Source organism: Ananas comosus, unplaced genomic scaffold (genome assembly GCF_001540865.1).
Source record: "Ananas comosus cultivar F153 unplaced genomic scaffold, ASM154086v1, whole genome shotgun sequence".
Lineage (NCBI taxonomy): Eukaryota > Viridiplantae > Streptophyta > Magnoliopsida > Poales > Bromeliaceae > Ananas > Ananas comosus.
The window spans coordinates 1-68,851 of NW_017893341.1; the positions used below are offsets into that span (position 1 = coordinate 1).

The 68,851-nt window shown below is 35.4% G+C and overlaps 9 protein-coding genes, 1 non-coding gene and 1 pseudogene across 14 annotated transcripts in view; 7 read left to right on the plus strand and 4 right to left on the minus strand.

Moving 5' to 3' along the window:
• Positions 1-1,354: 1,354 nt before the first annotated feature.
• On the plus strand, positions 1,355-15,850 carry LOC109705694. Of its 3 annotated transcripts, XM_020226443.1 has the most exons (25): positions 1,355-1,512; positions 2,783-2,845; positions 3,045-3,127; positions 5,494-5,578; positions 5,881-5,934; positions 6,302-6,393; positions 6,473-6,576; positions 7,141-7,213; positions 7,549-7,951; positions 8,048-8,371; positions 8,466-8,669; positions 8,747-8,845; positions 8,935-8,998; positions 9,622-9,734; positions 9,902-10,148; positions 10,609-10,754; positions 10,842-10,966; positions 12,118-12,241; positions 12,362-12,420; positions 13,757-13,850; positions 13,921-14,113; positions 14,189-14,287; positions 14,715-14,833; positions 15,043-15,102; positions 15,486-15,850. In XM_020226443.1, the coding sequence occupies exons 1-25, from the start codon at positions 1,474-1,476 to the stop codon at positions 15,585-15,587; spliced, it is 3,168 nt and encodes a 1,055-aa protein (XP_020082032.1). In that variant the 5' UTR covers positions 1,355-1,473; the 3' UTR covers positions 15,588-15,850. The 3 variants fall into 3 exon arrangements, with proteins under 3 accessions (XP_020082032.1, XP_020082030.1, XP_020082033.1); XM_020226441.1 differs by lacking the exons at positions 1,355-1,512; positions 2,783-2,845; positions 3,045-3,127 and adding an exon at positions 3,147-5,337; XM_020226444.1 differs by lacking the exons at positions 1,355-1,512; positions 2,783-2,845; positions 3,045-3,127 and adding an exon at positions 3,147-5,279.
• TRNAT-CGU lies at positions 2,638-2,709 on the minus strand. Its single transcript has one exon. It is a non-coding gene; the product is annotated as a tRNA-Thr (tRNA).
• Positions 15,851-18,049: 2,199 nt separating the features above from the next.
• On the minus strand, positions 18,050-20,085 carry LOC109705687 (HMG1/2-like protein). The gene is made up of 7 exons (XM_020226432.1): positions 19,751-20,085; positions 19,532-19,642; positions 19,356-19,413; positions 19,226-19,270; positions 19,040-19,120; positions 18,832-18,933; positions 18,050-18,349 (listed from the first exon to the last, which is right to left on the minus strand). The coding sequence occupies exons 1-7, from the start codon at positions 19,777-19,779 to the stop codon at positions 18,323-18,325; spliced, it is 453 nt and encodes a 150-aa protein (XP_020082021.1). The 5' UTR covers positions 19,780-20,085; the 3' UTR covers positions 18,050-18,322.
• Positions 20,086-20,774: 689 nt separating this feature from the next.
• LOC109705686 lies at positions 20,775-23,364 on the minus strand (annotated as a pseudogene).
• A 4,011-nt stretch (positions 23,365-27,375) lies between these two features.
• On the plus strand, positions 27,376-32,761 carry LOC109705695. The gene is made up of 9 exons (XM_020226445.1): positions 27,376-27,458; positions 28,088-28,130; positions 28,220-28,298; positions 28,405-28,450; positions 28,595-28,693; positions 29,475-29,543; positions 29,954-30,314; positions 30,424-30,581; positions 31,460-32,761. Exons 5-9 carry the CDS (start codon positions 28,628-28,630, stop codon positions 32,318-32,320), a joined length of 1,515 nt encoding a protein of 504 aa, XP_020082034.1. The 5' UTR covers positions 27,376-27,458; positions 28,088-28,130; positions 28,220-28,298; positions 28,405-28,450; positions 28,595-28,627; the 3' UTR covers positions 32,321-32,761.
• Positions 32,762-35,154: 2,393 nt separating this feature from the next.
• LOC109705701 (protein RKD5-like) lies at positions 35,155-36,641 on the plus strand. Of its 2 annotated transcripts, none has more exons than XM_020226450.1 (4): positions 35,155-35,387; positions 35,485-35,566; positions 35,672-35,892; positions 36,377-36,641. In XM_020226450.1, exons 2-4 carry the CDS (start codon positions 35,488-35,490, stop codon positions 36,575-36,577), a joined length of 501 nt encoding a protein of 166 aa, XP_020082039.1. In that variant the 5' UTR covers positions 35,155-35,387; positions 35,485-35,487; the 3' UTR covers positions 36,578-36,641. The 2 variants fall into 2 exon arrangements, with proteins under 2 accessions (XP_020082039.1, XP_020082040.1); XM_020226451.1 differs by having other exon boundaries at positions 35,504-35,566.
• A 3,858-nt stretch (positions 36,642-40,499) lies between these two features.
• On the plus strand, positions 40,500-44,268 carry LOC109705697 (probable serine/threonine-protein kinase PBL21). Its single transcript, XM_020226447.1, has 5 exons — positions 40,500-41,088; positions 41,184-41,347; positions 41,438-41,627; positions 43,071-43,462; positions 43,711-44,268. The coding sequence occupies exons 1-5, from the start codon at positions 40,983-40,985 to the stop codon at positions 44,014-44,016; spliced, it is 1,158 nt and encodes a 385-aa protein (XP_020082036.1). The 5' UTR covers positions 40,500-40,982; the 3' UTR covers positions 44,017-44,268.
• A 317-nt stretch (positions 44,269-44,585) lies between these two features.
• Positions 44,586-46,282, minus strand: LOC109705684 (rubber cis-polyprenyltransferase HRT2-like). Its single transcript, XM_020226431.1, has 3 exons — positions 46,215-46,282; positions 45,344-45,569; positions 44,586-45,260 (listed from the first exon to the last, which is right to left on the minus strand). The coding sequence occupies exons 1-3, from the start codon at positions 46,280-46,282 to the stop codon at positions 44,586-44,588; spliced, it is 969 nt and encodes a 322-aa protein (XP_020082020.1).
• Positions 46,283-46,359: 77 nt separating this feature from the next.
• On the plus strand, positions 46,360-51,618 carry LOC109705689 (probable galacturonosyltransferase 3). Of its 2 annotated transcripts, none has more exons than XM_020226435.1 (7): positions 46,360-46,485; positions 47,340-47,419; positions 48,149-48,209; positions 48,417-48,557; positions 49,182-49,516; positions 49,606-50,515; positions 50,853-51,618. In XM_020226435.1, exons 1-7 carry the CDS (start codon positions 46,423-46,425, stop codon positions 51,132-51,134), a joined length of 1,872 nt encoding a protein of 623 aa, XP_020082024.1. In that variant the 5' UTR covers positions 46,360-46,422; the 3' UTR covers positions 51,135-51,618. The 2 variants fall into 2 exon arrangements, with proteins under 2 accessions (XP_020082024.1, XP_020082025.1); XM_020226436.1 differs by having other exon boundaries at positions 46,397-46,582.
• An 8,919-nt stretch (positions 51,619-60,537) lies between these two features.
• LOC109705696 (sialidase-like) lies at positions 60,538-64,446 on the plus strand. Its single transcript, XM_020226446.1, has 5 exons — positions 60,538-60,691; positions 60,783-60,892; positions 61,870-61,990; positions 62,525-63,622; positions 63,750-64,446. The coding sequence occupies exons 2-5, from the start codon at positions 60,846-60,848 to the stop codon at positions 64,149-64,151; spliced, it is 1,668 nt and encodes a 555-aa protein (XP_020082035.1). The 5' UTR covers positions 60,538-60,691; positions 60,783-60,845; the 3' UTR covers positions 64,152-64,446.
• Positions 64,447-68,575: 4,129 nt separating this feature from the next.
• Positions 68,576-68,851, plus strand: part of LOC109705688 (ubiquitin-conjugating enzyme E2-17 kDa-like) — a 1,822-nt gene continuing 1,546 nt past the window's right edge. Inside the window, exon 1 of the mRNA XM_020226433.1 lies at positions 68,576-68,644. The gene's annotated coding sequence lies outside the window, so the exon portion shown is untranslated. The remainder of the gene's footprint in view (positions 68,645-68,851) is intronic.

The following is a 68,851-nucleotide window of genomic DNA, read 5'->3' on the forward strand; positions in this document are numbered from 1 at the left end:
AAATAATTAATTCTACTGAGAACAGCCCAAATAAAATTAATATAATATGGGGCATGATTATCAAAGCTTCATCTTATGGTAAGCACTTTGAACAACAACAATAATGTGGGGTCGTGGTGTTAATTTTGCCACTCTTGGAACATGTTTCTTCTGAGACTCAGCATCGAATGCCCATGATCATTTGATCTCGAGTCACATCGATTGAGGCCCTTTTTTCAATTATTTTTCGACCGACTAAAGTTGACAATTTGTACGACTCATTATTAGATGTCATGGATAGCTAATTTGATCAAAATTCAGTATAAACATATAAAAAATTTATTTTAAAAATTATCCATCGGTATACACATGCAGCATTTTTATTGGCTTCTCTTTTCTCCCCTCGTGTGAGAGACACATTTCCAAAGAATTTCCAAATAATTTATTGTTCAAATTTGCATCATAATCTAAAATTTTATAAAGAACATGAACAAAGCAATTTATTGTTCAATAAATTCTATGATTTATTGTTCAATTAGTTTAGTCTAGAGAAGGATCACTGGACTTATTTTAAGATTTTCTTCTGTGCATTGCTCCGCATTTAATGAAAACTCCAAATAAGTTCTAAGATTTAAATCAACTTTACTTGTCCACACATCATGCTGTTTTACATAAGGTCTTTTAATTAATAGTGCTCTAATGGCATTAGCTAATATGTATCGTCAATTAAGGAATGGATTTAACTCCTTTTCTCACTTAATCCTGATATTAATTTAATAGATTTTGACATTAATCACCATTCCAAACAATGCATTTTAATTTTAATAATAATAATCACTATCTTTGGTTCGTTAGTGAAAAACCATTAATTTGTGTTCCTCTACTTTTTCTCAATGTCTTTGTCACACCCAACTATATACATATATTTTATAAATATCATATGATTTCATCTATGCTTTTCCAATGTATCTTGCCACTTGTCGGTTTGGTGGGACCTATTTTGCGTGACAAAATCAAACATAGTACAAATTATTGCATGCACCCCCGATAAATAACCTATTTTATTTTAGATTTCCATTTTTTAAATTTAAATAAATTTATTTTAACAATCATTGATGATATTTGAATTTTGATGATTAAATATTAAGTAGATATTTCTATACATCTGGTGCATGCAAAAATGTCTCACTAACTTATCACTGGTCCACGTGTCCTCTCCTCTCTCTATATATATCTCACTCTCTCTCTACATATCTCTCTCTCTTAAAACCAACCTAAATCATAACCGTTCCAAACTCGAAGTACTCCTCGATCCCATTCCCACCCCTTTCCCCCCCTCTTCGGTTTCGCAAAACAGCAAAACTCCTCCGCTCCTTCCTCTTCTTCTACCGAAGCAGGAGAAAAGCGCTTTTCGAAGAAGCGGTTTCCTACTCTTCCTCTTGTTGTTGTCGTTGTTGTTGCTGTTGTGCGATCGATCGGCTTTTGGATCAAGCCATGTTCGTGAAGAAGCTCGTCGAAAAAGCCTCCAAAAAGGTAAATTAATCGTCGCCTCATCTCCTCTCCTTTAGATCGCCAAAAGAAACTTTACAATTTTGTGAGTGTTGATGAAGTAATTAATCGGATTTGCCCTACATGACACGGCATTAATTTTTGCGCCTTTGGCGCTTCGGGAACGGTGTAAAGCAGATCCTGATCAATAGTTTTTTTTTTTCCCTTTTTTTTTAAAAAAATTGTTTGAAATTTGAATACGAGTCATTTAAATAGAGCGTGGAAGCCATGTGGTCTCATTAATATCGAACCTCGTTTCATTACTCTACTCAATCTTGTATTTTCATTTATTTTTATTTTTATTTTTATTTTTATTTCTCCGATAATGAAATGATAAGAACAGTTAACAAAAGTACACAGTCAACATTGTTTAACGTGAAAGCGACCCGGATTAGGATACAAACAAATATATTGGCCGGCTTTTTCAAAATTAACGAGAATTTTTATTTTATTGTTTTTGTTTACCAACTAGATTTGTGCACTGTATTGCGCACCCTAAATTGTCCCCCCCATGAATTGGGATATTGAAAATGTAGTTTGCATGATACACGACATATTTCGTCGCCCTCGATTAATTTATATTTTCATAGTTTTAGAAACAACTTTGTACACTGTTTTTGTTTTGTTATTTATGCTCATAATTCAAAATGTTACATTATGGACAAAGTGGATGTGACATGATGGTCCAGGTCCATATAATAGCATCTTCTAAAAGAAGTTGAGTAAATTGCCAATTATGGGATCAGAGAGGAACTTCATTAGCAAAAGTTTATGACGTTTTAGATTTTTTTTTTTTTTTTTTTTTTAAGATATGCGTTAAAATATAAAATGTTGGTGCTTGGCCCCTGCACCATGTGGCATCTTGTAGGGGGAAAGGAGGGACCTAATCCCCCTGCTTGACAAATGACAAGGCACTGAGGGACAGGTGGTATTTAGTTGAGACTTAATTATTTTGCACGTGAAGGTCGGTGGACAGGGTCGGGAGCCCTTGAGATTGGTCAAAGTTGGTGGTAGATAAGTTTTGTTACACATAAATATTTAAATTTAGATTTTTGTTTTTTTAAAATAAAATTTAGTAAAGAAATATATTATTTTATAAAGAAACAAGACAGCTCCCGGCGAGGATCGAACTCGCGACCTTTCGCTTACGAAGCGAACGCACTACCACTATGCTACGGAAGCGGGTGCAACGGTCATGTTTTGATTTCTCATTTTATTTACAATTTTTTAATTCCTTTCCTTTCTCTGAATGAAGCATATTGGAGGTGGAGGTGGTGGTGGGTTCAACGGACTGCGCGCGGAGGACGTGAACCCTCGGGTGGAGGAATTCTACACTGTCACACTTGCACCACGTCATCAATAACAAGCCAATCACATTCCTTCTTTTCAAACAAAAGTACAATAAAAATACTTTTTTACAATCATGATGGGACATATATTCTTAAAAGGATTAATTTGATTGGTTTGTTACGCCACGTCACTAATATACCCGTTGCATTCTAGAATTTTTCCCTCGGGTGGGGTTCCACTATGGCGTACCCCTCGAATCCGCCTCCACTGCTTACGATCCCATCCAACACATCCTTGCCATCTCCACCAGGTTCTCTCTCTCTCTCTCTCTCTCTCTCTCTCTCTCTACCTAAAACCCGGCGCATCCTCTTCTTGTATATTAGAATGGGCTTTAATCGCCATGGCCACAGGGCTTCATCTCTCTCTCTCTCTCTCTCTCTCTCTCTCTCTCTCTCTCTCTCAAACCCATTAAATCCTCTTCTTGCATTAAAATGTGCTTAAATGGCAATGGCGACAAGGTAATCTCTCTCTCTCTCTCTCTCTCTAAAACCCAATGGCAATGGCGACAAGGTAATCCCTCTCTCTCTCTCTCTCTCTCTCTCTCTCTCTCTCTCTCTAAACCCCCTGAATCCTGTTCTTCCATTACAATTCCCGTAAATGGCCGTCGCCACAAGGTAATCTCTCTCTCTCTCTCTCTCTCTCTCTCTCTCTCTCTCTCTAAATCCCCTGAATCCTCTTCTTGCATTAAAATGTGCTTAAATCGCCGTTGCCGCAGGGTAATCTCTCTCTCTTCTCTCTCTCTCTCTCTCTAAACCACCGAATCCTCTTTTTGTAAATTATTGTGCTCAAGTGGCCGGGCCACAAGGTAATCTCTCTCTTTCTCTCTCTAAACCCCCTGAATGCTCTTCTTGCATTAAAATGTGCTTAAATGGCCATGGAAACAAGGTAATCTCTCTCTCTTCTCTCTCTCTAAACCCTCTGAATCCTATTCTTGCATTAAAATGTCCTTAAATCATCGTCGCCACAATGTGATGTCTCTCTCTCTCTAAATCCCTGAATCCTCTTCTTGCATTAAAATGTCCTTAAATCGCCGTCGCCACAAGATAATCTCCCTGTGTGTCAGTGTGTGTGTGTGTGTGTGTGTGTGTGTGTGTGTGTGTGAAATCCTTTAATCTGTGTGTATGTGTGTAAGAACCCTTTAATCTCTCTCTCTCTCTCTGTGTAAAATCCTTTAATCTCTGTGTGCGTGTGTGTGTGTGTAAAATCCTTTAATCTGTGTGTGTGTTTGTGTAAAATCCTTTAATCTGTGTGTGTGTTTGCGTGTGTGTGTGTGTAAAATCCTTTAATCTCTGTGTGCGTGTGCGAGTGCATATCCTTTAATCCCTCTCTCTCTCTCTCTCTCTCTCTCTCTCTCTCGCTAAACCCCCCTGAATCCTCTTATTGCATTAAATTGTGCTTAAAATGGCCGTCGCCACAAGGTACTCTCTCTCTCTCTCTCTCAACCCCCTGAATCCTCTTCTTGTATTAAAATGTGCTTAAATGGCCATGGAATCAAGGTAATCTCTCTCTCTCTCTCTCTCTCAACCCTCTGAATCCTCTTCTTGCTTTAAAATGTGCTGAAATGGCCACAGAATGAAGGTAATCTCCCTTTCTCTCAACCCCTGAATCCCATTCTTTCAATAAAATGTGCTTAAATGGCCATGGAATCAAGGTACCCTCTCTCTCTCTCTCTCTACCCCTGAATCTCTCTCTCTCTCTCTCTCTCTCTCTCTCTCTACCCCTGAATCCTGTTCTTGCTTTAAAATGTGGCTTAAATGGCCATGGAATGAAGGTAGTATCTCTCTCTCTCTCTCTCTCTCTCTCTCTCTCTCAACCCCCTGAATCCTCTTTTTGCATTAAAATGTGCTTAAAAGGCCAACGAATCAAGGTAATCTCTCTCTCTCTCTCTCTCTTTCTCCCTCTCTCTCTCTCTCTCTCAACCCCCTGAATCCTCTTTTTGCATTAAAATGTGCTTTTATGGCCAACGAATCAAGGTAATCTCTCTCTCTCTCTCTCTCTCTCTCTCTCTCTCTCAACCCCTTGAATCCTCTTCTTGCATTAAAATGTTCTTAAGTGGCCATGGCCACAAGGTAATCTCTCTCTCTCTCTCTCTCTCTCTCTCTCTCTCTCTCTAAACCCCCTGAATTCTCTTCTTGCATTAAAATGTGCTTAAATGACTATGACCACAAAGGTATACTCTCTCTCTAAGCCCCCTGAATCCTTTTGTTGCATTAAAATGTGCTTAAATGGCCATGGCCACAGGGTAATCTCTCTCTTTCTCTCTAAACCCTCTGAATACTTTTCTTGCCTTAAAATTAACAAGGTATTCTCTCTCTCTCTCTCTCTCTCTCTCTCTCTCTCTCTCTCAAACCCATTAAATACTCTTCTTGCATTAAAACAAGCTAAATTGCCATCGCCGAAAGGTAATCTCTCTCTCTCTCTCTCTCTCTCTCTCTCTCTCTCTCTCTCCATCGCCGAAAGGTAATCTCTCTCTCTCTCTCTCTCAAACCCTCTGAATCCTCTTTCTCGAATAAAATGAGCTCCAATAGCTCTATCTTTGTCTTCATCGAATTGTATATTTGGATCTTTCATCCCTTGAAAACTAGTTCATAACACCTTTTGTGCAATGAGTTACAGGAATGGACATATCAAGCTGTTCGGGAGGGATAACACACAAGCTCTGCTTCAGTCAGATGCTGCAGTCCCCAGCAAGTTCTTGCAGGTTAATTTTTTCCTTTCCAATGAATGCTATGAGCTTCTTTATGAAGTTAATCGATCTAGTTCCACAGGAGTTATATTTGGACCAAATTTGGAACTATATATATGATTTTTTGAAACATTTTTCTTAAAAGAAATTGAAGGAAATGATTGCTTAAGCTCCATTAAATATCACTATTGAGTTAGAGGAAAATTCACCTATGACGAGTTCATTGTCAATCCTCTAGAATGGGGCTTTTAGTCATAATTTAGTATCTTAATATATGAGTAATGACTTACTTGTTTATAACTTTTTTTTTTTTTCAGTTTATGGACAATCAAGGCATTCTTTTGAATGTTACTACTGAAAATCACATTGAGGCAAGTTTTTTTTTTTTTTTTTGCTGTGTGTAAATTTAGCTGTATAAAAAGATCTAATTTGTAAGGTTGATCATTTTAGAGCCTTTCTTTTAGCGGATAAGGGTAATATTCTGTTCTTGGTTAATTTTCTGTGAGTAAAATGTCTGTTTGCCTTCATTTTCGTTTCATCCATACAAGAAGTTGAATAATCTTCCCTTTTTTTTCACCAAACTTATCTGATTCTTATTAGTAACAGCAGCAGCAAGTGAGTAATCTCAAATTTACAGTTGACATACCCATCTTTCATCTCTCACCATTGGTTTGTTACTTCAGTTCTTGGAATCTTTCTTTATTTTGTACTGATGCTCGATATATGCTTCATTTCTAGGTTTGGGACATTGATGCAACACGGTTATGTTATGTGCACATCTTCAATGAAGAAATCACCTCATTCACTGTACTGCAACAAAGTTCTTATATGTAAGCTACTTTTCACCTCCGGCCATTTAAATGATCCTATTTATTTTGCTGCTCTAAAATCAAAATCTGAAATGAACAGATATGTTGGCGATCACCTTGGAAATATATCTGTGTTGATGCTTGATTACAAACAACAGCATTTAGTGGAGATGCAATATCGAATTCCTTTCTCTGAATCATATGGTAAAGTTATCTTTTTAATTTATTAATTGTTTTGGATCTTTTTAACAATTGTGGATGAAAGCTTAAAGTACTAGTGTGTATTGGTAAATTTTCTGGTTATTGAAGGTTATCATTATCTGGTAATTTTGTTATTTAACTATTATTTTGCTTATGCAGCTTTAAACAACCGTTACATTCATAATTTTATTTGACAATTTGTGAAAATAACTCAATTTTTCTTAGTTTCTCATTCTTTTGATTGAACAATTTACTGCTTACTTTTATGCATTTAACATTATGCAAGTACCTGCTCTTCCCCCACCCCAGTTTATGGAGTTATGCAATACTTGAGTTTAGGATTTCTTTTGAAGTGTAATGTGTTACAATTAGCTTAAGGTGCCATGTGCATTGCAAGGATAGAACAAAACTAAGGTTTTAATTCTGCTTATTTTTCCGTGTTTCATCTTGTGTAGAAATGCTTCATATTCTATATGTCCATATTCTAGCCTAGGTTCCTATTTTCTCTCCTGAATGTGCTGCATCTATTATTTTGTTAATATCTGATGTAATATGTTCTTCTTTTAGGCACTACAGCTGAAGTAGGAAATGAAACTGCAGTCATCTACATAATGCCACAACCTATGGTAGAGAGCAGGAGGTCAGTCTGTCTCCATACTTACAATTCAATAGGCTTCCTCTTTTATGAACTTAGATGGATTTCATGTTCAGTCGTAACATTAAAGTGTTAAACACATGGCTAAAAGTGTGGAAGTTTTTTCATTACGCATGACGTTATAGAATAGGAAAAGAACTCCGTACCTGCCAATTTAGTACAAACATGTTGATTCAATCAACTCGGGTTAACAATTACCAATCGCCCATCAACAAGCTGTTGTTCTGATCCTATTTTTCACTACTGAATACTTGTAAAGCTGTACAAGGAGAGTCAACAAGTCGTTCTATATTAACTCAGTAACACTTTTTTTGTAGCAGGGTTCTCATTATTTTCAGAGATGGACTTATAAGCTTATGGGATATTCAAGAAAGTAAAGCAGTGTTCGTTTCTGGTAGAAGTGCGCCACATTCATCTCACCATGAGCCTAAACATGTTGTATCTGCATGCTGGGCTTGTACACAAGGAAGTAAAGTTGTTGTCGGTTACAGTAACGGTGATTTATTTCTTTGGGCTATTCTATTCAATTCAAATCAGAAATATGCCCCTGCAAAAAACAAACATGAGATAAATGCTGTTCCAAATATTCCTCTTCTCAAGCTTAATCTCGGGTTCAAAATGGACAAGATTCCCATAGTTTCTTTAAGATGGGTTGCTGGTGATGGGAAGACAAGCCGAATATATATAAATGGGTTTTTTGATGATGACACTTATTTATTTCAGGTAAGAATCAATTCCATTATACCTAACTATGAAATGATTTTTTATCTCATCTTATATTGTCTTTTTCTTTTTCACATTACAACTATCTCAATGCAGGTATTAATTCTGAACGAAACAACAGAATCACGAACAATTAAGTTGGTGTTACCTTTGACTGAAGCTTGCTTGTCAATGGAGCTTATCTCGTGCTTTAATGACCAGAATAAACACCAGCCAAATGCTCTTGTTCTGTTGTTAAAATCTGGTTGCCTGTGTCTGGTTGATGATTCCCAAATTGAACGCTATCTAATACAATGCCAATCTAAGTCACCTCCAACGCTCCCAAGCCAGATATTGGTCAAACTACCTTTTGGTGATTCACCCATCACTGTTGCAAAGCTCTATACAAGCAACACTGCACCTTTAAGTTTTATGGATGAGGTATGTATATCTTCATTTACTTCTCTGAATTATATTTAGTTAACAACCCTGATTTCCTCATTGTTGAAGTTGTATAATTTCTTTCTTTGTGTAGGATAACATTTTATTGACCAATAAGTATGCTTACTTACTTTCAACCAATCCAAAGGAAAAGGACAAAAATTGTTTAAGCTCTGCACGTTTCAGCGAACTTTCCAAGATGAGAGGCCTGTATATCACTGGGCACACTGATGGAGACATAAACTTATGGGATGCATCATGCCCCCTTTTACAACTAGTTATATCAATAAAACCACAGGTACCCATTGTTGCTAAATGGCGGAGCGCAATCTTGATACTATTGTATTCTCTCTAAAAATTATGGAATTTTGACAGAATGAGGATAACAATTCTTCGTCAAGTGGAGCTCCTATAACATCATTGCATTTTGATACTTCTTTGCAAGTTCTTGTTTCTGGAGATCAAAATGGACTGGTAAGCTGCAATTCATGTTGGTTTTAAAGAAAGGAAAATCATTGTAGCTAATTTGTTTTTTTAGTTTAGTAAGCTAGTTATTGTTTCAGGTTCAAATCATCACCTTTAAAAAGGAGCAGCTGGCATCACAAAACATCTTTTCATTTCTGCAAGGTATAATAGTAAATTTTGGCATTTTGATTTTAAGAAGAATTTGCTTAATTTAACTTATGTAAAATATTTTTTGAATTTTTACAAATATTAAATTATGTTTTGACAATATTGAGGTAACAATGTTTCTGCCAACAATTTTTTGTCCAGATAAAGACAAAGTTCTTTATTTGTATTTTTAAGCTTCTATGTTTATATTGTTATCTTGATGAAAATGTAATTCATTTCTCATTCCTATGTTTTTACCTGCTGTCCATATCTTTATTCAGTCATATCTGTTCAATTGGGCTACAGACTTCGACATTGGATTTGAGATTTATTATGATCTGGTGGAATTTCATTTTAAAGTATCAAAGAGAACCTTATCTAACTGACATGGTCATATCCCTCCATTATAAACTAAAAGAGGGGCTGGCCTTGGGAACTGTTAGAGAAAAGTCATGTATTTGCCGAAAATGATTGAAATTGTTAGGCGAGAACCTATTCTCTCTATGGCATTTCAAATGTAAATGATGAAATAGACTACATTTGTGAATTGCTATAATTGTCCCCAAGATAATCTGTTTAATTTGGTTTTGAATGTAATACCTGTATTAACACAATACATGCATTTGATGATACATCAGCAAAACCAGGCGACAACTACACTGTTCATAGTGTCAAACTAAAGGGAGCTATACTATCCACCTCAGTAAATACGGACATCAAGCATCTTGCTGTTGGAACCGATAAAGGACTTGTGAGCTCTGTTCTTTATTCTCTTTCTTCTCGTGTTATTTCTGGCACTTATTCGACATTTGAAGTAGAGTAGTAAGATACAAAATGTCACTTTATCCAAAGAAAATAAAATTTATGTACATGCACAAAAATATTCTAATACCTGAGCCATCGGTTTGCATTTTTTAGGTATCTGTTATCAACATGGAGGATGCTTCTATTATATATCAGAAACAAATGCAGAGTCAGCTATACAGCGGTGTCACCTCTTTGCGGTTTGAGAAGTATTGTCAAGATGGCTCTGAGAAGAATGTATTGTTGGTTGGGATGGAAGATTCAGTGGTCTGGGCTTTCGAAGAAGATAAAGGGGATGCGATGAGCACTAACTCTATTCGAACGAAGGAGCCTTCTAGAGCTCTGTTAATGGAGATACTAGGTCAGTAAAACTTCCGTATTATCCGTTTTCATTTGAACTCCTGACATCTCGTGAGGGTAATATGTCAATATAGACGTACATATATACAATCATACATATGTACTAGACCTAGCATATCCTAGACATGGCTGAATCGAGATCAAGGGTGAAGAGAAAATATTTCACTCGTCCCAAATATAGGCTCGAGTAAAGTCATGTGTAACTGGGCTGGGTCATTCAGAATTCATCTAGTGGGCTGGCTCTTTTTTTCCCTCAGGTTATAATACTTACATGCATATGCACGCATATGCCTATATGCATTATACTTATATTTACGTATGTATTATATGTATGGTTGCTTATGTGTAGACGTATGTTCGTAGATGGATATATGTATATCACTATACCATATATTTGAGAAGACAATGAACTACTTTGATGTCTCAGTAATTGTCTGTTTGGATTCTTACTAATTGACCAGATGCACCCACGGAGACCGGATGGGTATCTAATTCCCTGGATATATCCAAGGAAAATTCTTTCAAGGAGACAGCATCAAATCACTCTATTTTGTTGCTTTGTTCTGAAAATGCTGTGCGACTATACTCCTCAAGCCATGCAATTCAGGTAGATTTTTGAATTTTTTTTGCACATATTTATGTCTTTATCTTATGTGCGGCTGGCTGAAATTGTGCCTCTCTTTCACGTGATCAGGGTATCAAGAAACTCATTCATAAGAAACAACTAAGCGGCAGTTGTTATTATGCATCTGTTCTCTATGGCCCTTCTTCCAGTATTGGACTAATCCTTGTCTTCGCCAGTGGCAAGATAGAGATAAGGTGAAGTGTTTGTGTCATATTATTGGATGACTATTTAAGCAGTATCTTTCTGAATACTGAACTGTATACTATATTTTAGTCTGTTTGAATAATCTTCTTAGGTGAGAGTCTCGCAAATTGTCCTAAGAGCATGAGGATAATTATCTGTCTAGTGGACAACAAGCTTTCAACGTCTGAATATCTATTGATATCATCTGCACTGCTGATTAGCTTAAGTCCCTATTTGGATGTATGTACATCTAATTTGGTATATCCCATTGATTTACTTAGGAAGCATGTAGTATATGATAGATGAGAAGTTTAATCAAATTTAGAATGAGATACCACATTCAGTCTTCAAGTCATTTTTTTTAAGAAAAAAGAAAAACTGCCTCGTAAGTGAAATATGCTGTCCTCCAAATCATAGATGGCAAGACCTTTCAAGCAACAAATTAAACTCTTAGCTTTCAATCGCACAAGAAAAACTTCATACTGAATATGTTACATTGAATATCTTGCTCCGACATCCAAACAGGGCCTAAAGTACAAATGAAAAGTATTTCCATCAATAAGGAGGCACATGATCATTGAGTGTTATTTGATAGAAATAGGCTTGTTGGGGATGGTTATTGTCATGGAAACTTATGATTTATGCTGAATGATTGGCTAACAATGTACAAGTTCTGAAAAGAATAGGTATTAAACTGGACGGTTCTAAGTGATGGACGTTCATAAGCCTTATCATGATGAAGAGCTACTCTTCATCGTATGCAGTCTAACTAATAATTGTTATGCTGGACGTCTTGGTGACAAAGATTCCCTTTAGATATGCCAACTGCTTTTTTCACTTCGTTCTGCCTAACGATGTGTTTAATCAGTACATGGAAGGAGGAATGAAAACAACTGTTGTTTGACCTCTATGGGGTGATTTTTCAGTACCTTCCTTATATTTTCCGCAGAAACTTTTTTCGGTTCCGTAATTACTATTTCATGGAAGGATAGGATCTGATTGCGATTCCTGTCCTGATTACTGGTTGCTGCAGCCTTATCTCTCTTATCTGTGAATTGTTCATTAAATTTCCTGATGCAGAACTGAAAATTGTTTTTCTTGTTTCATTTATTTCATATATGAAGTATTGAATTATTAATAAGTTTGTGTATCGAAACTTTAGATCACTTCCAGATTTAACCCTCTTAAAGGAGGCTTCACTCAGAGGATTTACATTTCTGAGACAAAAATCGAAGTTGCACAGAGCCGCTATATTATCTTCTTCATCTGATGGAGAACTTGTCATGGTAAACACAATGATCTTTTCTTCTTTTCTTTTCTTCTGAAAGAAAACAATGTCCGAATGGCTGCTCGTGGTTAACGTGACTTTTACTGAAGCTTTCTATTGATATTCCATAATATGATAGGTCAATGGAGATCAAGAGATTCTCTTTTTCTCAACTCTTTGTCGCAAAGACATCTACAGGTATGTTAGTTTTGTAAGCTCTTATAATTAGTAAGAGAGCCTAAATCTCTTTTTGAAGCTCTTCTATTCTTCTGTTCATATGTTTACTCAACTTGAAAAATTATTTTCCATTTTAAGCCTTAGTTTCAATAATCTGAGAAAGCAGAAATTCGTTGAACTCTTGAAGTTAGAAGACAAAATACAGGCAGTGTTTTTAATATCCATTGTAAGCATCAATCTTGCACTTGCCAAATAATACCATTCATAATTTCTTTTGGAGATGATTGGTTTTCCTCTCGATAGTAACTACCATTTTCATCTACCAATTTCATCAAATCTAGTAGAAAGCAATTATAATAAAGTTCGTTGTAACTTGTTAGTTATTTTGGGTCTTTTACCTCCACCCTACTAAGCACCTGCAAAGATTTTTGTTAGAATTTATTGTTAGCCAAGTTTAACACTGGATTTCTTTAAATCTCCGTAAGTCAACGAACTTGGCGAAAAACAGTTAGTAGATAACTTAGATCAACCTACTGTTAGTTTCATTAAACATTTATAATAAGGAATTTCATACAAATTATAGTTAATCTGGGTGAAGAAAATTGGTTTTCTATTTTTTTCTCCTAATCAAAACCCATATCTTGCTGAGAAACTTGTCTCAAACTGAAGAGTAGTTTCGCCAAATAGGAGAGCAAGTACGATATAAAAACATTTGCAAACAATTAGAATTGCTATTTAGTGAAATATTTTATAAAATCTCGTACATGTGAAGACCTTGGGTGGGACCCAACGTCTAAACTCTTGATTTTTGTTGGAATTAATTGTTAGCCAAGTTTTTTTTGTTAGAACTAATTGCTAGCCAAGTTTAACACTGGATTTCTTTAAATCTCTGAAAGTCAATGAACTTGGTGAAAAACAGTTAATAGACAACTTAGATCAACGGCAACCTACTGTTAGTTTCATTAAACATTTATAAGAAGGAATTTCATACAAATCATAGTTAATCTTGGTGAAGAAAATTTGTTTTCTATTTTTTCTCCTAATCAAAACTCATGTCCTGCCGAGAAACTCGTCTCAAACTGAAGAATAGTTTCATCAAGTAGCAGAGCATAATAAACAATTAGAATTGCTCTTTTGTGAAAATATTTTATAAAATCTCACACATGTGAAAACCATGGGTAGGACCCAACGTCTAAACCCTTGAAGGTTCATGAGATCTGAAGTAAATAAGTATTTTTTTCATACAATAGAGAACAGAATGGAATTGATTCAATTGAGATTAAAAAAAGCAAATACTTATTTTTAAAACTTTCGTGTTTTAGTTTGCATCTAACTAAAGCTCCATGATTCTTTTCAGGAATTTAGAGTTAATTAACCTGGTATTCAGAAGAGATATTGCATTGGAAGAAGAATCTTCCTATATGATGAATACTCCTAAAGAAAAGAAAAAGGTATTGAATTTAACTTAGCTAATGATATAAAGCTTGTTGTTCTTTAGCTGAAACATGAATCATATTCCAGGGAATATTTGCCACAGTAGTGAAAGATCTAAAAGGAAACAAGTCAAAACAAAACCAAGAAATCGATGTTGAAGATTTTAGTCCAAGTACTTCCGAAGAATTATCTGCCATATTTTCAAAAGCTAATTTTCCTCCAGATTCTGGGAGAAGGAACAGTTCTACAAAAGATGGTGAAGATGTCGAGCTGTCTATAGGTATTTTTTTTTCTTTTATTTATTATTACTAAAAGTTTAGTCGTTCTCATTTCTTAGCTTTCCTTTTATTTAAAGATGATATCAACATTGAAGATGGGCAACCAAAACATAAAGGGCCGAACTTTGCAGTTCTAAGCAAACAGAAGTTCGGCAAGGGATTACAGGCCCTGAAAGGTATGTTATGAAACTAATTTGTACTATAACTCTGTTTAGACTTGCAGTTATCTTTCACAGTTTCTGTAATTGGTGTCTGTCTTTCAATAATTACTTTGGCTACTTGTGGTTCAATGTTGAGGTTTTGACTTTTTAGTTCTTTTCAAGATAAAAAAATATATAGTATATATATACACATCAACTCATTCTCCATATATATATATACACATCAACTCATTCTCCCAAAAAAAAAAAGAAAAGAATCACAAGCATGATGTTAGTTTCATCTGAATTCCCATATCTGATCAAATTCCTTCATTTCGACTTGGTAATTGGTCAGTTAATGCCATGTCACACATATTTCTTTTTCATTTTCTCATCGAGTATATCAGTCATATATAACATTGAAATCTTTGTTTGTTGATACTAGACTTTGTGGAAATAACAGGTAAATTGAAACCCAAGACAGAGGAGAAGGCACATTTAGGAAAAGAGAAGCCTGAAGATGCAATACCTATAAGTGCAGTGGATCAAATCAAGATGAAATATGGATACTCGGCAAACAATGTAAGTAGACAAAATCAGAACAATTTCTTAAGCATCACATTTGTGTCAGATAAGAGCTTGCCCGGGTGATCCAATGGCATTCTGCACATATGCATGTACTTATATTGCACAATCTTTTACAGTTTTTTAGTGGTAATGGCAGTCTTTAAACTGAATTCTTTTTCTTTCAACACAGTATTGTCCTAATGTCTTATGTTGTGGATTAACAGGAGTCCAGCATTCCAGAAATGGCCAAGAACAAGCTGAAGGAGAATGTCAGAAAGTTGGAGGTAACACCACCTGTTGAGATTCTCTTAAGTTTACTCACTGTAGAGATCTTACAAATTGCCTTAAGTGTTGGTTTTCTAATATTATTCTGGTCTGCAACTTTTGTATCAATATTGCAATGTCCTGGCAGGTTTAACAGTTGCACCTTAAAACTAAACATTTCCCTAAGATTCTCCAAGGATTGCATGAAGTTGTCTGCAGAAAATATATTATTATTACTGGTTACTCTTAAAAAGAAAACTTGCCCACTACTTGCAGGATCTAATTCAACAAGACCTCGCGTTGCGGTGTTCTCATTTTTTTTTTTTTTCGCTTGGTTTGTCTTGTTGATAAAGTAAAGCTTGATTGTGTTCTCTTAGAATGTATTGTCCCAATTTTGCATCAGGCCATTGGCATGCGGACCTCGCAGATGGAGAATAACGCCCAATCCTTCTCATCGATGGCAAAAGAACTTCTAAGCATTGTAAAGAATGAAAAGAGTTCATGAAGACTCTCTCTCTCTCTCTCTCTCTCTCTCTCTCTCTCACGCACGCGCACCCCTTCGGTATTTCCTCCCTCCTCTATTTGTATATATATTTTATTTATATGTTTTATTTATCTGTAGTATAACTTCTATAAGTTGTTGGTCTTGTTTTCCTTCGGCGTGCAAGTCCATCTGCTTTATCTTTTACAGGGCGGATGTCATTTTCCTTCGTGGAAGTGGTTGTTGTTGTTGTTGTTGTTTTAATCTTTCTTTTCATATTCTAGCCATACTCTGATCGAACGTGTTAAACAGCCCCAGCATATATAGATTAGGGCAAGAGCAAAAATCTATCTCTATTAAAAGATTTGAGGATATTTACATGTTTTACGTAAGATGGCGTGATAATCCTCGAAGTGTGGGAACATTTTGAACATTTTTGAGCGGGCTGCATCAGATTTGGCAGCTAATTTTGCAGAGTTACGTAGGAGCACCTAATTATAAAAGTTCGGGAGTTAAGAAGGAAAAAAAAAAAAAAAAACTGCTTAAGAGCTTTGAGCTGAGAGCCTGTTTTGGTTTGTTCGAAAATACTCCAAAAAAAATTCAGGCTGGAAAAAAAAAAAATGTGTGTTTGGTTCACAGGAATTGTTTATATATTAAAATTTCTAACTAAACCAAACAAGTAAAATAGAAATAAAAAATTATTTTTTATTTTTACCAATCAGACATGCATTTATGGAAAATTTTTTTTTTTGAAACAACAGAAACTAGAAAAAAAAAAAAAAAAAACCTTAGTAAATAGTTGTCTATTATTTTTCAAGGAATGAAACAGGCCCTAAAAAGAGAAAGACCAATGGTGTTGGACGCGAATAACCGCTTAGAATAGCTTCTCTTAAAGGAAATAATTATGTGGAGCATTTTCCATGACAAATATAGTAATATACTTAGGCAGGAAGTGGACTTCATTTGTACCTGGTCCACCGGAGACTCCTTTTAGGTGCTCCATCCTCCTCAGCCGGTCAATTATCGGCCGGCCGAGGAGTTCAACCCATTTTCTACTTCTTCCTTCACATAGTAATATCGTCATCCAGCCACCGAATACCAGGTTTGTTTGGAGCATTCCTCAATTGGAGTCTCAGCATCTTGACATGCGCGACTCACCAGAGGTTATGGTGGTTGAGGGGTATCGTCCATGGCAAGCCTGGTTCACGACGAGTTATAACAAAATACAATCTCAAGTGTCTCCATCTCTCAATTGGCGGATGTTCTGATCCGCCTTTTGTTTTCTGTTTCTTTCCATGATCTCTCTACTGGTGGATGTTTTCAAAGCGTTTTCCCATCTGTTGTTTCCTAATGTTGTCTACATTGTCCAATTAGTATTTAGTATTGGACGTCCAATTAGTATTTAGTGTTGGACCTACAAATAATTAGATCTTTGTATTATTGGCCTTCAATGTTTAGAGCTTGGTGGTTATTTTGCTCAGTTCAACGTTTTTTTTCCCTCACTCCAAAGCTATCAAATGAAGCTCTACTTTATGAATAACGGGGTGTTTGATTACGCATAAAATAGAGCAAAAATTGTTTTCGATATGAAATATTCTTCCGCTTGTTTGATTTAATATAAAAATTTTTTATGATTTTAAAAAAATTAAAATTTTTGCTTTCTATCATTTTTTTCATTTTTTTTACCAAACTAAACAAATATATATTTTTTTTCCTTTTAAACCAAATAAATATTGATAAAAAAAAAATCCACAAATCAAACACTATAAAAGATTTTATAAAAAAATTCCACAAAAATTTACCTTTTAAAGTTTTACAAGCACCCAAACACTTGGTACAAACAGAGTTACCACAATCTAACTTACGAATACGGCAACTTCCTCTCACTATTAATAAAAAATGCTAACAAAGCTATTTTTTACAACATCAAGGGTCAGGTGCTTGTGTTTTATTTCCAAAGATCCAAATAATTAGGGTGACATTGACCTTGGTTCATTGTGGGCGACAATTAGACATGCCCCATCTCAATCATAGGAAACAAAGGATCTTTTCATCCCACTTCCTAATGCTGTACCCACTAACATCACTATCACACTCTTTGCTCATCTCATGCAACCAAAGACAAAATAAGATGCGGCTGAAGAATCCAGTCGAAAAGTTTCTGAAAGCACTAGTAGATAGTAGATACAGCATATGCTGGAGGTCCCCATTTTTCCGAGTAACAGAAAGCAATAACACCCACAACCAGAACAAACATGCCGATTAAAAAGCATACAGAACCAAGTTATTACCTCTCAGTTGAAGGCAACCAGGAAATTGACAATTCAGTCAATGTCGAAGCGACAACTCGCACTCATCAAATCTCATTTGCTGAGACTATAAGATGGACCACTACAAGATGGACCGAACCAGTAGAATAGAGCATGGAGAGCACATGTACAACAAAAAAAAAAAAGAAAAAAAGAGAGGAAATAGCAGCAAAGACAGAAAGAAAAGAGGCAGGAAAAATCAAAACACCAAACCTACAAGCAGCCTTTCTTTAGCAGTTAGTGAACAAAAGCATTTGAACACTAGGGAGGAGGCATGAAAACAAACAAAAAGACAGTAAGCATTTTCTACATTTTAGTAAAAGAGGATCCTACCTCTAATTGTCATCTACTGGAGTCTTATCCTATAAGAGAGCTAAAACGGAAATGTAACCTCAGTAGTCCAATTCCCCTTTCACTACCCTCATAGCTCAAAATACTTTTGCTACCTATTTAATCATCATCCTCATCCTCATCTTCCTGCAAGAAAATTAACAAAACAAGAATTATGATGATCAACAACAGTAGAAGATACAATTTTGATAATTAAAGTTAGTCCCCCTACTCCATAACAGAGCTATCAATATGGTTCCTAAACTCCTTAGTGTCAATTACATAAAGTGCCAAGAATTATCACTACCATTTAACCGTGGTACATACTCCCTTGTTGGCTTTATCCAACAAAGTTGCATCCTGGATTTTACCAACACATACAATACAAAACTAGCAAAGTTCATAAAACAAAAGATAAAGATAATTAACCATTCGTGTGAATGGTTTATTAATGTTAGAAGTTCAGTTGATTGGTCAATTAAGAATAAGTGTACACTGATCTAATGATCCAAGAGAAGTGCGTACAACGACCAGTTTGGTAGCTCAACAAAAGTATAGGGACTAGCTGAAATAAGCTTGCAGCCCATTTGATTTGTTAACTTAGGAGTACAAAAAGAATAGAACTTCACCTCTCCGCTCTCTTGTTCGTCGTCCTCAACCTCGGACTTGGACTTGTCAGATCCTTCTCCCGCCTCCTCGCTACTCGCATTCCCTCCACTACTACCCTCAGCCTAATTTCATGGTAAACAACAAAAATAAACATAAGCCAAAGAACCCAAAAAGATGAACAATTTTTTTTTAAAAAAAAAAGGAGCAAAAACAAATTTAAAGGAGGACCTTCTTTTTGTCATATGCGGCAATGTTCTTGAGATAATCCGCTTTTCTCTTCTCTGCTTTGGCTACATATGGAGCCTTCTCCTGTAGTTAAATTATAACAGAAAAAAATTAATTAATAGGAAATTAATTGATTAAATCCTAAGCTAAAATGTATATGGGCGATTTATCTTAGAGAGTGTTACTCACAGAGTCCGACATGGATTTCCATTTGTCTCCACCTGCTTTGCTCACCTAATTAAAATAGATAGACATAAAATTTGCACAAAAAATAACAGATCGAGTATGTATTTCAGATCTGAAGGGGAAAAAGGCTTACGACGGAAACAAGTTTGTTCTTAGGGTTCTTCTCCTTGTATTGCTTTCTAAATTCCTCCCTTTAGATCAAAAAAAGAGGGGAAAAAAAAACCTCAATATAAACAAAGGATTTGATCTACGCTGTGAATCCTGTTTACGAATAAATCATAAAAAAAGTATCATGTTGCGAGGGTTTACATGAAGACGAAGAAGGCGCTAGGAGGCCTCTTAGGCCGGTTAGGATCCTTCCCGGCCTTCTTCCCCCTCTTCACCGCCTTTTTTCCCTCATCGTCCGCCTTCCTCTTCGCCCTACGAGAAACCACGAAAAGGATCATCAAACCAGCCGAAAACCCTAGATCCGAAACCCTAGCGATCTCGAGATCGAAAAGGGCGAAGAGGACAGGGAAGGAGACTCACGCGGCTCCGCCCTTCGATCTCCCCGCCATGGCGCAAGCTGCGAGAAAAATCCGGATCAGCGACGAGACGACGCAAAGTGAAGCGAGATCGGCGCACGCGATAGTGAGAGGGAGAGGAGGAGGAGGAGGAGGGAGACACGGTTCTTACCGTAGGGTCAGGGTTAGGGTTAGGGTTAGGGTTAGGGGTGAGAGAGAGAGAGAGAGAGAGAGAGAGAGAGAGAGAGAGAGAGGTTAGGGGGAGAGAACGAGGAGTCGGGGGGGTGTGGTGGGGGTTGGCGATGCTTGCCACGAACTCGAAAACTTAGTAGGCGGAGCGGAGCGGCCCGGAACGAGGGTTTTGGGCGGGATTCGGGAAATAAATAAATATTGCCTCGTTGCCACGTCAGCGATCTGTGGGCTACGATCCTATTCGCCCGAATTTTCCCGCCACGGATCCCTCACGCGCGATGCGGCTACCCCGATTAGGATCAGGATCAAGCTCGTGTTGACTTGGCCTATTCGCCACATTTGGCGTCAGTAGAGGCCTAGAGGGTTTTCGTTTTTTTCACTTTTCAGAACAAAAAATAGCAAAGTAATTTTAAGGCTTCATATTTGAGATCTCCAGTACCATAGTCAAATGCGCTATGTATAGTTTGTATACTGGGTAGTAACTAATTTTTATAGCACGTTTGGCTTAGCTTTTTTTAAAAAAATTAACCTTTTTTTTCTCAAAAAGTAAAACTAAAACTTTTAACAAATTTAAAACTTAAAACTTTTGGCTATAGCAGAAACTTACAATTACTATTGTGAAGTGATACCTACTCACATGAGAGCAAGTAAGCTCATTCATTTTTTAGTCAACTCAAGCTAACCAGCTCAATTGAGAGATTTTTGAACAAGATTACTACAACTCATAAGATCTATTTTTTTCTTTTGCCACTTGCGCTAAGTACAGCCGATAACTCGTAAGATCTTTGATCAGATATAAATTTGCTTTGGCTCCATTCTATAGATAGAACACATTAGTATAGTAAAAGAAGATAATATTTTGTTCACATGAAAAATTCCAATTGTAACGGTCAATTATTGTTTCTATTTCATGGATATTATACAACAGCTAAACCAAATAAGTCAAACAGTTAGAACAAAAAGCCTTAAACCAGCAAATGATATCTCAAAGATACATTAACTGAGAAGAAATGTGCATTGCCGAGTTTCTCGTGAAATTTTTTACTTGAGATGTATGTTAGAATTTCATCTATTGCAGCTTTTCTATGCAGTAGTGAGTAAGGTGCTCCTTCCACAAGCTGTTCTCTAGGTACCTCTCATAAAAATCTACCTCTCCCTGTGCTTTAACTGAGATCGCGGCCATGCTTCGAGTTCCATACCGACCCTAAAAGATCACTCTTAGCTTAGTTCTAGATACTGAAGGAGATCACTTAAAAAAAAACAGAAAGAAAGAAAGAAAGAAAAGAGATACTGAAAGAGAATCTACTCACCACCTTCGTGTCAGTGTCGATAAATATAGAACTTAGGTCGTATTCCCACTCGGGATCGCAACCGGTTTGCGGCAACATGGACCAATCAGCTTTTGCAGTGTCTTCCATCAATTCGTGAACCATCTGGCTCAGAGGGATTTCTTCTCCCCCATTCCTTCTGACAGATTCGTCGAAGTTCTTACTCAAGCGTTGCGCCTGCAAAATTTAAGGACTTGCGAATTGAATGGAGTATAAGAGATGAGAGATTACTTCTTCAATCTTTCATTATCTAACTGTTCATGATGCAAGCAAGTAGGAACAGCAGCATTACACATAAATAGCAGACTAACAGCACAAAGCAAAAAAGAAGTTGAGTGGATACAATAACAATGGATGAATTATGCCGCTTCGCGGAACAAAAAACAAGATTTTGCATTTGTATATGAATGAAATTTTCACTTGAACCAAGTGACAATTCATGCTATTGCGTTACTTTTCTTCATATTATAAAACAATAGATTATTCAACACGTGAAAATGATTACTCAGTTGCTTGCCATACTTTCAAAATAAGTTTGGTATTGCCAAAACAGGATAAGCATAATGAGGGCATACATGTTTTTGTTATACATCCTCCTTATATTACTTAGAGACAAAGGAAGAGAAAATGCAATAACCAAAGCTAACTGATAATCCTATCATCTGTCATGTTTGTATGTTTACTAGGTTATTTTCTAAATGGCGGAAATGTATTACGAACAGAATATGTATCGGGATCTGCATTTGCAGTATATGAATCTGCAATTGGAGATGTTACTGTGAAGGAACTGCAATTAGAGGCATTATTATGCAGTAATTGCTTAATCCAAAAGATATAAAAAACAAAGCGATAAGATCGAGAATAATAACAATGCATGCAAGACCATTCTCGACGTTAAGCTCAGATTATCGGCTATTATCGCCAACCTTGGGCCAAGGAGTGTCCAAATTTGCATTTGAAAGCACGTGAAGACCAGGAGGAACCACTCGAATCACCGGCTCTCCCTTCGGCCTGTTGGAAATGTAAACCATGGTTTTCGCGTGCACGTCAGCCAATACCAGGTTAAATCCATTGTACTCATCAGCTTCCTTGGCTATTTCCGCCGCACAATCCAACGGGCTCTGATTGTTCTGCATTCAACCAAAATATCTGATTGTCGGGTAAATACAAAGTTTGAGACAGAACACAAATCTAACACTGCATGCTATCAGATGCGAAGACATTCTTTTGCAGATTGCAAGTAAAACAAATCGCAGCATACTAAATTCAAACACTCGTTCGGATTTGAAATGGAATTAATTCAAGCGACTGCGGAACTCGGGTCGAATTCGAAACCTCTTTTCTGAAAGAACTGCTACTGCACTGATTCCTGATGTTTACTTTCCTGTTCTCACTCTCACAATTAGAAGGTTACTTTTTGGCAAAAGATCAGATCATGCTTATACTTCTCAAAATGCATCCAAATCAACAAGAAGGAAATTACAAAGAAGAACAGTTTATCAGAACAGCAATCCTGATGAAAAATTAACTGAAAAAGAAAAGGGCAAAAATTAATGGAGCAGTGAGTTCATAAGAAGCACCTGCAGAAACCTAAGAGGCAAAACCCCTCTTGATTTTGCAACAGGGAGAGGGCCAGGCTCCCTAAAATTAGTAAGAAAAGCGAATCTCCCATCTCTTGTGCAACCCAACCATGTACCCCCGGCCAATTCATCTCTCCCTCCGAGTATCATCTTCCGATCCCCTTCACCCCACCACTCCACTGGCTTCGTAGGCCTTCGATCCCATCCAAATTAAACCAAAAAAACAACACCAAAAACGCCAAATTCGTCAAAAATAATGGCCCGAACTGGGAAATTAACAAATATCGGCATGGAAATGTTCGAATTTGAGAGGAAAAGATGGGAAATTTTGGGATTTAAGTGGAGTTTGCGCGTGCCTTGTGTGGTATTCGTCCCGATTTAAGAGGAGGAGGAGTTTGGTAAACGGGGTGAGATTGCCAAATCCATGTAGCTATACACATTGTGCCCTTCTCTTGTTTCTCCCCTGTCGCGTTCCCCCTTGTTCCCCACTCTCGTGTGCAAACTATATACAAGCGTCGAGGAGCTACGCTCATCTTGCGTGTTTGATTTGGATTTTGGGTTACCAACAAATTTTTTAAAAAAAAATTGTAGAGATATTATTTAAATTATAAATCATTTTAAGTGAATTATTTATTTTTTTAATATTTTAATTTTATTATTTATTTGATTTAACGCTTCGTTCGGAATTGAGAAAAATATTACGTTATGTGCGGTAAAAAAGTATGATAGAAAAATTATTTTATTTATTTCCGTACGTGATATTGCGTCCCGTACGGTTTCCACCGGAAGAATGCAGAAGTATTTTTCTATATGCTTTTACCCAAACTCCATTTTATCTGATAGCGTTAAATTAGTGTTAAATGACCCTCAATACCACTCTATCAATGATACTTTAATTTAAAATTTTAATAATGTCATTTACTTTAACATATTTAATTAATATATTTTATATAATTTTCTTTAATTATAAATTAATTAAAATAACCGGTTGGCGTAAATTTTGAAGTTAAATTGCTATTGGCAGGACTCAAATCAAATAAATTAAAAAAATTAAATAGTAAAATTAAAATTTTAAAATACATTTTATATAATTCTCATAATTATAAATTAATTAAAGTAATCTCTTAGTGTACAATTTTAAAGTAAAAATATTGTTAACTGGACTCAAATAAATTAATCAAAGTGAGCTCTTAGTGTAAATTTTGAAATCAAAATATTATTAACTCACTCCAAATCAAATAAATTAAAAGAATTGAATAGTATAATTATAATTTTGAAAGATTAAACAATTGATTCAGAAATGATCCATAGATACTTCTAATGAGTTTGTAATATTTTTACCCCCCAAAAAAAAGAAGGGCCATTGTGGCTACTTGGGTAAAATTGCACTGTAGCCCCTGAGCTTTCAATTATTATTGTTGTATTCTCGAAACTTAAGACTAAGACAATTGTTTCTAATTTATAAATATATATGCACATTATAAATTTGTCGGGCCCTACATTTATTTTATGCAGTCAATCAAGCTACACAAAAAAATTGCAATTCATTTAGTTTTAGTATAGAAATATTAAATAAAAGATAAAAATATTTAGAGGCGTGCCGCGCCTATATGCAGATGCACTAGACGCAAGTAATATTTCTTTTGCATAGTACAAAAAGAATAAAATCTCAAATGAATCCTTGTGCAGTGTGGGGGCCAATTAAAGGAGCTTTTGCGGCTATTTGATTTTCCGAAAAAAAAAAAAAAATCAATGAGAAGTACTTTAGATTCTAGGGCATGTTTGGGTGCGCCAAACTTCGAAATACTTTCGTTTAGTAATGATGGAAAATTTGACTTACAAACTGTATATTTGTATAGTATGTGAAAAGTTATGGCCAATTTAAGTTTAGAGATAAATTTCAATTTCACACTTGGGCGCGAAGTCGAGTTCGCGTAACTCTCAAAATTTTATGTGGAGGATGCCTTTAGATAATGTTTGGCTCGGGAACAAGGAGGAATAAATTTTTTTTCCTTCCTTTGTTTCCAAACGTGATGTTTGGTACCCGAAAATAGTAATTTCAGGATTTCAAGAACAAACTGGTTTAAGAATAGAATTGTTGTTCCATCTTTTTACTGAAATTGTTGTTCCTTGATAAGAACAATATTAATTAAAATTAAAATTTAATTTTAATGATAGTAAATTATTAATTAATCTAATTAATATATTTAAATTATTATTTATTACTTTAATAATTAAATTATTTATTTATTTATTATTTATAATTAATTAATAATAATTAATAATATTTACTATTATTTATTAATAATTATTAATAATTATTATCCTTAATAATTAGATAATCGATAGTGTTATTAATTTATTATTTATAATTAATTATTAATAATTATTAATAATTATTATTCTTAATAATTAGATAATCGATATTATTATTAATTTATTATTTATAATTAATTATTAATAATTAGATAATTATTATTATTAATTTATTACTACTAATTAATTATTAATAATAATTATTATTTATTAATAAATAATAATAATTATTATTATTAATAATTAGATAATCGATATTATTATTCATAAAAATTAGATAATCGATATTGCTATTAATTTATTATTAATAATTAATCAATAATAATAATTAATAATAATAATTTTTTATTAATAATTATCAATTATTATTATTATTAATTAGATATTCAATATTATTAATTTATTATTTATAATTAATTATTAATAATTATTAATACTCATTATTATTTATAATTAATTATTAATAATTAATTTATTATTTATTTTTAAGTAATATTTTGATGTTAATTAATTACATAATATAATTTTAATTTCAAATTATAACTCTTAATCCTCTTGTTCCAATCTAACTATCCAAACACTATTTACCTTATTCTTAAAAATCATTCAATTTTCATCCAAACGCAAAATTGGTTTAGTTCTTGCTTATACCTGAACTTATACCTATCCCTGGAACTAGCAGTTCCTACTCATATCCGAACCAAACACAGCCTTAATGAATACACTTCATTGCCATTGATTTGCTAGCTCGTAGGTATTAATATATTAACAATCTACAAAGACAATACTAAGCTATTTGTAGTAAATTGTTCGGTAATATTCTATAATCTCATGTTTGATTCAAATGCATGAAGTAAATATATATATATATTGATATATTTACAGAGAATTACTACATTCCTATTTCTGAGAATATAACGGTTGCACACATTTTATCATTTCGAATCTTGAACTCAAACGTGGAAGTTCAAATACGATCCTAGGTGATAAATGAAAAATTTATGTTACCGCAATTATTTTTTAATTCCTATCATAAGTTATTTAATGAGAAATATACTGTAACTTATTTAAGGCGGAGTACTTTTGGGGTCATTGATAAAGTATAATTAATAGCAAATAAATTCTCATCCAATTTGATAGGAAAATCATTTGTGTTACGAGAATTGCACCAAACCCTTTTAAATAACTTGAATTCTCATTAAGCAATTGTACCAAACGATAGAATTAGAAGAATTAAAATTCTAATTATTTAAAATTCCAGGATTTGAAACAACCAAACAGGGCGTCTGTTTTAATTGACTGATAATTCATTTTGGTTTTGATTTTATATTAATTAAAGATAAGCATTAATTTGATTACAATTCGTGTAATATAAAGCAAACCAAATCAAACCATACCAACATTTTTTTTTTATAAAAAAAGAAAATTTGATTTTAAATTACTCACGTCTCATTAATCCGAGATAATAATAATTTCCCAAGGAGCCCCAAAGCCACACGATCCATGGGCCCTCATTTAGTAGCATTTGTTAGTACTCTCGCCCACGCACGAAACCACCTCATATAGGGACACAGAGAAGTGGGACCCACTCAACTGAATCTCACGTGCGAAGCAAGCGTGTTACATATTTCGAATAGGGCTCTGACAAGCGGGTCCCACCGCCCCCCGTCACGTGCGAGGCCCCTTCCAAAAAGTCGCGCAACGCACTCTCGCCCTTGTGCGGGGGGGAAAGAGGAAAAAAAAAAAAGAAAAAAAAATCGGAATAATTCCCAAAAATCGCCCTTGTTTCTAGAGAGAGAGAGAGAGAGGAGAGAGAGAGAGAGAGAGAAGGGGCTCGGGGACTCCGACCGCGATGGGCAACTCCAAACCAGTGGAGAAGAAGAGGAAAAGAAGGGGCGCCCCTCCTCCTCGACATCCAAAAGGCGGAGCCTCCGCCTCCAGAAGCAGCAGCACCAGCAAGAGCAACACAAGCGAAACCCTAACCCTAATCCTAACCTAGCCCTAGTCCTAGCCTAACCCTACACCACTAACCCCTACTCCGCTTCCCCACCCCTCCTCCTCCTCCGGCCGGCCGCCGCCACCGCCGGAAGCCCATAACCCGACCCCCCGACGCCCCGATCCGGGCGCCGCCGACGACCACGAGGAGACGAACGACGAGGCGGGATCCAGCGGGAAGCGCCGCGAGAAAGAAGCTGAAGCTCGTCCTGCGCCTCCCCACAGCCGCATCCGCCCCAATTCCGCCCCCTCCGGCTCCGATTCCGACCCCGGGAGCTCCCTCCGCAAGCGCAAGACCCCGGGCGAGGGAGATCGCGACAAGGTTCGCAGAATACCCCGCCATTAATTGCCCAATTTATTACCTTTCCTTCTTAATTCGGGACTCCCTCTTTCCTTTGACGTGGGGGGACGCGGAGATCCGCGGGGCCTGTAGCGGATCTAGTTACTCGCGCCGCCCTCCAGAATCTAGGGCTTTTTTTTTTTTTTTTCCTTTTTCCTGGTTTAAAAAAACTGGGTCTTTGTACGGTTCCTCCCACGGATCGGGAATCTACGCGAAGCGGTGGGATTTGCTCCTCGAATTTCGTCCTATTGTTGGACATTTTCTCCTGGGTTTCGGCGACTGGGGAATGGTTTGAGATTTGACTAGGTCAACTCCAACAGTCGTTTCTTGAAGCCCAAAGTGCGATTCCTATGCAGCGTTGAACATTTTTCTAGTTTATTCATTACTTCGATTTGGGTTCCTTTTAAAGGTGCTTCATTTATTGGGGGAAAAGTAAAACCTAGCTGCTGTGGGGAGGAAAAAAAGTTTATATTTGTCTTCTTCCTTCTCCTTTTACTCTGCTCAATATTTTTTAATCATTTGAAGTACCCAAATTTCACCTCCTATTTAGGGGTTTCTGTTTCTTTTTCCTCTGGTTTTGGGTATTAACTTTTCTTTTTGACAAATTTCAGGGAGAAAGGCACAGTTTGTCGAAAGAGATAGATTCTCATCAAGGTTAGTGATTTATGCATTAAATTGGAGAGGCAACTAGTAATAAAGTTTTTAGTGGATACTATTATCTGATTTGCATGTGATATGAACAGATGATCCATCAAATTCCGGGCCCACAACACCCCTTCCAGACAAAGAGCTGTTGTTTTTCGTACTTGATAGGCTCCAGAAGTGAGTGGTGCACTCTCTTTTTCAAAATCTTATTTGTGGCGGCCTTTTTCTTAATATTCATTTATCTTGTTCTTCCGGCTGGTTATATCTCCTTGTTTCAATTCAGGAAAGATACATACGGTGTCTTCTCAGAGGCCGTCGATCCTGAGGAGGTCCTTATTTCAAACTTGTAGTCATATCTTCTTCTTCTTCTTCTTCTTCTTGTGCTTTTTAATATTGACAGGTTATCTTTATAACGTTAAATGGTCTAAGAGAGGTCCTGTTTTGCTAAAGGCTTTATATTTATGCATATGCAGCTTCCGGATTACCACGACATTATTAAGCACCCAATGGACTTTGGGACGGTACGAAAGAAGTTGTCAAGCGGAGCATATAAAAATTTGGAGCAGTTCGAGGTTGGTCGCGAGTGCTCTAGCATCAAATAAATTGATCTCTGCAATCCGTGTTATCATGTTTGGAACTGCATGTCACTTGTCTCTCATTATATCACGTTTTAGATCTAAACTTGAAATTCTCGTGATTTTTTGATAAACTTGTTGCTGTCACTGGGTTTTATCTGGAGACTTTCTTTTATTTATTCTCTTATTTCATCAAGTCATTTATATTTCTTTGATCAGAGTAAATTGGAGCTCATATATTCATTGAGAGTAAGATATAAATGCTTTATGTTGATCTGACAAAATAGTACAGATGAGGTTACCTGGGGATAGAGAAGAAAGTGGATCCTCTTTTCGCGTTCCTGTATTTACATGGCATTGATTCTGAGGATGCAAAAATTGCCTTAGTTGAAAGAGCTCATGATGCCTGAAGATGTATAAACTAAATTGCTGAAGGGAAGTAGAGACTCTTTTGCTGGCATTCTGTATGTCACCATAGTTAGCTTGGATGCTTTTGAGTGTCCTATTATGATGTTTGTTTCCTTCTCAAGTGCGTTTAATTTTTTATAGTCTTTTTCTATTTTACTCTTGTGATGCGTGCATATGCCTGGGGAAACCTTTTGATGCTATCTTTAGGCTTAGTGAAAGATGCTTATTGTAATTTTTGAATAAAAAATATGACGGTGACAATTACTTGTATGGGATTAAAGTTTAGCCATATATATTGACAGTTAGAGTAGTTTTTCCTTTGCTTGACATCTTGGGTTCATGATATTTATTCTGTTATATATATTTGCAGAAGGACATCTTTTTGATTAGCTCGAATGCCATGCAGTACAATGCACCGGACACCATATACTATCGGCAGGTATTAACCATGTACCAGATTAATAGTTATGTCCATTTAACTTTTAATCAGCTTAAAATGTCTGTACTCTTTTTGGAGGGTAAAATGTATGGACTGTCCCTTTCTATTATAATGTTGCCAAATCAGTCCATGAAACTTTTTACTTGCATGCTCACTCTTCTCTTACACTGCAGTTGCATTCCAGCCATTATAAAAGTCTCTGATTGCCCTGTCTAATGACTTATTACAGAGTAATCATAGCAGTGTTATGAGGTCATTTATTGGAAATGAGAAATTTCAAGGGCTAAAGTTTTTTAGTCAAAATGTTCAAGGACTAAGTTGCAATGCCCTGATAATGCAGGGACTATTTGAACACTTTTGCCCTCTTGTTTTCCTTCATTCATTTGAACTCATGGTTAATCCTGTGATAGGCACGGTCTATACAAGAACTTGCTAAAAAGAATTTCGAGAACTTGAGACAAGAAAGCGATGCAGATGAACCGGAACCTAAGACAGTGCCAAAGAGAGGCCGACCTCCCAATAAGAACAAGAAAACAGTTGGAAAAGCATCGGAGGGTGCTGGTTTGGATTTTTCATCCGATGCAGCACTTTCGAATGCCGTGGGCAATAATCAGCGGTCTATTTCGGATTATGACATGTCAAGAAAAGGACCAGGGGTAGACAAGCCTGGAAACAGGGAATTGTTTACGGGGGCTTCTCATGGTCTTCGTGATACTGAGACATTTAGTTGGCTTAGCAATCAGAAAGCTGAAAAAAATGAAGAATTTTTAGGTTTGTGGCTGTAAAATGTTTCACATAGGGTAGCCTACAGCTTCAGTCTTTAGCTTTTGTTACTGGTCCTGATTTCTTAAAAGCTTAACTGTGATTTTTATATTGGCAGGGTCTGCTGTGAAAGGGGTTGCAACAAAGTGGGGTAAGAAACCTACTGTTATAGATGAGAATCGTCGGAACACGTATAGACAGCCTCAGCTGTCTACCAGTGTACACGAGCTTCCTGTGCTGGCCACCTTTGATGGGGAGAGGAAGCAGCTGGTGCCAGTAAGTATTTGCTGAATTCTATCTAATTTTGTTCTTCTTTTGTCATTGTCTTTTCTTGGAAAAGAAAGGGATGATTTGGTTGATTTCATGCAACAACTTATACATGCACAACCAACCAATAAGACATAGCGGACTTGTTAAATCTAGTTGATAATGATGCATGTACTCTGAGACATGCACCGGCAAACTATCTATATCTGGCTACTGTAGTATATTATGCATTTATTTTCAAGTGACATTGCTTAGTGAATGAAAATGTTTTGGCGTTACAGCCAGATATCTGCAGACTCAAGTTTTAAGCCACTTCATGCAATAGTACTGAAAGCTAACTATATGCAAATAATCCCTCTTAACAAACCCTTTGTCGGACGATAACTGGATATCAAATCAAGACATGATTTTTAATTGACATATTAGATATTAGTAATTTTCTTTTCTTCCCCAACATTGGTTGGTTGAAAAATCAGATCTATTTATCTTTCTTTCGCAGTCAATTTCAGATTGATGTTTGGGCAAATATCTAACCATTGTATTTGAAGTTCTTGTTAGTTCTGCGAAATTTAATGAACCAAATCGTGGTATTGAATCACAGAAGTATGGAATTGGCTGTAATCCCATGATGCTATACGCCATGATAGATATCAAAGTTTCTCTTTTCCTTTTTTTTTTTTCCCCCCTCGGGTACTTGGCTACATAGGCATTCGTATTCCCTGATAAAACCTGACATCTTCTGTCCGATTCAATATTGTTTTCTTTTACAATTGCAGCCTCCGGGAAAAAGAACATATTGGCATTTAGTTTTAGTACTCAAATTTCTTTATTGTACTTGTACATATCATGATGGTGATTGTTATTTTTCCAAAAAAAAAAAAAAAAAGGTGGGTCTTCATGTGGAGTGTGCATACGCAAGGAGCTTGGCTAGATTTGCTGCAACCTTCGGCCCCATTGGATGGTCCATCGCTGCAAAAAAGATAGAACGTGTTTTACCTCCAGGGACCAACTATGGCCGTGGATGGGTTGGAGACAGGGAACCTACACAACAGTCTCAGACACCTCTCCTCTCAACTTCTTGCCACCCATCCCCTCAACTGAAAACCTCTTCATGCCCCACAATATCCAGAACCGATGAACTTTCACAACTGTTCCAACGACAGGAACCTTCTTCAACGCTTAAAACCGTCAGCGAAGAGCAGTTGAATAGGACTCCGCCTGCTGCTTCCACGTCTGGTAGATCCTCGGAATTTGCGGGCAGTGCAGAGGCCACGAAGATACCTAATTATGGAAATGGGACGAGCGTATCAACTGGTGTTGGTGATAATAATATCCAAGCCAAGGCGTCGCTTCGCACCATCAACGGCTTCAATCCTGCTCTTCAATATAACAATAATATGCCTCAACAGCTCGGGATTAGAAAGATGGTCGGGCCTGCGAGGTCCTTTGGCTCAGAATTGCAAATGACGCATGCTCAGGCACTAAGCATGGTTTCCAGAAGCGGAAACAACGGGATTGTTCACAGTCAAAAGCAGATGCACCAGTTAGAGACGGAGAGAGCAAAGTCGGTAGGGAATGCAACAAACAGTAGCGCGGATGATCCACGGGGCCCGTGGCGGGGGCCGTCGCTGCAGCCGAAGCCTGAGTCTGTTCCTCCCGACCTGAATGTCGGGTTCCAGTCACCGGGATCGCCGGGTTCAGGTGTAGTAGTGGATTCAAAGCAGCCCGATTTAGCCTTGCAACTTTGAAGGAATAGTTTTTATTCTTCAGATTTTACTCGGTTAGCATTGAAGAGGAAGAACCATGGTGCTGGAATTAGCCGCAGTTGCGCGAAGTGGTGGACAAGGAATTGAAAATTTGAGATCTTTAGGCGGGCGAGGAATTGAGAACTTGTGATAATCAGGTGGGTACTTATATGTATTAGGACACCAGCACTATGTTGTAACAAGGGCAAGGGTGGCGGGTGTACAGATTAATTTATGTGTTAGACATCATTATCTTCAGAGGAGCAAACAAGGTGAGCCCATTTGTAACATTGGGGTGGGTGGTTAATGAGTTACCCCACCCATTTATTATTTTAGCTGTGCGCTTTTATCCATTTCTCAAACAAACGCAGAAGCACTGTATCTTCCTTCTACTATGTAAAGCAGTCCGAGAGTCCCAGAAAAGTCTCTTGATTGATGTCTAAATGCATGCCTCCTCTCAACTTCTCGTTACAACAACAACGACAATTTGTTACCAGTATGAAGATCAAATCGTCTTTCGATACACTCATTTTTTCTTGTTTAACATATTTTTGCTTTTAGTTACCGCATGTGCAGTTCCAACTCCAAAAGATTAAGCTTTAATCACTCAAAATTTTTCTTCCACTGCAAAGCGAAAAAATTTTAGGTAAATAACTTTTATTTTAACGGAGAATTTAGCGCAAATTTTCGGTCTTAGATGAAGTGGTTGTGTCTCTATCCCTTCTCTCTCAATAATCCTTAAACCACCGGGGAACGAAACGACCTTATTACCCCACGCTTGTTGACTCCACCAGAGCCATGAGGCAAGAATTGAACTGTGGGACCTACCAAAATACAGAATCAATTTAATGCTTTCCCAACTCTTCTTACTCCAACTATGGTAATTTACCTCTTTTTAACTTTAATATTTACCTAATAATTTTTTATTCTTATTTTATTTAATCTTTTATCAAACAATTTGTTGATGCACCCAAAAAATTGCCGAGTGTTTGATGCTTGTATAAGCATGGTTTGATGCTGACATAGAAAATTCTATCTGAAAAAACTGATAGATATTGATACTTAATTACCAAAATTAAGAAATAGTGAGTTAATATAACAACTCAGTAAAAGTAGATGAAAAGTAATGCAATTAAACATCTTTTTCTTTAACAACTACCGAGTGGCTAGCATTTATTATTGCTGTCCTTAAGGTTAGAATTCAATTATTATTTTTTGTGTTTTATAGAAATATACTGATACAGACTATTTTGGATATAATAATGTAATTTCATATAATTTAATATACATTAGAGCGAAAACATTGTGAATTCGAATTTTACAAAATTTTTTAGTGTATTATTTAAAACTCATAAAAATTTAGAGTGAAACATAAATATATTTTAAAAAATTGTTCTCTTTCTCTAGAGGAAAAAGTAGTACTTTTTAGCAACAAACAAAAGCAGCTACTCCCAGGGTAGGCGAATGATTCCAAAAAGAGAAGCAGCACTTGGCACTCAACCCTACTCTTCTCTCTGAAGACTTAACAAATAATTAAGTTAAAAAATAGCAAAAAATTTGGTGGTTGGTATCTGAGACCCAAGTTCGAATTCTAGTTGATTCACATTTTTAGTTAAGTTTATTTCTAAATGAAATAAACGAGTCGGGTAATGTGCTACCTATCTCTCTCTCAAAAAAAAAAACAAATAATTAAGTTAAGTTGGCATTCCAAAGCGAAGAGAGAGAGAGAGAGAGAGAGAGAGAGAGAGAGGACAAAACTCCTCCAACGAACTCCCTACCTTAAGCTAATATTCCTTCACACATTTGGTGCTCCCCTTGCTGGAAATTGCCCAATTTACTCCCCTCGGTTTCTTTGGGCGGTTCTTGATCTGTTCCTTGTGGATGAATCTCAGCCGTTCGATTTTGGGTGCCCTTTTTTTGTGATATATACTGGTGGGTCAAAATTTTGGCTTGCTTGTGTGTCAGTTAAGACACTTTTCTTTTTATTATTATTATTATTATGTTTTTTTGGAGGAAATGAATTGGAGTCTAATAAGATGATGGTCAAACGTGAGGAGAGCTCCTTCAATGGATTTGACGTAATAATGAGAAGGAGAGATTTAAATAATTTTCTTTGCGAGTAGTGGTTGCCTCATAGTTATTTTATATTATAATATAATAGATAATAATTAGAAAAAAAATTATTTTTATATTTTTTCTATTGGAATCTTGATTGTATTTCACATGGTGCTAGTAAGTTGGTTTGAAATATTATATATTATATATATATATAATATATGAGAGAAGAGAGTTGAGCTAGGATATTTTACAAGTATCACGCAGTGGTGCTATTAGATTTTTAGCATATTGGATCTACTTCTTGATTACTAATAGTTTGGATCAAACACTATTATCTACCATACTATAACCTACACATTCCAGTCATCATTCATCTCATAGTTTCTATCCAAGGGCTAAAACCATAAAGCACCACCCCATGTATACTTGTAAAGTATTTTAGCTCCACTCATATATATATTATATATATATATTATAAATATAGTTACTGTTATTGAAAAATGATTATATATATAAGAATAATATAGAAGAATTACAATGTTTTCCTCAAAAGATTCTTTTTGTTAAAGTTACTTTTAAGTGCAACTTTCACATTCCTGTATAACCTGGTTCTGGAGGATCCAGGTTTGTGACAACCGAACTTAAAATTTCTCAACTACAATTCTAGAGTTAGAGCATTAAATTAAAGATGGTAAGCATAAACATCAACTTAACTATAAAAAAAAAAAAAAAAAATCCTCATAGGAATCTCCCCAACCTCTCAACCCTCCACATCACACTCTCTTAATTACCACAATTTACCATCCATTCTCCCCATCCTGATCTAATCCTTTCTTTATTCAGGTGTACCACTCTCCACTCTCTCCAACTTAGGGGGCAATAAATCAATCCCCTTTCCTCTCATTGTAGAATATGCTGATCAGTAAGATGTTCTTCGCGGCGATTTCAGTACTCATCTTTGCATGTTGATAAAAATTCAAAATCTTATTGTCGCGCGAATTTGCGCTTCGATGTGAGTGATGCTTGAGTTGCTAATGCTAGATATATATATATAGCTCTTATTCATTATTTACATGATTTTGTATTTTTTGAAAAATTTGATTTTGAAGCTGATGAACATTGATTCAGAGGGTATTCCACATTCTATGGAACCTGAAGCACCTTTAAATGAAACCCACCAAAGTGCCTCTGGTAACTTCTTTTTTTTTTTCTTTTTTTTTTCTATTGATGAACTCTTTTATTACAATTGTTTACTTAGTTAATTTTCATCATATGTAATTGAATTGAATTATGTAGAAATTGAAATGCCCATCAAGAAGGGGAGAGCAACAACAAAACATGTAGCCAACATTGCTTTATCCGATATTGTTAAGTACTTCAATCTGCCTATCGTCGAAGCTTCGAGAAATTTGAAGATCGGGCTCACCGTGCTGAAGAGAAAATGCAGAGAATTCGGAATACCTCGCTGGCCTCACCGGAAAATTAAGTCTCTCGACTCTCTCATACATGATCTCCAGGTTACTTTTGCGGACATACTAATTATAAATCCTCGCAAAATTTTCTATTTCCATACATATTATGCAGAAATTTGAATTTTATATATTGTGTGTCCTTCAAAAACTTAATTTGTATAAGTGTGTATATATATATATACACGTACTTTTAGAAACACCTGATCTTGCAATAACAACTTATTTTGTACACCTACCTCTCATGAATTGGCCCAAACATCTAATAAAGATAACGATATGTTCCGAAAAAACTGTATTTATGTAAGATACTTGAGGGACATTTATTTTCAGATATAGTAACGAAGCATAATTTAATCTCACCCTATGTCTTACGGTCATAAGTGTTACAATTGAATGCGTCGTAAATATTATTTTTCAGTGTCCTGAGGCTGTACAGTTTTTTTTTTTTTTTTTTTTTTTTTTCACCATACTCGTCATGTTTTTTTTGTGTATGATTTATCCATACAAGTTGTAATTGGTGTATATGTAGGAGGAGGTTCATCAGCAGGAGAAAGAAAACAAAGTTGCTGCTGTAAAAGCAGTTACTAAGCGGCAACGGATGCTCGAAAGCGAAAAAGAAGCTATTGAGAAGAGCCCTTTCATGGAGTTAGAGAGGGAAACCAAAAGGTTCAGGCAAGATGTTTTCAAAAGAAGACACAGAGCGAAAGATCTAAAGAAGAAATGCCCATGAACTATGATGCGCAAAGGAGAAGAGAAAATTTGTACTTTATATATGATTACAATTCTATCAATGAGTTTCTACATAAATTGTTAGCCTAGTTACCTGAAGCAACTTTGACATACAATATTTAGTTGGCGACAAAAACTTACCTTTAAGGGTCTGCTTGGTTCACAATTTTTAATATTTCAATAATTTTAATACTTTCTGTTAATAACATTCAAAATTATTACATCCAATTTAAATTGGATAGCTATAAAAGGTATTAATGTAGTTGAATTATTATAATTCACTAGGTTGTAGAAATATTAGAATATTATAGAGGAGGAGGTACTCTTATTTTTATTCGTGATGACAATCATTAGTCTGTAGCTATTAATAAGAATATACAGTTTTTTGATAATTTTCGATCTAAGTGACTGATAAATTAGAAACAAACTTGTCATCCAATTATAAAATGTACAATATTTTAAAAATATTATAAATCGTGAACTAAACTGTTATTAATATTATGAGCTCAGACACATGCACATGATTTTGGCAAAGATCCTTAAAAAGTGAAGCACTTGAACCCATAGGCTCATGCAAATGTTTGAAACCTCTTTCCCTATTTAGAAGAAATTAATCAATCATTGGAAGCGCTTATCAATTCTATTACATGTTCTGTGCAAATATATTTTTTATATTCTCCTCTTCTTCTTCTTCTTCTTTTATTATTATTATTATTATTATTATTATTATTATTATTATTATTGGTCCTGTGTACCCCTTAGGCTCTTAAATTGTTGGTACTACCTATGCTTTATGTATAAGGTGCTACATGATCATGGTACTGAGAATAGGGGCACAGGACCCATTCAAACCATGAAAAAAAAATAAATATGAAAAAAAATGATTTTTTACTTGTTTTAATTTCTAGAGAACAATAATTATTCATATTTTTTAATATGATATTAGAATAAAAAATTTTGAGTTTGAGTCTCGTCAAGTTTCTTATTTTATTTGATTTTTTCTGCTAGTTTTTAAAAACCAATAGTTGCCTACCACATTAAAATAATAATTTTCAAAAGTTTTAAGAAAACCTCTCAAGCAAATTGAACTTCTTATCTTTTGTAAGGACGGCGCAATAACTCTTTATCTTTGAAAAAGCAGAATAACAGATTAAATAGAATCAATCGTACCTAGTGTAGTTGACTAAAATCTTTATGATTGATATCCGAAATTTTAAATTTTAAATTTAATTATTTCATATTTTTAACTATATTTATTTTTTTAAAAAAAATAAATAAAGTGAATAATATGTTATTTTTTTTTCTAAAAATTAACAAAAACATGAGTATGGGGGTGAAATAGGGATCATCCTCAGCCCCTCAAGATTCTTGGATACTGATTTTAATTTCTTTGAATAGTACTAAGTAGTTATGGCGTATCCAACATTACCCTTTAAACAATAAATATACGTGTGCTCATACTCTTTAATTCGATTCTAGATATATTCTTTTGTAAAACCATATTGTAATGATAATCCCATGATCAATAATTGCGATTAGGCACCATTAACTACTCACCCAAATTTAATAATAATAGAATAAATAAATGCCTCACAGTCACAGGACATTCCCGTTCAATGCATCTTTTTGACCCTTCCCAGCGTGACCGTGTGAGTCACAGCAAATGCACTCACGTTACTCCCCCCAGTGATCACGAATCGCACCCGTACAACTCCGGGTCCCCACTTAAACTAACCCCGCCCGATCCACTGCATTCCCTAACTCACCAAACACACACACACACACACACACACACTCACACACAAAACTTCGTAAACCGTTGCTGTGATTTCGCGCTTGCTCATTTTAATATATTCTGTGATTTAAAATGTATCATTTTAATATTCTGTGATTTAGTTTTTTTTTTCGTCATTTCTTTTGTTAAATTTTTCGTCAAATTGGTGATAAAGCTAAAACCACTTAGTACGAAAGTAAAAATTTGATAAACTATATGATACTAAAGTGAATATTCGATAAATCATAGGTGGTGTATATGAAGTTTTTTATATATGATTTAACTGAGAGTTAACAAATGGAGTGACTGAAAAAAAAAATCACAAAATATTAAAGTGATACGTTATAAACTATAGAGTATTGAAGTGAGAAAGCGCGAAATTATAGGGATGGTATTTGAAGTTTACCTTAAAAAAAAAATATTTAAGAAAGAATTTTAGAAATTAGTTGGAAACGTAAAACAGTTAGACTTCGAACTGATGAGTGATGACATAGAATACCAACCATCAATCCTTTGCCACTGTGATGAGGATGGTCGTTAACGTAAAATCTTCTTTCGCAACAAGTGAAGGAACTATCTCTCAAAAAAAAAAAAAACAAGTGAAGGAACTCTTTTTATATCATATATATGTGTTATAATTCTAATTCATAATCATAATTAATTATATAAGGTTTAATATTTTTAATTTGTCCTCTTAACAAGTGTTAGCCTCTTAGATCCTCCCAAGGGAGGGAATATTTTAGTATGAACAGTATGATAATAAACGGTGATCAGAAAAAATAGCACTCGGATAGAATGAAGTTATAAAAAAGAGATCAAAGATACGCAATAAGTATTGATGTTGTGTTGATGAGTACACGCTAATCCAAATATTCAAAACTAGTCTGTAAAGTTTGGCATGACATACGCCTAATCCTTTTTTTTTTAACACTTTGTTTTAGTTTTTTTTTTTTTGCTCTTTCTGATATTCAGTTCTGATATCACTCTTCTAAACTCTAACCAAATAGAATAGAACTTATTAATCATTATGATGTGTTCTTAATTTTGATTTTGATTTTTACCATATTTGCAAGTAGCCTGTGTCCTTTTATTTTTCTCACATGGATTTTTTACTCTAATTTTTGCTCAGTTTGTGATTCGATTTTGAGACTAGATGGATTTGATTTTGAGATCATTTAAACACTCCGCAAAACGCTAGCCAATTATGATATACTCTATTAAACATTAATTATGATGTCATTGATTCTGATGCTTTCGTACCAATTTGTTAGTAGGCCAGTTCTTTTTATTTTTCTCACACGCTTCTTTTAATTATTATTATTGCTATTTTTATAGAAAGGTTCCGTTTCGTTTATTTTTTAAAAATAAACTTAACTAAAAATATAAAATAATTAAATTTTAAATACCAATCACCAACCTCTTTACCATTTGTATTAGAGACGGTCAGTTCTTCTTAATTTTTTTTCCTCCATAAAATATTTAATTTTGAGACCATCATAATATTATCCTAAAAGATCTTTGATATCAACCAGTAAACTTTTTTTCATTTATGTCAGGAGCAACCGATTCTTTTTTCTTTTTTTTTTCACAAAATATTTGATTTGGAGACAATCTTAATACCATACTTGAAGAGCTCGGGCCGATTAGGATAGAGCACATTAATTAATTATTATGATATGCCCTTGATTTTGATGCACTTTGTACCGTGTTTGCTGTGTTGGGCCCTGTACATGTAGCCCACCGAAATGACGTTTCCTCCATTGTAATAGAGGACCCCTTTTTGTCCTCCGTTACATCAATGCATTCATTTCCGCCTCAGAGAGATAGACCAAAATAAACGGCGAGGCTAAAATGTGCATAAAATAGTCCCTGTGTTATCTAATCTCAAAACTTTTATTCCTTTTTATTTTTCTTACTTGAAAATTGTCGGCGCTTTTAAATACAGGTACCTTTTATTTAAAAAATAAATTTTAATATTGTTTGAGAAGTTTTTAGGACTAAAGTTTTAGGATAGAAAGTGGAGTGACGAAGCAACTATTTTGGGATAGTACAGGGACTAACCATGTATTTTAACAAGCGTCTTATGGAAGGAAAGGGCAAAATGGGAAAGTGACTCTCCTCTTCCTCCCCCTCTCTCTCGCCCTGTTCGCGGGAAACGAAGAGGAGAGAGAGAGAGAGAGAGAGAGAGAGAGGAGGAGTAATGTAGTGTTATTATATTAAAGGAATCGAGAGGAGCTCCTTCTCTCCATTCCCCTCCCTCTCCCACTCGCATTGGATTCATCGCCGATCCCTCGATCCCACGCCTTTTTCTCAATTGGATCTTCGTGTTGTACATGTTGTGTTGCTGAGAGATTCTCCGCGCACGGGGTCTTTCGTCCTCTTTGATGGATCTGCTATTCTCTTAGATCCAATCGCTTTGTTTGATTCCTTTTGGAGCTTTATTTCCCCCTCTTTTCTGTCGTTTAAGAATTAGGGTTTGTTTCGAGGTTTTCGAGGGAGAAATGAGGCAACTTGTGATGGAGAGAAGAGAGAGTTGAGAGATTTAGGGCAATGTGGTGCGTTACGGGTGAATATGAGATTATAGCTCTCGAATTGTTGTCATTTGGTTGGGGGTGCGCGCGTAACTGGTAAAATGGGTTGCTTTCCTTGTATTAGCGCTCGGCGTAGGGAGAAGAACAATAGAATTGAGGATAGCGCCGGCGCTCGATCGAATTCTCGCTTCCTCGTCGACTCCTCTGGTGAGTAATTTCGTTCTACTTTTTGCCAATTTTGGGTTTTATTACGCAAAATTTGATCTAGTTAACTAGGGTTTTTGGATCTGATTTGGAACCAGAGAATGGGAGAAAGGAGCCATTAATTAGCGGGGAAAGGAACGGCTGCGCCCGGAGCTTCACATTTAAGGATCTCGCGATCGCCACGCAAAATTTTAAAGAGGCCAATTTGATCGGAGCCGGGGGTTTTGGTAGGGTTTTCAAAGGTCGCATCGATTCGGGAAAGGCGAGTTCCACTCTATTTTAGGAGTTTTTTGGTTGAAATTTTTAAAATTTTAAGCTAGTTTATAGATCAAGTTCGCATTTTTACGAACAGGTGGTGGCGATCAAACAACTTAATAGGGAGGGGCTCCAAGGGAGCAAAGAGTTTCTTGTTGAGATCCTCATGCTGATCATGCTGCAGCATCCAAATCTCGTTAGCTTAATCGGGTATTGCGCAGAGGGAGATGAGAGGCTCTTGGTGTATGAGTACATGCCCAAGGGAAGCCTAGAAGATCAGTTATTTGGTAATGTACTTCTTCCTTTACTGTACTTAAAATCGTATAGACATTATCTGAAATGGATAGTTGAACTTTCAATTTTTGATTTTACATCCAAGTTTACATTTCTTTCAATTTTTTTTAAAAATTTAGAAAAATTTGTCAATTGCTATTTGAATTTAACATTTAACAGTTTTCATTGAAAGACTTCTAAAATATTCCATTATATGAACTATTTTATATGACTATTTTATTAGATTATAAAATATGTTATCAAAGGAGTTAACATACCGCTGAATCATGATAGGGACATCCTAAATCAAATGTATTATAAGTTTAGGTGATAAAATCTAATATGATGCACTAGTTTAAAAATGTGATAAAACTCGGGTAAGGTCCATACATTTTTTACATTTTCCATTGAGAAGAACAATTGTAATGTATCTTTCTTAATTTAATAAGGATTTATTTGTGTATTGTATCTACTACTTTATTTATTTAGAGCATTAAGGATCTAGATTAGATCTTGGTCATGCCATGATTGGTTTGCTAAAGAATTTAATCTTAAGAACAGGTTAACGCCTCTCTGTAGCTGCATATTTGTTTTGTCTTGTAGTCTTTATAATGTAAATGGCTTGTCCTCTTAGAAGGAGGCGAAAAGAGCGCATGTAAATGGGTTGATTCAATGTTCCGAACTTCGATTAATATTCTTCCTGTAATCTCTTCTATATTTTATTGTTAATGGAGCATGACCATTGTATTTAGTTAGTTAAACACAATAGATTATCATATTTTATTGTTAATGGAGCACGACCATCATATTTAGTTAGTTAAACACAATAGATTATCTTAAATACCTGACAAAACATAGGGCAGATTCTGTTAATAAAATATGGAGAATGAAGAAATCAAGACATCTTGTTGGGGGCAAGGAATCTATACATGCTTTATGTAATGATAAATGAGAACATGCTTTTGAATAGTTAAGTGAGAACACATTCTAACTTTTTGGCTTTTTTCGGTGTTATTGCTCATAGAAAACTACTACTCCCTGAGGGTCCACGCTTTTCAAAAGTGAGAACACTTTTTCTGTTTTTTTTTCCTTTCTGGTTCCTACAGTTATATTGCTATAGAATACTCATACTTCTACCCAAAGGTTGTCTGAGATTTATATGATATACTAATTACAATCAACACCTTGCTTAGATGCTTAATATCAACACTCTGCAACCTTGATAAATCAGGACTACAGAGTTGATATAGTGCGTACATGTTAAATTACCTTACAGTTTAGCAATGGACCTTGTTTCACGCTGATAATAGTAGATATTTTACATGTTCAAGTAGATAGTAGATTGGTCATTGACAACATTTACTTGCTTGCTAGAATTGGTTGCGACGGTTATTGAGTTTTTTGACTGTTGAATCTTTAGCTGTGGCTTTCATTGATGAAGAGCTTCTTGAATATAGATTTGACCCCTGCCAAAGAACCACTTGATTGGAATACACGGATGAAGATTGCTGTCGGTGCTGCAAAAGGTCTTACATATCTGCACGATGTAGCAAATCCGCCTGTGATTTACCGCGACATGAAGGCTGCAAATATTTTGCTGGACGATGAGTTCAATCCCAAGCTCTCTGATTTCGGACTTGCTAAAGTTGCACCTGTCGGCGACAGGACACATGTTTCCACCAGGGTGATGGGAACTTATGGTTACTGCGCACCTGATTATGTACTGAGTGGTAAGCTGACTCTCAAGTCTGATATATATAGCTTTGGGGTGCTTTTGTTAGAGTTAATCACTGGGCGAAGGATTTACGATGCATCAAAGGTCGGAGCAGAACAGAATTTATTGACATGGGTATGTACCTCTCTCTCTCCTTTTTTTTTGTATCGCAGGATGCTTATGTCATGCCACATTCTTATCTTAAAGTGCCCCTTTATGTTGGTTCATTAGAAGTCTTTTAAATAATTTTCCCTGCATAGACTTTATTCACTTTCTGAACTTTATCCACTCTCAAGTTAAACCTCTCAAAAGAAATATGAAATATGATAAAACTCTTTTGTTCACTTAATCCTCCTCTTGACATTCTTAACATTTTCTTGCAGTCGCGCCCTTTCCTCAACGACAGGAGGAGGTTCTCACAACTGGCTGACCCCACGCTGCAAGGCCGGTACCCACCACGTGCCTTCCACCAATTGGTCGTCATCACCTCAATGTGTCTCCAGGAGCAGCCCCATGTTCGCCCCATCATTGGAGACGTGGTTGTGGCCCTTAACCACGTCCAATCCCAGCCGTACATTCTTGAGCCCACCTCAAACACCACAAGTTCCCCTTCTCGTGCGCCTTCACCTCGTTCTGCTGAAACCCCGTCTAGAAGACGCAGAGGTAGAAGAGGCTCTCCATTCGATTAAAGCTACAGTTCTAGACTGGAAAATTTACTGAACAAATCAAAGGAGATGGGGGATGGCATCCTACAAGCTTTTTTGTAGTATATTTATTAGCTTTATGAAGCAGGTGATTGTGTCGAAAGAGAAAAAGTTTCAGCTGTTTTTTTTTGGTTCCTTTCAACCTGGAACGATCGATGTATGTATTCCATTTAGAACTGGTCGTGCTCACAGGATTTGTATATATATCGCTTTTATATAAAATGGCTTTTCGGTCCACGTGATTGTGCTGTTCCTGGGGAATGTTTGGAAATATTGCTGGTTTTGTATTACTGCATCCATTGTCGTGCCTGATATTTGCATTAGCCCAACTAAACGGGATCTATCTATACGAATGCTTCAATTTGTTTTTTGCACTAATCCAATCATTCATCACACTGATAATAGGTAAATATAGTTCCTACGAGCGGTTCCCTGCTTTTAAAAGATTTGTTGCAAAAATATAATATAGTATCCGGTGCGAACATGATCGTTTGTATATTTAGCTCAAATAATCACTTTTTATTTCTACTTTTATTTTTACTCCTTATTGTACATCAAATGCTTTTTTTTGGTTCAATTCCCCCACAAGTTGACTCTACGACCATGCTCCTTCCTCCTTTTAGTAGAAGAATAAGAGTTACTTTATAAATTGAATATATCTGTTTCTTATGTTCTTGACATAGCAGTACACCAAAACCGCACATCCTCTTCGTAATCTTCTCCAAGTATGCGTACTTCCTTTGATACAGCAGTACAGCCCAAACCAAGTGCCAAAAGGTCAATTCCGGCCACAGGCAACGCGGCGTGTACAACAAGCAGAACGCCGTCTGCCAAAGAAGAAAATTACTCAGCCGCGTCTCCCCTGCAGTCCTGATCAGTATGTCTGGTGCCGGGTGATTCGCGAAGTACATCTTTTGCTCTAAATCGCCCGCTGTGATTAGCCCATTCGCAATCTTCTCTCTTCCCTTGTTATTTTTAGCTTCCTCCCACAATCCTTCGACACCGTGCATAATCTCGTCGGTTGAAGTGTAGCAGAGGCATACAAAGACCACCAGCCTCTTGTTCTTCGCGGTCATGGCCATCAGCTTCTCTGCTGCTTTTCTCATGGATTCATCCAGTAGAGTCAATCTACCGAGGAATTTGATTCTTACATCCAAGTCGTTCACGGTGTTCATGTCCTCAATGATCGCATCCATCTTCTCCTTGACTAGATCCATAACGAGTTGCACCTGTCGAAATTAAACGAATCAGCTGTTTTATATGGTAGCAGAACAAGAGAGTCTGAGTTGGGAAATCGGTTGTTTAACGTGACCTCTGTAGGCTTTCGTTTGAAGTTGTCGATGCTGAACGCAAAGACGGTCACAAACTCTACACCCATCTCACAGCAGTATCTGAGAATCGACATGAGATTGCAGAATCCTCTCTGATAAATCTCACCATCCGTGAAGTTCCACTTTTTGGCGTACTGGCGATTGCCGTCGAGTATGAACGCTATGTGGCGCGGCATTGGGCTGTAGGAGAGCACTCGGATGAAGCATCTGCATAAAAGGCTGTAGAAAACATGAAAGAGCTGCGCAGGAATGAGTTGGTCTCCCATTCTAGCAACCTGCAGCTGAAACTGTATAATGTGTTATTACCAATTAATTTAGTAACTAAGACCTAGCAATGACTCAACGAGTGATAATAAGAAAATGTACATTGTTATAGAGGCGAAGCTATATCTATTGTTCAAGAGGAATGTTGCTTGCATGAGCGTGAAACACTGAAACCGAAAACAGCGGCAGTAGAGTCGTTGAATTCGGGTGGCGGGAATGTCTTACGTGTGACTGGTGCCCCATTGGCTCTGCTTTTGGAATTTTTTCTTTTTTTTGGGATTTTTTTTTTCTTTTTTTGGGTAACATTTTTGCTTTCATAACTTCAACAACAAACAACACAACGATATTTAGAAATTAAAAAGAATAAGATCTCATTTGAGTTCCTTTTTTTTGTGTGTTTTTTTTTTTTTTTTATTTACTCCAGTTCTCTACAATTGAATGATAGGTTGGGCCCGGTCCAGTCGACAACTTCTAGACCTACTTTAAGCCTAAGCCCAGTCCCAAATGTGGTTGAACGGGGTCCCTTTTTTCTATCTGAAAAATTGGACGGTCCTGATCGATAATTTTCAAACGGATCTCAAATCTAACCCGTCCATCACCCAGGGCCGCCTCTTCTCGCGGTCATGGTCATCCCGCCTCCCAAAAGCGAGTTCCATTGTAGAGTGAACCGAGCTAGACACTATAAATACACTAGAGCCCCTGTCACTCTCGCCTCTCTCTCTTTCTCTCTCGAGTCTCTTCTTCGTCTCTCTCTATCTCAATATCTCTTCTTCAACTCTCTCTCATCGTCGTGGCAATGGCTTCGCGTTCCAGAAGCTTCTCGAGCTGCGGATTCCTTCTACTCGTCGTCGCGATCCAGGAAAGGGCTCTTCCTCTTCTTTTCTCCTCGTTCGTGCTTTGTGGGAATCTCGATGGTCGTATCTCCTGCTTCTGATTTCTCGATCGCAAGATTCTGCGTAAATCGATATCTATTTCCCTTTTTTTGGTTCTTTTTTTTTTTTGTTACTTTCGTCTGGGATCGCATTGCCCCGATTCATGCTCGAGTTGGGTTCTAAGATCGTGATCGGCATTACATGTGTAGTTTCATTTGATTCTGATCTCGATCGTGAGTAGTTTTAGGGTTTAAGAGTGGTTTCGAGAACGATGAGGATTTGAGGATCATAGAAATGTACGAAGCTTGATGCTCTGATAGGCCGATATTAGTCTTGGTGTTGTATCCGTGGAGGCTATGTGTTTCTTTTGCTTTCTTGGCTATCGTAGACAGTAGGAATCTGTTTATAACAATGTTATGTAACACATCATGGATGATGATCTCGTAGATAATATTAACTCTAATTTTCCGTAGGAATTTGTACACGAGTATTCAAATAGTTCTTAATATGTGAAGAACTCCTGATTTACGTATGTTTTTTTCCTTTGGTATGTTGATTGTTGTCACTAAATGTTTGTGGTTTGAAATCTGACTAAATACAACAAAAAAGAAAAAAAAATTTCCTAAGATCAGTAAAAAGAGATGCAACATGGCACTGCCTGAGGGTTTAGAGATACGTTTGCATTCTCTTATTAGACATTGCTTAAAAGAACTCTAGGTGAACATTTTGGCTATTCTTGTCCTTTCATGCTTGCATTCTTTAAAATTTGAGTAATTAAAGAAAAAGAGTAATTAATAGTATGTTTTGTTTGTATCTCATGGTTTGTTTAAAATCTATACAGTTTTGGATCCTTGTGCACTCAGTCGGCTCAGAAAAGTCAGATACTGTCTCCCTGAGTTTTCGTTTCGGTGCCTCAAGAAGGTTCGTTACTTAAAACATTTCAAATTGGAAGGTTGTGAACTTCATCAATCTTACATATGTTTTTTTGTCTTCTGTATCCCTAGGCACCTGAAGAATGAACTGTATAACTGATTTTGCACTTGTCTGTTAGTAGGTCTAATATCTAATCTCATCTGTTTTGCTGCATTCATGTCATTGTTGAGAATTATTTGTTTCTCTGTCATCGTTTTGCTACAGATTTGGAAATAATTTAAGCTGGCATAGATCAGTTAAACTCCATCAGATTCCTTAAATTGTTTTTTTTTTGAGAAATTGTTTAGTCGTTGTGCTCAGAGTGATATATATGGCTCCTGGAGTGATCATTATGAGAAGCTTCCATCATATTTTTATCTCCTAAACTTTCAGATCTTACTGGTCGAATTTCCTAATGAAATTTCACTTCTCTTATTGTTCATTTCCCAATTTTGTGTTGTAAAGTCCTTTTTTCATGTTTGTGAGGACATATATGGTTTTCAATAACCACAATGGAGTTTGTTCTCTTACTTGTTTTACTTTTCATCGTGTCTTACATCTTTTTCTGCTTAATTTAGTGCACATAATGTAATTTTCATATTTAAACTTTGTCGAGTTTCATTTAGTTTCTGTGGGCATGCAATGTCTTCTTTTCTTTTGTAGACAATCTGGTTGGTACTGAAAGAAGTGATTTTCTTATGGCTCAGTTTATTATACTAAGTGTGATCTTTGCTACAGTCAGAAAAATGGCAAAGAATACAGAAAGATGCTAAATTGTCGGGGCTGTAATGGTCAGAAGGTACTAAATTACCTTGTTGTTGCCCAACTGCTTGTATTTAGCATCATGATTCTTTTCTATCTTAACTATTGCCCTGGGTTTCATGTTTGACACGCTGGCTTGTTTTGGGCCCTTTCTTTTTGAATTCTGGTGTCTAATGGTCATTTCATACATGCATAGTTTCAGGAAGAAAGCTAACCTTGATATGTTTATCTCATCACTTTGCAGAATATAAATACACCTAGTGCATACACAGATGTCTCTGGCAGTGTTAAATTTCATACAGTGAAGTCAGTCAGCTTATCTGCTTCCCCGGTGCGAAAGAGCTCTCATGAAGAACCTGAACAGGCAAAGAATTTACAGATAAAGGTAACAAATTGATTATTGAATCATTCAAGTTTTTGATTTCTCAATATGGATTCATATACAGAGGCTTGTAAATAGACAGCAAGGGGCTGAAAGCATATTAGTAGCTTTGGTTTGGGGAACTCAGTGTTTTGACTTCTTCCTTTTCACTTGCTTACATTTACACAATTTCCACGGTCAGGAAGACTTCTTGCAGCCTAAAATTGCAAGATGATGTAATTAATCATTAGAAGCTTCAGGCCTCGTTTGGCACTAATTCTGTTATTCTTTAATACTGTTTTTCATACTCAAAATCGATGTTACTGAATGCACCAGTGGGCAGACTTCTTCGTCCTTTTTATTGTTGGTTAGCTAGTGATTCACAGTCATCCTCTTTATAGGGGGGAAAAAAGGGCCGAAGAAAATGGAAAAAGTGTGTTACTACTTAATTTTTGTTTTTGGTTGCTAAACAATACCCCTGGGTGTATAGATTGCAAACAATCTTCTATCTGCCAGCCCATCCAACTTCATAGGAAAAATTAACCAGAATGCTGCTAAACGTAAGCTAAGCATATTGTGAATTTGTAGCTATTTCAAATACTTATGTTGTTTTTATTTGGCTATTCTCCCATTTTTCTTCACGTGTAGGAACTGCACCTGGAAAGAAAGGAACAAAGAAATGTAAAACTGATTGAAACGGCTGAAGATGTCAAACTCCAGAAGCAAGAAACTGACGCTGGACGATCAAATCATTACAATGATGATATTAGGGGACAATATAGTGTATGGAGGAGAGAATACGGCAATATTCTCCCAGATACGACTTTAAAACTCATGAAGGGTCAAATCATAATGGCTAAAGTCTACGCTAGCATCGCCGAGAAGAGAAATTTAACGGATATTGCTGGTAAATTGAAAAATCACATTGCATCAAGTGAAAAAGCTACCAAGGATGTAAATTCTGATGATAAACTGCCAGAAGGGTACACCCTCTCCTATTTATCAGTGTAATTTTCTTCCTTCCCTAAAATATTTGTTATGTGCTGAAATAACTTGTCTAAATGCTATGTAGTGCACATCGACATGCAGAAGAGATGGGCAAAGCTTTATCTGCGGCAAAAGAGGTGCTATATGACTGTGCCGTTATTGCAAAAAAACTACGGGCCATGGTTCCATCTGTTGAAAGAAGTATAACTGCGCAGAAGGAGAAAGGCATGTATTTGTTGCAATATGCTTCAAAGACAATCCCTGCAGCACTGCACTGCCTTGCTTTACATCTCACAACAGATTACTTCTCACAAGGTCATAGTAATAGGAGCACAAGTTCATCAAACCGAAAAAGACTTGAAGACACCTCTCTCTACCATTATGCAATATTCTCGGATAACATACTTGCAACATCAGTGGTCATCAACTCCACTGTAGTAAATTCCAAGGAGCCGGAGAAACACGTGTTCCATATAGTCACTGACAAGCTGAACTTTGCAGCTATGAAGATGTGGTTCATAGCCCATCCTCCACCGAAAACCACAATTGATGTGCAGAGTCACAATGCTTTTAAGTGGCTTAATTCTTCTCATTGTCTAGCTCTTGGCCGTAGTGCATCTACTCTTTCACCTGGTGATGCTCATCTGAAGCATAGGAATCCCAGGTACCTGTCTGTGCTCAATCATCTCAGGTTCTATATGCCTGAACTGTTCCCAAACTTGGACAAGATACTGTTACTCGATGATGATGTTGTTGTTCAAAGAGATTTGACTCCACTCTGGTCTATGGATATGAAAGGGATGGTGAATGGAGCTGTAGAGATCTGCGGAGGTAGCTTTCACCGATTTGACGCATATCTTAACTTTTCAGACCCAAGAATCTATGGTAATTTTTATCCACATAGTTGTATATGGGCATTTGGGATGAATATTTTCGACTTGAAGGCGTGGAAGAATAAAGATATAATGGGAGTATATCATTATTGGCAAGAGCAGGTACCAGACTGTAATTATTCATTCAATTTCATAACTGCAACAAAGATCCGTTTCCTGTATCTTTAGTCTAGTCATGTAAGTTAACATGAACTACTGCATCTTCATCTTTTTTGAGAGTAACCATTTTTGGCTAATCCTATCTAAGAGACTGGTTTCTCATGGACAATGATGCAGTGATCTTATGCAGAGGGAATAGGTATATGCATACTAGGATTTTTCTAAAGTGAATATTAGGTTAATTGACGTTCTGAGCACCATGCAATAATAAGCATACTATTATTCTCTCTATAACTGTGTACCTTCGCTTATGAGCATTTCCTTTCTTTATTGTCACCAGAACAAAGATTGTGATCTTTGGAAGCTTGGCTCGCTGCCTGCAGGCTTGGTCACATTCTACCATGTGACCTACCCACTCGAAAAGCACTGGCATCTTCATTCCCTGGGTTACAAGCGTAACATCAGCTCCTCGGATATTCAAAAGGCTGCGGTCATCCACTACAGTGGAAGCTATAAACCCTGGTTAGGCAGTGGCCTAGCTATCCCCGAGTACCGGAAATACTGGTCAAAGTATGTACCTTTTGACAGCCGCTATCTCCGTAGATGCCACTTTTACCTGTGACGTTAGACCTATAGAGAATGATTCACTAAATACTCATCATGGTATACTTTCCCAACACATTCAAATTGTTTTTGCATGGCATACGAATTAGATGATTCGTTGCATATGATTTCAAAATAGCACGGTTCTGATCTGAGAATATTTCTTGAGGATAGCACTTTCACATATAACATAGGCATCTGACAATGTAATACTTCTCCTTCCATGGTGAATTATAAGATAGTAGTTTTTTGGAAAATCACCTCACTTCCACTGTCGATGCATGTACATTGACTAGAATGTTTCGAGATCTTAACTCACTATTGACATTCCCTTGTCAAAATTTATTGGCTGTAGTTCGTTGCTTTGAACTGGTGATTACGAATTTGTGGTGGCTCATGCATAAATGTAAGTGGTCGCTGAGCTGGAACTTTTCAAGATAGCCTTTTTGGACTTAGACTGCAATTTCATTAGAATGGTTGAGAAGGGATCTGTTTTCCTAGTGTTCTGAATCCAGATTGAGGGGTTGAAATTTGAATGCTTTTTATATCTAGCGCCACAGCTGGGGTCAGACCTGGCTGGGAACTCAAGCTGGACTAGCAGGAGTCTGATTTCAGCAGACTACGCATAGCTGGTAAGATTTCCATTATTTCTAATTATCAAATTTAAAAATATTATTAAATATATTAGTTTCATTAGCTATTAATGATTTATTATTTCAGCTTCATTTACTCAAAAATAATTACTAATATTTATTAAATTTAATAAAATTCTTTGTAAATTTTTTAAAAAAATTAATTTAACGGGTAAACTACTTTTTTGGTTCTCAAAACTATGGGGCGCATGATATTTGGTCTTCAAATTTTAATTTGTTATTATTTTTTGCTCTAGCCTTATGGATTGTTGCAATCAAATTTCACAGCTCAATATAATTGACTAAATATTGATGTGTTTAGGGTTTAGTGTCACTAATATGAAAGTGGTTAGGAGTGTTGTGATTCATGATGTCCTAGTACTTAAAGATGCTACATCACTTCCATATTAGCAATATGTTAATTTTTTTAATCAAAAAAGTTCAAATAAGAATTTATTTTAAATTAAAGTTTGAGATCAAAGTGTCATGCATCTTATAATTTGAGGACTAAAAGAGTAACTTGAACTAATTTAATTAAGTTAAGCGGAACTTTCCTAATATGATATTGCTTTCTTATTGGTGTTAACTGTCATGTTGGTGAAAAAGTTTAGAATGCAGCAGTCACATTATTAATGTGATATTCTCAAACAATCAAATTGTCACATTACTAATGTGGTGTTCTCAACTAATCATATTGCTTTTCTAGAGTTCATTCATTTTATCATGATTTAAAAAAAAAAAAAATTTCAAAAGAAGAGATATGATTGGTTAGATATATAGATGACGCGTGTATCTGTAACATGATAGACTTCTTCATTAGCGCTGAGCCAATTTTGGCTGGTTTTTTGGGTCCGATGGGCCTAGTAACTAATTGTATTCCCGAACTAACCCAAAACATCCAGCCCTTTAATATTTGGAGCCATATGAAGTTCTGAATTGGAGAACATTGTTTTTTAAAAAAAAGGCAAAAAATGTTTAGAGACCTCAACTACAGCCCATTTGGATGTAAATCCCTCAATAATTTTTATTTTTCTTTTTTTCACTCCTCAACTTCAACTTTAAAATTGATGCTTAAATGTTAACAAAATTGGCAATTTTATTGTTTAAAAAAGATTAAAAATAGTTAAATTTAACGAATTAGATAATTGAATCTACTAAAATTTAATCAAACGGATAGTAATCAGATCTGATGATCCTATTTGTAAGTACCAAAAATCAAATCTTGTGATTTGTGATAATGTCACTGCTACCAAAAATGTAAATGCTATACCCGAGAAAATAAATAATATTTCTCAAAAGAAAAATGAAAAAGGTAAAGAAAAATGAAAAGATAAAAAGAAAAAGGAAAATGATGAGCCAGTAAGGGTCCCCCATTTTGACCAAGAGGATAAAAGTTGAGACATGTATTTTGACCGAATTGTGCACTTCAGAATCCAAAATACCCTTTGTAGGTCCTCCGATGTACGAGGGTTGGAGAGTGCATTCAACATTTGCCTTTCCCGAAACTATTGACACAGTTCTTCTTAATTTCGTAGACCCCATTTCTGAGACCATCACCTTTGTTAGATGGGACGTATGGTTTCAGAAAATTGGTATATGTATAGAAAAAAAAAAAATTTGCTGAGAAGGTTAAGAATACAAGATTAATGATCTCGTGTTTTCCATGTTGAATTATTATGTATGATGATTATAATATTAATAGCTTAGAATTTTAAAGATAAAATAGAAGAGCTACCTGAGTATGAAACTCAGGAGGTGTTGAGAGTCATGACAGCTAGCCGTTAGATGGTGTGGTTAATTCAATGGTATATACAATTGAATTTTTCAAATCCAATCACGTGAAATCCCAACTTCTCAGAAATCAATAATCTCATTCCGTTGAGATTATTTGTTAGAAATCTACACCTTAATAGTTTTACACCGAATAATTAATGAAAAAATAAAAACTCATATTAATTGCTTCATATCTAATAAGTTTAAACTTTTGATTGAATGAGTTTTAGTACTCTATAATTTATTACATATTTTAGCATGTATGGCTGCAGAGTGACTTCGAACGAGAAGCGAAAATCTTAAAAAATTGGATAGCCAATTTATTCATAACTTCTATACGAATTAAAAATAAATGAAAAAAAAAAGAAACAAAATCCCTTACGTAGAAGTAGAAGACGCCTTTTTTTTCTTTAATAAGAGCCATGCAGTGTTTCTTTGGACATCCAATAATATCCAACATTGAAACTTGGGGTTGCATGTATGTGCCTTACGTTACGTGCCCCATAACCTTTACCGATTACCGAGGGTGGGCCTTCAATTGCCCCACACTCCCCTCCCACACTCTGTCTCATGATCTCATCTCCCACTAAGCTTCTTCCAGGTGCTTATATTTTTAGATGGATTCCCTCCTACCAATCAATAAACAGGTGTTTTCCTTTTATACACCCCACAAAAACTTGGAAATCCTTCCTCTATCCACATCTCCAATCACCTCCACATTATGAATAGTACATACCCCTGCTTGATATTTTAGAAATTATTTTAGTTAAAATGTTGCGAGAATTGAAAGTAATTATGCTATAAATAGTACACTATGTAGTTCGCGACCGATGTGGTGGATGAGGCCCAGGTGTAATCCCAACTATCATTAGCGTCTTTCCTCCTGTTAACCATCCCAGGTCACGGCTAACTAATACCTACATACCAAATTGAAAGCTCAAAAACGCAACCACGTGTTGGCTTTTGCTTGTCCAATTATCTTTCTTAAATGCATCGTAATCATAATAATTATTATTAGATAGGAAATGTTGTAGTAATATAATTAGGGCCCGTTTAGCCTAGATTTTGAAAAAATAATTTATACAGATTTGATTTTGGTTTCGAAAAGTAATTTTGGTTAAAAGTTGTATAGCGTTTGGCTAAGTTTAAATAAAAGTAATTTTTTTGAAGTAATTTTGTAAAACCGTTTGGCAAATTCTTTTTTTTATATTTACATAAATTAATATTTTTATTAAATTTTATTTTAAAATAATTTAAAATTTTAATTTTAATTTGAATTAAAATTAAAATGTTTAAATTTTAAAATTGTACGAAATTTAAAATTTGATATTTTTATTTAAAAAATAAATTTTAAATTTTAAATTTTAAATTTTAAATTTCAATTTTTAATCTAAATTTAAATTTTAAATTTCAAAATTAAAAATTAAAAATTAAAAATTCAAATAAGAATTTAAAATCTAAAAATTAGAATTAAATTTAAATTAAACTTTGAATCTAAAATTAAAATAAAAATTTATAGTTTGAGTCTAAAATTAGAATCAGATTTTAAGAAGCAGCTTTTTTCTACTTCTGATTTGGGGCCTTCAAAATTAATTTTTTGATTCTGAAAAGTAGAATTAAATTTTTCCAGCACTTGTTGACAAATACTCTACTGAGCCCAAAATTATTTTTGTGCTCTAAATCACTTTCCAGAAGCAGGCCGAACACTCCCTTAAAGCGCTATTAGAGGTTCCGTAGAATGTTATCTCTATATAATGTTGATACGTTAACTCTTATAATAAATACATGAAATTCAAAGCATTTCAAAAAAAAAAAATTCTGAAAATGCCACGCTATAAAGGCTACTAATATTTTACAAAATTCAAATATAGTATTAATATATTGGTACGCTTATGTAACATTTTTGGACCGCGTAAATAAGCTAATTAAATTTTTTTATACTGTAATAATATACATATAAATAATATTATTGAGAGAGAACTGTAGCTAATAAGATTAAGCGTCCCATCATTACTCCTACAAGCAATCATTACATAAGCCCTAAAAGAGGAAAAATTCTAGAATGCAACAGGTATATTAGTGACGTGGCGTAACAAACCAATCAAATTAATCATTTTAAAAATATATATCCTATTATGATTGTAAAAAAATATTTTTATTGTACTTTTATTTGAAAAGAAGGAATGTGATTGGTTTGTTATTGATGGCGTGGTGCAAGTGTGACAGTATAGAATTCCTCCTAAAAGTGTCTGACGCTGTAGTCATCGGGGGTTTTTTTGCAAATAGCCCCCTGACAAATTTTATTTACAAAAATAACCCCGTCCAAAAATTATTTGCAAAAATGGCCCTGCCTCTGCCACGCCAGCGCCACGTCAGCGCCACGCGGGCAAGGCGGGCCCAGGTATTTAAGTTGAACACGGTGAACCATTCACCGTGTTTCAATACAAGATTTTTATATTGGACACGGTGAATGGTTCACCGTGTCCAATACAAATACCCCAACAATGGCTAAGTTGGAGGTATTTGTATTAGACACGGTAAACCATTCACCGTGTCCAATTATTTGTATTGGACACGGTGAATGGTTCACCGTGTCCAATACAAATATTTCGATCTTAACTATTTTGTATTGGACACGGTGGACACGGTGAATCATTCACCGTGTCCAATACAAAAACTTTGTATTGAACACGGTGAATGGTTCACCGTGTTCAACTTAACCATCTGGCCCAGCCCCACCCGCGTGGCGCTTGCGTGGCGGGGGCAGGGCCATTTTTGCAAATAAATTTTTGACAGGACCAATTTTTAAAAAAAAAAATTATAAGGGGGCTATTTGCAAAAAAAGCCCTCAAAAAAATCACAAAAAAATAAAATAATCCAAGATTCAATTCTTGGCACTTGATCCATAAACATTTACAACCTAATAAAAGGTGGCCCGTATAATCCATTAACTCACCTAATAGGACAGCCGCACCAGCCATGCGCCGATCCTCATCATACGACAGATATCGGAATAATCGATGATCTCCGATGAGATCCCAATGTATGATTGTACATCGACACTGAGTGGAGCCGATATAAAGTGTCTCTCGTACGAATAGGAAAGGTCGCATAATTTTTCTAACACCTAACTCTTTAATTCATTCCGCAGGATATATGATGACCGTACCATGAAATTTTATAAATACAACGGGTATATTGATGATCATGACGTAACAAACTAATTAAATATATTTTTTTAGGAGTATATGTCTCATCATGCAGGGACGAAACCAGAAGTTAAAATTCAGGGGACCAAGATTTAGATTTGATAGAAAAAAATTCAACATCGAATAATAAGAAAAAAAAATTATCAGATTTACTGATTAGTTATTACTAGCAAGAATAATGACAATATGTTCAAAGAGGGACAAGACTGTAAGAATTGAAGTGAAAGGATCAAGAAATTTGAAAAAAAAAATTTGAGACACAAATTTTATTAAAAAAATTAATTTGCCCCTCTAAAATTAAAATTTATAATATTTTAATTTTTATTACAAAGGATTTTTATGTAATTTTAAAAAATTAGGAGGGACCATGGCCACTGTGGGTCTCTCAATGACTCCGCCACTTATCATGATTGTAAAAAAATATTTTTATTATTCTTTTGTTTGAAAAGAAGGAATGTAATTATCTTGTTATTGATGACGTGGTGCAAATGTGACAGTATAGAATTCCTCAAATTTTACGGTCCCACGAAATGGGAAAAAAAAATAAAATACAATCGTTTTATTACTAATGCCAGTGCCATGCAGTAAATCATTTTTTTTAAAAAATTATTTATTTTATTATTTTTTTAAAAAATTTTGTTATTAGAATTTTTTTTTTCCAAAAATATATTATTTGTTGGAAATAGATGATGTGATAAATGTATTATATCAGTAGATTTTTCTTAAAATTATTGACAAGTTTGAATATACAATATGTTTATAGAGAGAGCTATTGTAATTTTAGAAGTATGGTGACATATCGAGACTTTTAAACGGACGATCAATTTTCTTAGATTTTATCTAAAATATACAACAGTATTTAAAAGTACGGTGACATAACGAGATTTTTAAACGACAATCAATTTTCTTAGATTTTTATCTAAAATATACAAGTAATTTAAAATTATATCGTGTACCTAGTAATCGACATGGGCCAAAATTGACGGCTAAAAAAAAATATCATAAAAAATGATTAAAAACATTCATCTTGTCTTATATAATATAAAAAATTTGTTATCAAAATTTTACGTGATTTGAAAATTTCTATACAGTTAAACTTACAAGCGTCTCATCATGATTACTGAAATTGTTAATTTTGGACACTTCGATTACTAGAGATGTAAAAAAATTGGTGAAATTTATTTTTTAGATATTTTAAATATTCTAGACCAAGTCTAATAGAGCCATTCGTCGATTCAAATATCCTAGCATCGAAAATGACTTTATAATACTGAAGTCACCGTACTTCTACAAATACACAAACCTCTCTCTCTATATATAAAGCTTTTATCTATTTATCTATCTATATATATTTTGAATTGTGCTCTTATACTTTTAAAAATATCAAGTGATTGATGCTCATAGGTTTTCGGCCTTTGAATTAAATGATGTGTGATTAGAGTGATAATGGTCATCTATGGTTGAGTGAATGATAGATTGAATAATGTAATCTAGTAAATGAAAATGGTCAAAAAGTAAATCTAACGGTCCAAAACTTATGGATTTAAAAAAAAAATCATGTACTCTTATTAGTTTTTTCTGTTACTCATATTAATTTTGCTACAGAAATTTTATAAACAATTTATTCTATATTTTGAGCAAGAGAAAACACGTACGAATATATTTATTTTAGGAAAAACTTCAAATGCTTTTCTTGTGGTTTCACTTTTTCTCACTTTAATACCCTGTGGTTTAAAGTGTATCAAGTTAGTACCCTGTGATTTTGCACTTTTTCACTTTAGTACCTTGTGGTTTAAAGTGTATCAAGTTAGTACCTTATGGTTTCGCACTTTCTCACTTTAGTACCCTGTGGTTTAAAAACCACAGAGTACTAACTTGATACAAAAATAAAATCACAGGATACTAACTTGATACAAAAATAAAATCACAGGGTACTAACTTGATACACTTTAAACCACAGGGTACTAAAGTGAGAAAGTGTGAAACCACAGAATACTAACTTGATACATTTTAAATCACAGGGTACTAAAATAAAAAAATACGAAACCACAGGAGGATTTTTTGAAGTTTTTTTTTTTATTTTATTATATAATGTACAGTATTTTTCTCTCGGTTTTATTTATTCCTTGAAACTCGGTAAATACAAAGTACAGTTGAATAACTTAACCGTACACGACGTATAGCCGCCAACCCCCGCCGTTACCGTCTCAAGTACACGCCTCCGTCACCGCCGTTTCTCTCCCGTTAAAATTCCCTGCAACCCCAACCGTACGAGATTAATACAACCCACCTCTTACTATTTTGCATTCCGGGCCGGGCGAAGAGATAAATAATAATTCTTTTTTTTTTTAAGGTAGATAACAGTTCCGTCCTTAAACTTTAATTTAATATAATTTGTGACTAAAATTTTTTATAATTATTATAGTTTAATCTCATATTGTAATTTATTTGATTAAATATTGACGTGTCGCTGATATGAATTTGGTTTAGCATCTTTATAATAAAATATTACTAATTATAATATTGCTGCATTATTTTTATATTAACGATACATCAATATTTAATCAACTTCAAATTAGAAATTTTGACAAATTAAAATTTGTCACCCATTCTATCTATAGTTTGAGAACCAAACATGCAATTTATCTTTTTCTTAAAAAAATTGAAAACAAAAAAAAATCCTTTTCCAATTTTTTTTATAGAATAAATTCCTTAGACATAAAGATTGTAGATAAGCTACCATTCTCTCCTATACAATGTTATATTGAAATTTAATCCAAAAGAAAAAAATGATGACAAAAGAGGCCTCTTGATTTTAGGTTTTTCATAAAATTTGTATTATATAAGATAGTGAAGTATATCAATTTACAAAAAATACTTATCACAAGCTTTTCAAAAAGTTGTCTTTATGTATTGTTGATAGGCCGATATATATGATGCAGAGATATGTAATTGGTATACGCGCCTACATGTAAATGTCACTTGCATGGTTCGCCAAATATCAGTAATATTATAGAATTTTATTTAGACGGTGGAATAAGTTAGTTGATAATTACTTACTCGGTATTAAAATTTTGTAATATAATTAACATTAGATATTTAATTTTTACTCCTTGAAAAATCTTAGCATCTTTGATTTGGCTAGATAACATATCTCACGAGCCATTCGATGTACCTTATTTCGTTAAAATGACCCGAATATTGAATATGTTATTTTTTAATTTAGACATACAACAATACTCCAAACTTTCTATAATAATAATAATAATGGAAACTCCCCTATGTAAACTTGACCTAAGAAATCATTTTGTTGAAAATTTAAAACAATTTTCTTGTATAAGCTAAATAATAATAATAAAATATAGCATTTTTTCATTACATGGTTGAGATTCTTATAGAAAATTTAAATAAAACTTAAAAAGCATAAAAATGACAAAAGTGCAATATTTTGAATCATATGGTAGTATATTGTCATGATGCAGTCCAACATTACATGAATTCTTTGAGTTTTTATTTTTTATTATTTACTACACGTAAGTCCGCTCAGTGGTAAGCGAACAGATCGCGGGTGAACGAATCGGAAGAAACTGAGTATGCGACAAGTAACTCCTCTAGAACTCAAGTTTGTAACACCCGTGAGAACTCAAGTTTTAATATAGCTATTGAGTACTTTTACTTGAAAATCTGTTTTAACTACGAAACCCAGTTAGAATCAGCCACGTGTCCGCGTTGTAGCATTAGCTACAACAGTGGTTTCGCCGGAGCTTCTCCCTCTCAAAAGACACCTCTTGTAAATTATACTCTCTCTCGACTCTCTCTCTCTCTCTCTCTCTATCGGGAGCGAAGAGAAAAGCCGTAGAGAGAGAAAGAGAGAACCCTGCGGAGATCTCTCGGATCCGACCGCGTGGAGAGCGGCGGCGTCCTCGGAATCCGATCAAGCTCCGAATCCTTTGCCCTAGATGGTGAATGCGCCTTCAGATTCCCTCGAAGATCCAATTCGATCGGTTTGTTCCTTGTTTATGCGCTAAATCTTTGCTTTAATCGGTTTTTTAGGGCCAAATTTGATCGTGGAGTGCTTCGCTTTAGCTGGATCGGGCTAGGGTTTGGAGGAGCGGGATGGATGATCTGCTCGATGCTGATTTGGGGAAGCACGATTATGATTGGTGAGTTGCTTCACTTTGAATCTTGTGCTGGTTGTATTGTTTGATCTCGATCTAGCGTGAGTTTGTTTGATTTAAAGTGGAATCTGAGATTGGTGGAGCTGTTTATTGTAGTGGATGCATGAGATCTTTATCAATATAGTAATTTGTGGAAAATGCAGTAGATTTATTTTGTTGTTATATGTGCTTAGTTGTGCAATGCTGGAATCACAGATGGGGAATTTCTTACTGTCACTGCTCAATAGTCCCAAACTCGATAATGTAGTGCTAAGGATAGCTTGGGATTTAAGTACCAAATTTTTTTTTTTGTTGAATCAACGATGTAGAAACATGCAGAAACTGTATGTTAGATATATTTTGGCGTCAAATGTCCTTAGGTGTGGAATGTTTGAATCACTACTTATCTGGTTGGATATTCAAAATAATTTGTACCAAGTTGGGGAAGTTCCTACTGTTACACCCCAATAGTCCCAATTTGGATATTGTAGGGAGAATGATTCAGTGTATAAGAACTAGCACATTGGTTATGATAATTTGGGCTTTAAGCATTTTGGCCTTGTGTGCAGGCTCTTATCAGCACAGCATATTTTATCTTTTGTGTCTTTTATGTTTTATGAGGATTATTATTTACTTGTATAGTTAAAGTATATAACTGAAGTGACCATAATAGCTACATAGTTTCAAATTAGTCAGGAAATCTTCAGAAGTGGTCCTCATTTTTATCTTCACAGCTTCTTTAGGGCAGGAAATATTCTGAAAGTGGTCCTGATTGTTATCTTCATAACTGATCTTTTACTGGGTATGGCTATAACAAATGTTATCTTCATCATTTTGTCTAAGATTTTTGGTTAATTGCATTTTAAAGTTTCATTGGCTTGGCGCTTCACACTGTCCATTTACACCTGCAAATCTGATTCCTCCTGAACATAATTTTGTAGTTGAATGTTTATAACCTGTTAATATAAGTTCGATGTCTTTAGGCTTCTTACACCCCCAGGAACACCACGAGATCCTTTTCTGGATTCTAGTGAGAAGCCACCATCTTCTGCTGTTCCTAAGCGCTCTGCCACAAGGTCATCGTCAACCACAAGAGCTTCAAGAGTATGTATAGTTTAAACCTCCCTATGCTTTTTGCTGCCACAGAAGCTTGCCGCTACGTATATTTGCAAGCAGTCCATTTATCAGTGTTATAGGCAGATAATGCTGTCAAAGAGGATTTTTAATTTTTTTTTAACTCTGCACCGATATCCTTTCATACTTTGTGTTCAATTTCCTTTTCATTAGGTTTTTGCTTTTGCACTATTATGTGCGTCACATCATGAAAACTGATCACGTAGTATAAATTTATCTCTCTTGATGTGGAGGGCATCTGATCTGTTAAAAGAACGGTAATGCAAATCAAAATGTATGTGATCACTCTAATAATCATGGTTCTCAAGGGATAGGATTTGGGTTAGATTCATGCATAACCAAGACATAAATCTTATTAGCAAAACATGGGATCTCGTCCAAATTAAATACAGTAACATATACTGCTATTCCATTCATGCCGCCCACATAAAACAAAGACCTTTCTTGTAATTTTATTAAATCATTAACATTATAAACTCCTCTTGCTTTATGTTTCTATTGCAGCTTTCAGCTTCTCAACCAGACCCTGTGAGTTCCTTAAGACCGATCCGAAGCTCTTCTGTTTCCCGCCCCTCCATCTCATCCATCTCAGCCACCTTTGCTTCTAGCAATAATAACAGAACGTCAATCCTCAACACAAGCACATCCTCAATCACCTCAAGACCCTTAACCCCCAGTCGGAGAACACCTCCAACCCTCACTACTCCAAAGCCATCTGCTCCAGCTGCACGCCCAGTTCCAGCCCGCTCATCCACTCCCATCAAAGCCCGACCACCATCTACTTCCCAACTAACGAAACCTGCATCCGCCCAAAGTTCTCGGCCCTCCACTCCTACCTCCCGCCCTCGAATTACTCCTGTTTCAAATAGTACTAATTCTATCCAGAATTCTCGCCCATCAACTCCTACCTCGCGGACTAAAGTTACCCCTACTTTGAGTAATACCAATTCGGCCCAAAACTCTCGGCCATCAACTCCTACCTCTCGCTCCCAAATTACCTCTGGTTCTAGCACAAACACTAGCTCCTCAGTGGCTCGTGCCAGTTCCCGGTCATCAACCCCCACTCGCCAGCCAATCAGTACAGGCCGCTCGCCTTCTGTGGGGCGTGTTCCAGTCACTAGCAGCTTGACTTCTAGCGGGCGGGCCCCTACGACAAGCGGTCGAAATTCTGCGCCTTCTTCACGTGCCAATTCACCGAGTCCACGGCCCAGAGCTCCAGTTCGGCCACTCGATATCCCTGATTTTCCAAATGATACCCCACCGAACCTAAGAACTAAGCTCCCCGAAAGGCCATCTTCAGCAGGTAGAGTGCGACCTGGGATGGCATTGACAGTCCGAGCAAACACTAATTCCGAACCTGCGGCTCCTTTGAGTTTGAATAAGAGGATCTCCTTGCCTGTTGTTAGTCGGAGCAAGTTTACAGAGAATCCATCAAAGTCTCCTTTAATAAGCAGCAGCAATCAGACAAAACCTGAAATTCAAAAGCCAGTTGTCTCCGAAGCTGAAGCTCGGAGACCTATCAAGTCAGCTAGTGCTTCAGAGAGCAGCGGATTTGGAAGGACGATCTCAAAGAAGTCGCTTGACATGGCTCTCAGGCATATGGTACAGTACTTATGCCATATAACACTTAATATCCAATCGAAGTCCAGGAATATAATTTGCTTAAATTATGAACTCTATAACACCACTAGAATCAAATTCCTGAATTTTCTTTTCTTTGTAATAACAGGACATCCGGCAAAACCTCGGTGGTATTCGGGGTGCATCCCTTTTCCCCCACAGCATCCGCTCCTCTGCTTCAAAAGGCCGACCTGCTCGAATGTCTGATCCGGTGGTTTCTCTCATGAATGATGAAGATGTCCCGGATAATAGAAGTACTAATGGGACTATTTCGATGGACTGCAACGGATTGATTAATGGAGAAAGCACGGCCAACAATTCTCCGGATATAGAAAGTTTCTCAGCTCGTGAGACTCCAATCGACTATGGTAGCTCCCGTTACGATGCAATTTTGCTGAGAGAGGACTTGAAGAACACGAATTGGTTGCACAGTACTGAGGACAAGGCTGACCTGAGCCCCATGTTTGATCACCGCTTCGAGCCGCTTCCAGAACCATTCGGCCCTCTATGACACCTGTTCCCTGTGATGTAAAATTTGTGCTGTTTGATTCCTAATTCGTTTCTATTTGTTGGTTTCGGCTTTTGTGGTTTCCAGTGTTGTTCTTATCCTGTGTTGGGTTGTTTTCTCTTTTGATGAAGCTGGGCTCGGATGTTTGCAATACGTTTGAATTCGAAATATCTCGACTCCTCGAGTACCTATCCAGAATATGATTATGTTTTTGAATTTATGCCGTGTTGTACTGAAACTTGAGAATTTAAAGATGAGAAAGATTTTATTCTGAGCAGTGTGCTCATAATTGTAGAGACATATGGTTTCCAAAGAGATTCATGCTTTTACTAGACTCGCCTTATTGTTTGTAGCTTTTGGATGTTGGAGTAACGCATGGTGTGATTCGACTATATAGCTTTTGTCTGAGATATATATTTTTTTTTAACACTTAACATTTTTCTTTTTCCAATTTGAGTCTTGGTTATCCCGTCCTCGGCAACAAGATCTCGTTGAGGCAGTTTGCTGAGCCGTGTGAATTACTTTGTCTCTGAATTCGAATGACCTCTTCCAGTATAGAAGTGTTCTATTGAATCTTAATACTGTATTGGATGACGAATTAAGAGGGTGAATAATGAAGGAGAATGACGTGTTCCTCATTCAAACTTTTCTAAGTTCTGCTGAAGTTACCAGTTTTTTTTTTTAATTTTTTTCTGTGGAAAAAACATACAAAACTTAGAACTATGGAGCATTTTGAATCGTCTATTTAATCTTTCGAAATTTTTGATTTTACTATCCAACCTTTTAATTTATTTGATTTGAATCAGTCAACCACACTTTGAATTTAAAATTTAATTGCATCATTTATCTTTATAAATTTAGTTAGTATACTTTATGTAATTCTTGCTGGTATAAATTTATTCAAGTAAGAAATTAGCTTAAATTTTGAAATCTAAATGTTATTAACCGATTCAAATCAAACAAATTAAAAGATCGAGCAATAAAATTAAAATTTTATAAGGTCGGGTAATCGATATGACCTATAATTCATGTAAGTTCTATACAAAATGACCTATGAAATCCTTAATTTAAATGACAGAATCAATGAAACCAAAATAAACAAAAGTTGAGAAGGGGTGGATAAAAAAAAACAAAAAAAAAAAGTTAGGAGGTCACTTCAAAATAGTTTTACAGTTGAGTGGTCTCCATACATTTTTTTTCCCCGAATATTTTAATGAAGTTTACTAGTCAACTTGTTCGAACCTACTTACGACTCTATGAGGCCGTGCGATAAACAGGTCGACTAATTGTTTCTCCTTAATAATAATAATATAAGAAAAAAATTCAAATACCACCCCTATAGTCCACTATTTTTTTACTTTAGTATTTTACGGTTTAAACTGTATCACTTTAGTACTCTGTAGTTTCGTTTTCTTTTTTCGTTAATTCCTCCGTAAATTTTTTCGTTAAATTAATTAAAAAGTTAAAACTATAGAGTATTAAAGTAAAAGTTTTGTAAACGGCAGTATCCTAAAATAAATATTCGATAAGCCATAGAAAATATCTGAAGATTTTTTTCTATATATTTTAACAAAAATTTAACAAAGGGGATAATGAAAAGAGAAAAATGAAAAGTGATACACAATTTATTTTTATAATTTTTTGAGGAACCAAATAGCCCCTTTTAGAAGCTCTTTGGTTGTATCGTGTGAGTAGCTTCCTTATTTGGATTGTGCAAATGAGAACATGAAAAATAATTTGTATATAAGCGAGGAGTTTCCTCCTGTGGATTTGAGGGTGATGATAAAAGCAGTTCCTAAGATCTCTTTCTTTTCTCGCTGATATTTTTTTTTTCTAAATTTTTTATCAATAACCCTCGAGTCATCTTTGATCTTACACTGCACCAATTATTCAGCAAAAGAAAATGTAAAAAAGCTAATAGGACTAATTATATCGTTACTGTTTTTTTATTGCAGTTTTAACTATAAATAAATCTAAATAATGTTTGAATCGACACATTTTAGTCCATCTATTACAATCCAAGCTGTACAAGGATGCCAAACTATTATAATTAGAACTACACAAAATTTTTCGTCTATATTGAAACTTATTTAAAATATTCCTAGTCATATAGAATAAGAAATAAATCTAAAAAATAAATTCTAATCTGTTTAAATCTCTATCTATATGAGATTCAGTTAAAATAGGATTAGAATTAACGTCTCTCTTATGGCCTATAAATGTATGAGTTATTGGCTACATGTGAAATACAAGAAAAATTAGTACATTCTCTCCACGAAATTCTCTTCTTGAGATCGCTCTAGAGTACAGTCAGAAATCTTAGGAGGTGTGCTACAATCGACTCTGATAGCCGATTAGCAACGAGAAAAAACAGCGTGCGAGAAATCGAGACAGATTGTTGACGGATTAAAGGATTCGTAAAAGAAGACGAGTTCAGATCCTGATAATCGTAATATAATTCCGCAACAAAAGAGGTATGAAAAGATCTATGTGGTTTTTGTACTTTGATTTGGCTATTAATATTTTTCTGCAATTTTAAATACAATATTCGACCGAGAATCAAATTACTCAATGTAAATAAAAAAATCTTAAGCTACAAACCAAAAAAAGAACGGCTACGGGTACAAAATCAAACAAAAACTATATGCATCTTTAAATTAGGGATGTCAACGGATCGGGTTTGGATCGGATTTTTAAAAATTCGAACTTGAATCCAAAAATCAAATTGAAACCCGAACTCAGACCAGAACCGGCCAGGTTTTAAAAATCCATACGCATATCCGACCCGACCATAAATCCGAAACCCAAATCCAAACCCGAATCCGAAAATCTGAACCCGAAATAATAATTTATCTTTACATATTACAAAATATATTATAATAAAATCAAAAATTTCAAAATACAATCAAATACAACATTAAACATTCATGCCATACAATATTAATATCTGAATAAGAAAAACACAAATTCAAATAATTAAATATAACAATACATATATTATGTATTGTATAAATAAATAACTAATATATATATATATAATTTATTCGGGTTCGGGCTCGGGTCGGGTAAATATAAAATCCATACCGGCATTCATATCAGTTGGGTTTTTATTTTCTATACCCATAATCGAATCCATATCCATTTAGGTCCGATAAACCCGCTCCATTCGGATTCGGATTCGAATAATATTTTAGGTATTCATACCCATTAACATCCCTACTTCAAATGCTCTGAATTTGTAGTTGCATCCGGCTAAACCACAAACCAAGAAACTTTTTAAAAAAATAATAATGTTAGAGAGAGTCGGTCCAGTGGACCAGGTCCAGGGAATGGTTTCGTGAACCGAAAATTTGGACCAATGGCTATAAAGCAAGAAAGGGTAAGCAAATTCGATTAATTAAATTAAATGGCTGGAATTCCTAGAACCTCTCGACCAATCAACGTAATAATAATCCTTTTCTTTATGATAACGTAGGAACCCTCAATTACATATTTGCCCTCGTGGATTAGTATTACGTTTCAATATTTTTCAAGGGTAAATTGCACTGTGAGTCCCCAAACAATCTCTAAAATTTCATTTGGTCCTCAAATTTTAAGTTCACTAATAAATTTCTATTTTTCACAAAATTATTATTTTAATATATACATGTTATTATTATTATTATACTATTAATGGACGTATTATTATTTACATTTTGTGCATGATATTTATGTACCGTGTTTATATTTTTAAGTTATATTGTAATTATTTCTCTATTTATAAATTAAATCATTAAATAGATGGATGAGCATAGAAATAAACTAAATATAAACAACAGTTTATAATTCAAGATAACCTAAAATAAAATTTTATAAAAATTTTTAAACCAAAATAAAATATTACAAAAAATTCAATAGTTCGGATTTCAAAGTTGGTAAAAATGTATAAAACTTATCTGTACTATAGACCATTTTAATTTAACTATTCAATCTTTCAAAATTTTAATTCAAGTTCCTAAATTTTTAATTTATTTGATTTAGATAATTAGATAACTCTTGGAATATAAAATTTAACCTAATTATTTATTTTAATAAACTTATAAGTACGTAAATTGGACAAAATATACTAATTAAACTCATAAAGATAAATAATATATTCAGATTTTGAAATTAAAGAATTATTAATTTGCTCAAATTAGATAAATTAAAAGGTTAGATAGCATAAAAGTCCAAACGGGGGATAGTTGATAAAAAATAAGTTTATATATTTTTAACTTAAAAAGCTCTATTTCAGTTAAAGTATTGGGACTACTGGTGTAATTTACCCATATATCTTGGACTCTTCGTCAAATTCGCATCCAGGGGTATTAATGTCTTTTCATATTTCCCTGTTCACGTATATATGAAGTAAATAAAAAAAAAACACCATTTTCTCGTGTATACGCGTTACGGAGCGTCGCGGCGTCGTCGTCCTCGTCCTCTTCCCCCCCCCTCTCCACAGCCTCGGCGATTTGCAGGTTCGGAACCCTAATTTGATCCCTTTCCCTTCTCTCTCACCGAAATTTTTGCTCTAATTTTAGGTGTTGTTTTTCCCTTCTGTCTCGTTCGATCTAATTCCATGATGAGTAATTAGGGGCTCCTTGTTTACTTCGATCTGTGGAGGATTGGTGCACGATTCTTCATCTATTTGAGGCCGATCGTACTTGGTTTGAGTGTTTTAGACG

Bases quoted from the DNA above. Each gene is read 5' to 3' on its own strand.
- LOC109705696 (XM_020226446.1), top strand. From the start codon at position 60,846: ATGGATGATCTGCTCGATGCTGATTTGGGGAAGCACGATTATGATTG. The intron at 61,991-62,524 runs GTATGTATAGTT...TTTCTATTGCAG, and splicing joins CAACCACAAGAGCTTCAAGA to CTTTCAGCTTCTCAACCAGA. The intron at 63,623-63,749 runs GTACAGTACTTA...TTGTAATAACAG, and splicing joins ACATGGCTCTCAGGCATATG to GACATCCGGCAAAACCTCGG.
- LOC109705695 (XM_020226445.1), top strand. From the start codon at position 28,628: ATGGACTTTGGGACGGTACGAAAGAAGTTGTCAAGCGGAGCATATAAA. The intron at 28,694-29,474 runs GTTGGTCGCGAG...ATATATTTGCAG, and splicing joins AAAATTTGGAGCAGTTCGAG to AAGGACATCTTTTTGATTAG. The intron at 30,582-31,459 runs GTAAGTATTTGC...AAAAAAAAAAAG, and splicing joins AGAGGAAGCAGCTGGTGCCA to GTGGGTCTTCATGTGGAGTG.
- LOC109705701 (XM_020226450.1), top strand. From the start codon at position 35,488: ATGAACATTGATTCAGAGGGTATTCCACATTCTATGGAACCTGAAGCA. The intron at 35,567-35,671 runs GTAACTTCTTTT...TGAATTATGTAG, and splicing joins AACCCACCAAAGTGCCTCTG to AAATTGAAATGCCCATCAAG. The intron at 35,893-36,376 runs GTTACTTTTGCG...GTGTATATGTAG, and splicing joins CTCTCATACATGATCTCCAG to GAGGAGGTTCATCAGCAGGA.
- LOC109705687 (XM_020226432.1), bottom strand. From the start codon at position 19,779: ATGGCGGGGAGATCGAAGGGCGGAGCCGC. The intron at 19,271-19,355 runs GTAAGCCTTTTT...TATTTTAATTAG, and splicing joins AGAACAAACTTGTTTCCGTC to GTGAGCAAAGCAGGTGGAGA. The intron at 18,934-19,039 runs GTCCTCCTTTAA...CCATGAAATTAG, and splicing joins CCGCATATGACAAAAAGAAG to GCTGAGGGTAGTAGTGGAGG.
- LOC109705689 (XM_020226435.1), top strand. From the start codon at position 46,423: ATGGCTTCGCGTTCCAGAAGCTTCTCGAGCTGCGGATTCCTTCTACTC. The intron at 48,210-48,416 runs GTACTAAATTAC...ATCACTTTGCAG, and splicing joins GGGGCTGTAATGGTCAGAAG to AATATAAATACACCTAGTGC. The intron at 50,516-50,852 runs GTACCAGACTGT...TATTGTCACCAG, and splicing joins ATCATTATTGGCAAGAGCAG to AACAAAGATTGTGATCTTTG.
- LOC109705684 (XM_020226431.1), bottom strand. From the start codon at position 46,282: ATGGAACTCGCTTTTGGGAGGCGGGATGACCATGACCGCGAGAAGAGG. The intron at 45,570-46,214 runs GTTAGATTTGAG...CCTTTTATGCAG, and splicing joins CGGCCCTGGGTGATGGACGG to ATGCTTCATCCGAGTGCTCT. The intron at 45,261-45,343 runs GTCACGTTAAAC...TAATTTCGACAG, and splicing joins TCAAACGAAAGCCTACAGAG to GTGCAACTCGTTATGGATCT.
- LOC109705694 (XM_020226441.1), top strand. From the start codon at position 5,030: ATGACTATGACCACAAAGGTATACTCTCTCTCTAAGCCCCCTGAATCC. The intron at 5,579-5,880 runs GTTAATTTTTTC...TTTTTTTTTCAG, and splicing joins TCCCCAGCAAGTTCTTGCAG to TTTATGGACAATCAAGGCAT. The intron at 6,394-6,472 runs GTAAGCTACTTT...TGAAATGAACAG, and splicing joins CTGCAACAAAGTTCTTATAT to ATATGTTGGCGATCACCTTG.
- LOC109705697 (XM_020226447.1), top strand. From the start codon at position 40,983: ATGGGTTGCTTTCCTTGTATTAGCGCTCGGCGTAGGGAGAAGAACAAT. The intron at 41,089-41,183 runs GTGAGTAATTTC...ATTTGGAACCAG, and splicing joins CTTCCTCGTCGACTCCTCTG to AGAATGGGAGAAAGGAGCCA. The intron at 41,348-41,437 runs GCGAGTTCCACT...TTTTACGAACAG, and splicing joins GTCGCATCGATTCGGGAAAG to GTGGTGGCGATCAAACAACT.